A 69,949-nucleotide genomic window follows, 5' to 3' on the forward strand; every position below is an offset into this window, starting at 1 on the left:
GTGTTTGGGATGTTAAGTGCGTGCTATCAAGTCCAGCTTCAGTATTTTTTTTAAGATTCACATTTATGTAGCCATGGCCAAGGTCTAATTTTAGACACCTCCAAATGAAACTCTACCAACAGCAGTCACTCTCGGCTATCTTCTGCCACACATTGACTCATCTCAGCCCCCGTTAACTAACCTAATAGACGCAGGCGCTGGGAATCAAGCTTAGGTCCTTCAAAAGAGCCTCAGGTACTCTTTGCTGCCAAGCCACCTCTCCAGCCCCCATTTTGAGCTCACTTTCATGGGCGGCATGGGGAAGGGTTTCGGCCTCATTCTTTTGATTGTAGATACCCAGCTATCTCCTCCAGACTTGTTGAAGAGAGCGATTTTTCTCTACTTATTATATTAGCATCCTTGTTGAATCATGATCCATTCTGCTTATTTTTATTTTATTTTTTTTGAGACAGGGTCTCATACAGCCCAGGCTATGCAGCTGAGGATGACCTTGAACCTCTGATGTTACACCTTCACAGTGCTGGGGTTCCTTCTGGGGGTATGTCATCATACCAGGTTTATGTGGTGCTAAGGATCAAACCCAGGCCTTCATGCCTATTCAACAAGTGTTCTAGCAACTGAATTACATCCCATCTCCCTACTTAAATTCTATTCAAATTTGGTATATGGTGAGAGGTAAGTTTTGAGACTCTTTTTCTGTTTTCCTCTTTCTTTCCTTTATTTTCCTTTTCATAGTTGACAGGAATACTGCCAGTCCTTGTAATTTCCATATGAGTTTTAGGAGGAGCTTGGTGAACCCTACAAGAAAAGTCTGCTAAGGTTTGGTTGAAAGAACACTGACATTGACTCCATAGAGCCCAGGGAGGAACTGGCCTCTCAGTACCTCTGAACATCCTGACTGACCACCGTGAACTAGCCCTTGGCTCATCTGGGGTTTATTTTGGTCTCCTTTGGTCCTTCTGAATATTATTTTAGTTTTAAGTGTGCACGTTTTCCATTTATCGGTTTCATTCACAGACATTTGATACTGTTGGTATTTTTGTAAATGATTTTAGGTTTTCAGTTTCTAAATCTAAACATTCATTTCCAGCATGAAGGCATAACAGCTATTATTATTTTTGAATTTTCATGTTCTGTTCTGCAACCTGGCTAAATTTGGTGTATGAATTCAATATATGTAGATCCTACAGGGTTTTGTTGTTGTTTGTTTGTTTCTGGACAGGGTCCTACATTCCCTGGCTGTTGGGAAACTCACCACCAGTCAAGTTGGCCCTGAACACTCAGTTCCTCCTGCCTCCCTGTCCTTGGCGCTGGGATCACAGTGTGAGCCACCACTTCTTTTAAAATGTTAAACAGTGATTTCATCGCTTGAGCACAGAGAAGAGTTTGTACAACTGGGGCAATGCTGTTGGTGATTCATTTTCCCCAGGATGGGAGAGAACCCAAGTGATACTGGGTGGATGGATGGGTTCATCTCTTTATCATTCAGAACTCAGTGTCCGCATCCTGATGGTAGGAGTTCTTCCAACTCAGGGAGCATTTCTGAGACTCGGCTCTGGTTGCTTTTGAACTTGTGATCTCCCTGTCTTTGCCTCCCAAGTGTTGGTCTACAGACAGACATCACTTGTCATACCTGACTGGACCCAAGATTCTTTAACTTTACCACAATGCACAGGGAGCTATGCTTGGTGAGTCCTTCAAGGTCATACTGATTGGTGACCAGTTTAGAAACCTGTTCCTTCCTGTCATCCAATGTCAGTTTCAGCCACGTGACGGCACTTTTGTGACAGGGCAGGACTGTGAGCACAGGGCTGGCAGCAGCGATGGTTGGGCAGGAACCCTCATGAGGACTATCGTGCTGTATTCTTTTGTTTTTGTTATTTGCTTACTCTCTGAGGCAGTGTCTCTCTATGTAGCCCAGGCTGGCCTCAAACTCACAGGAGAGCTTCCTGCTTCTGCCTCCTGAGTGCTGGGATCAGGCACATGTGTTATCAGGTCCAGGGACAGATACATCCCTTCGTGATTTTAATGTTTTTTTTTTTTGTGCCTCCCCGTACCCTCTCTCTTTACCTTACTGTACTAAATGCCCCCCACCGCTGCCCCTTCCAGCCCTAGTGCAGTGCAGAACAGACCCAGTGGGTGGACATTCTTGCCCCTTCCAGGCAGGGGCATTCGGCTTTTTGGCATTAGACATGACTTTGGCTTTGGTTTATAGTTCAAGTTGAACTTAGAACTCAATTTTCTGACTTTTAAATATTTTATTGCCAAGAATGAATGCTGATTTTTTTCACATGGTGTCTCTTGGTTGGTTTAATTGCATTTGTGATATATTACAGTTTTTAAAATAAAAATTTGTTAATGTGGTATAATACATGTGGATTGTATTATTAATGTAAAAACAAACACAAAGCCAACTTGGCTACTGTTTACTCTTTTGTTTGTCTATTATTACAGGCTTTGTCTGTGTGTAGGTCATTGGTCTGTACTCTTCCTCTGAGGTGTTGTTATCAGTTTGGGTATCAGGATGGACGTGACTCCAGAGGGTAAATTCAGCATCTTCTCACATAATGTCATTTTGGGACTCCCGTGAGAACCTGTTCTAGCCGGAATGGTGCTCCCTCGGAGCTCACATGGGGAAACCTCTGCAGCACTTCAACCCAGTGCCTCAGAATGTGTCTACGTTTGCAGAGTGCCTTCAAAGAGGTGGCCAAATCAGTGAGAGTGGACCCTAGCCCACTTGATTGTCCACAAAAAGAAAGTCCCGAAGTCACCCCCACAGTGTCTCTTCGCATCCATCTTTGGGAACAGCTTAGGTTTGTATCTGGGTTTGCGCTCCCACAAGTGGAATTTCTGGGTGGACCAGTTTATTATTCATTATTGAGCACTTGGAGCTTGGGAGAGTAAGGTGGGGGTGGAGAAGCCCGCCCCTCCCCAGGAGCATCGGGCCTGTCCGGGGCCTGTCTGAAGACCTGCCTGACTTGCACTTCCACTAGAATTTTAGGGGATGAAGTGGTTCCCTGGGGTCCCAGGTCTTGGCTTCAGCCTAAACACAGGCACTCCCAAGCTCCTGCAGGCTGCATCTCTCTCTCTCTCTCTCTCTCTCTCTCTCTCTCTCTCTCTCTCTCTCTGTCTGTCTCTGTCTCTGTCTCTCTGTCTGTCTCTGTCTCTCCTCAGTTCAATGACCTTCCTGAGAGGTGGATGCAAATGTGGGGGTAGAATTAAAATCCAGCTCCCTGCAGACATGGAAAAGCAACACCGTCCTTGCCAGGGTAGGTCTGAGATGGAAGAGCAAACCTTGGGGTCCCTTGAGAAAATGAGGGTTCATGTTCTCCAGGATTCCCAGTCTGTGTTGAGATCCACAAGCCAAAACATACAGGTACCCACAAAGGAAAGAACATGCAAGTACAAATTAGAGCCTTCCTGTGTGTTGACTTGTGACTGGAGTCTGTGAGGGACTTCCTGGGGACACAGACAGGAAACGGGGCAGAAGTGGGGGTGACTGAGGGATAATGAATGATAGCTGAGATGGGCCCATTGGCTTAGGACAGTCAGAAGAGGAAGTCTGAAAAGCCTGAGGGGGTAGAGAAGCTTGGGGAAAAGGGACGGAGGGGCCCTGGGCATCCCTTTCAGACCCTTGTCAACAGGATGAGAAACCCTGGCTGAGCAGAGATGAGCGGATATGGGAATAATCGGAAGCACCAGAGTTCAGCAGGATTCTTTTCCTGTCACCCCCAAGCCCCACACCCCATCCTGAGTCACCCCAGGCCATTGTCACAACCCAGTCTTTAAAATGGAGCCCTGTACATGCCTCATAGCACAATTGACACTGGCAGTTACAATCCTTATTCCCGGAAGGAGGCCTCGATACCCCCGACTCCACAGCTGAGGGGTCACAGCACCGGGAAGATAGCCCACTGGCCAAGGTCTCAGGCAGGAGATAGTAGGATTGGTGCCTGGTCAGTGTGCTCAGGCGGTCCCCAGCGCTCAGACTCTCCCTTCTTTCCTGGCCCCACACAGAAGACAGTAATGCCAGGGACCAGCTTCACACACTCTGCTTCCTAAACCCAGGCAACTGACGCCAACATCCAGACTCACCAGGCTTTCCACAACCCTGGTACCACTCAGGACGCCCGTGGTAGTTTTCAAAGATATTTAGGGGTGTGAGGTAGGATGGCTGTTGCTGGGGCCTGGGGTGCTGTTTGAAACCCTGGTGTGTGTTACATGGCTGCACCGTGTGTGGTCTCTACCTGCCTACAGAGACGGGTTAAAAGGAACTGGAGAGGCCTTGCTTCTGACACTGCAGGTGAACTGGGAGTTTTCTGCTTAATGCAGATGCAGGCATTTGAGCTCCCCACCCCCACCCGGGGGTCTTAGTCTGGGGGAGATGGCCACCAACGTGCTCAAGGATGACTGGAGCCCCTTCAGGTGTGAGGGGAATTCTGTCCATCTGGACAGTGGACAGGTATCTGTCCACACAAAGCCCCCTCACCAGCAAGAGCCTCCTTTACTGGGCCGGACTTGGGCTCCTTGAGACTTTCTTCTCAAGCTGGCTTTGATGTGAGGGCTTCCTTGTGCCTTGTGGGTCTCTGCACTCTGTCCATGTTTAGCTATAATCCTGCTATGCGGGTTCAGCTGGGATCTTTGTCGTCCTTCTCTGACATCTCCCATATCAGCCTCTACCATCCCCCGGAGTAAGGCCTGACCACCTGCTGTTTCGGAAAAAAATTGTCCAGTCAGTTTCCCTGGAGCCTCTGCCCCTCATGATGATTTTGTGTTCACTCGAAATTGTGTTTGCCTTGTTTCATGCCCTTCTGTTTCCTTTTAGAATATTCATTTTTATTTTTAAAATATTTTATTTTCTTTTGTTTTATGTATATTACGCCTGTGTGTGTGTGTGTTTTGTGTGTGTGTGTGTGTGTGTGTGTGTGCGCGCGCGCGCGCGCGTGCGCATACATGTGCGCTGCATGTACTCGGGAGCCTGCCAAGATCAGAAGAGGCATTGGATCCCCAGGAACTGGAATTAGAGTTGGTTGGGAGACCGAACCTGGGTCCTCTGCAAAAGGGTAATAAGTGCTTTTTAATTTCTGAGCCATCTCTCCAGCCTCAATTTATTTTTATTTTGTCTGTGAATCCTTTGCCTGCATGTCTGTGCCTGTACAACTTACATGCCTGGTGCTTGAAAAAGCAGAATAAGGCACCAGATCCTATGAAACTGGAGTTACAGGCAGCCATGAACTGTGAGCTAAGTGCTGGGAACTGAACCCAGGTTCTCTGCAAGAGCAGCATTACTCTTAACCATTGAGGCAACATCCAGCCTCTCTCTCTCTCCCTCCCCACACCTCTCATATATATATGTAGTTTCCTAGGGTAGAGTAAAACTTGCTATGTAGCTGAGGATAGACTTGAACTCTGGCTCCTCCTGCCTCCATCTCCCAAGAGCCAGGATTACAGGCGTGAGCCACCACAACTGGGTTTCTGCTGTGGTTGGATCCAGACCCTTGTGCACTCTGGCCACTCAACCCTCCCTGCCTTCTATTTGGAACTGAGTCCAGTCTCTCTTGCTCACTACAAGGTTCTGGTACAGTGGTCCCTATAGGAGGTCCCTTGAAGAAAGTGCCTCTTGCTTTTCTTCAAAAAGTGTTGTTGGGTAACATTTTCCTTAGCATCCTACAGCTGGGGATGGAGAGAGCTTCAGCCTTGCTTCAGGTACGGGGGGGGGGGTGAGGATGAGTCTTGGTGGCTGTACCCCACTCCCAAACCCAGGGATGGGCAGGCTGATGTGGGGTGGGGCTTTTACCAGCCTGGTGTGGGAAGGGCTGTGACAGTGGGCGGGAAGAGGTGGAGCCAGCCTTTTCTAGGACATCTGTCACCTGCCTCCTGCCCCGGGGGCCTTGCCCAGCACTACCCTGTTAGTGTGCTTGGCAGCGTGAAGCTGGGGCCTCCTCCTCAGAAACTCCCGGGCATATCAAGGACCTTTCAAGCCCTATGTCGCTGGCCTCCCCAAACCCAAGACATGGCAAATGGGGCACAGGCCAACCCCAAAGGGTTCAGGAGGAAGGTGCTGGCTAAACACCCCACTGGATGGAAGAGCCCAAGCCTCAGGGCCTCCTCTTCCAGAACCTCCAGGTAGGTGTCTGCTGCCCCGGAATGGAACATTCCACAGAGAAGGGCAGGGGGATGGGTAGGGGATCTATTCCTAGTGTCAGTTCTTCAGGAAGGAGAACTGAGTGTCTACATGTTGAGCAGAGGTGTGCCAACTGCATTCTGGTGCTAGAAGGACCTTTGGGACATTTAGACAACTTCATTCTGTTCTTGAAGGCCGGAGAGGCCAAGAGATCTGCCTGTGGCTCCCGCGGCATTTGCAGAGCTCAATCTAGAACCCAGTGACCTGGCTCTCTTGGTTTTAGGGTTTAAGATCCAGTTGCCAGGGGTCCTGTGACTCAGGTCCTAGCGCTCCTTGGAGAATGGACTCAGGAGAGCTGAGTCTAGCGTGGGACAATGGCTTCCTGTCTTGAAGCTGAGAGTTGGGAAGGGGGGCACTTGTTCTGTTGGTTCTGCCACCCTGGGGTGTGTTCTCCCCAGGAGATACAGGCCAGGTGGGGAGGTGTTCACCACAGGACTGGGGGATGGCAATTAGGGCAAGAGAAAGCATGGGTGGCATCTTGGATGAGACCCGGCTACGGGTAGCTGGGGAAAAGGGATTCAGGCTGAGCTTGTTCTCTCTCAGGTCCAGCCTGGGTATGAAGAAATTCTTTGCCATTGCAGTCCTGGCCGGCAGTGGTGAGCATGGCTCTGAGGAGACCTTTGTGGCCTCCCTCCCACTCCCCCCTTTCCCTAGAAATGTGGGCTCCTGTGTCTTTCTACTGACAGGCTCCTTCCTCTCTCTGGCTCCATTTCCTTGTGGAGGCTTCAACCTCTCCTCTGGGGCTGTTTAGTTCTGGACACCTGTAAACAAGCCAGAGGCCTCTTTTATGAGCTACTCGGAGCAGGTGCAGAGAGCTGAGCAAGCCTCGTAAACCGGTAGTGCTTGCCATCATTGTGGACCTGAGCATGTGTATTAGTGACTTTCCGTACTGGCAGGAGTTAATGAGTTTGTATGCAGCTGGATGCGTGTCTGTGCACGAGTGTAGGTGTGTCTGAGTACACACGATGTGAAATATGGCTCACGGCTGGCACCTGGGTATATATCTGTATTCATTCTAGTGTGTGTGTGTGTGTGTGTGTGTGTGTAATTATAGGGGCATATCTCTGCAGAGAGAGAGAGAGAGAGAGAGAGAGAGAGAGAGAGAGAGAGAGAGAGAGAGAGAGAGAGAGAGAGAGAGAGAGAGAGAGAATGTGTATGTTTGTGTGCAAACTTCTCTCCTAGGGCTGATGCCCAGGCCTTCATGGATAAGAGCAGTTGACCCCAGCATGGCTAAATGAGGCTCCTGATACAAGCTTGGTCCTACCTTGTACCCCAAAAGACAGGATTCATTGTGGCCAGACATGACAAAGGGCTGATGCACGCAAACAAAATGGCCTGTCATTTCAAAACAATTGTCTCTCCTGAAACCACTGGTCTGAGGAGACTGATTAGCTATTTCTTCTGCCCATGGACATGGCCTTGGTTCTGGTTGCTGATTCTCCTGAGTGATACTTTTGTGAGGTAAAGCAAATGTGTGTGTGTGTGTGTGTGTGTGTGTGTGTGTGTGTGTGTGTTGGGGGGATATGAGATGAACAGTTGTAATAAGGATGTGTGGATAAGTGTGTTTCAGAATGAGATGTGGATGTTATGGGTATGTTTGTGTGTGAGCACAGGGTAAAGATCCACAGAGGACAGTGTGTGTGTGTGTGTGGAGTGTAATAGAGTGTGTGTCTATCATAAGCATAATCATGTTTGTTTCTTACTCTCACCCTGTGGGAGATGACCTTAGGGGGCTGGGAGCCTGGTGCTGCATATACCCTACCCCCAGGGTAAAATGCATGCATCTAGAGTAGGAGATGGGACTTCCCTGTCAGGGGAGGAGGCAATCACAATGGCAACTGGGTGCTCCCAAGGCCTTTTGGGCTCCACCCAGCCTCCAGCTTTCAAACCCTGGGCTCCCTGTCTCTCAGAGATGGAGGAGGTTGGAGGATGCGGGGAGGGGGTGCCTAATTCCAGATGCAGCTGCAGGCCAGAGTGGAGGTTGCATGCACACAGGTGCCACACTGTGCATGACTTAGCATCCAGCTAAGGAACAGACAAGACTCCCGCCCAAACTCTGCTACTTCCAGCCTGTGCTACCTGGGCAAGCCTTTCACATTCTGAGCCTTCATTTTCTTACCCTGTAAATAGGGATAAACCCTCCCTCCTGCTGGTGGGTGGGTGAGTGGCTTCACCCAGGTAGGGACTGCACCTCATGGCACTGACTCAGCACAGGTGGCTCAGAGAGCCCAACACTCTACAGGGAAGCCGTTGAGAGAAGAATGAAGGATGAATGGTTGAAGGGCCCAGCTGCTGGCAGGTAGCTGATTTTTGCTAGTAACAGAAATACCTTTGAGTTATTGCTTGCTGTGTGTGTGTGTGTGTGTGTGTGTGTGTGTGTGTGTGTGTGTGTGTGTGTGTGTACTGTATGACACACCGATTTCAGGATGCTGGCAGGGACCTTGGCTCTCCTTCCATTTCAGAGACTTCAGAGGTCACACTCCTGTAACTCATCACAGTATGTGGCTTTTGTGAAGCTCTCTCTAGTGAACTGGACACGCAGAATGACCTCTTTGGGGAGTGGTCTCCAATCTCAATAAGTTGCCCAGTCTATAGCCCAGGCGGCCCTTGCATGTTCAATCCTCCTGCCTCAGACAACTTCCTCAGTAGCTGGAATGTGTACCACTGAACATGGCTGAAATGCAATTGTGACTTTTAGTATTTTCACACTAGTATGAGTTCATCAGGATGCGGCTCCTTCAGAAGCCAAGCACCTGAGGCAGCAGGTGTGGCTGAGGTCCCTCCATCCCGCCTGGCTCTAGGTTCTTCACCATCATGTGACAGTGTGACCCTAGGCAAGTTACTCAGGGCACCAGCCTCAACTTGCTTATCTGTAAAAACGTGATAACAGCCAAAGCCAGGGGTTGCAGTGAATACCCAATGAGTTAGCAAACACAAGGGTTTAGCACACTGCCTGGCCTGCAGCTAAATGAACCACATTTGGTCGTCCAGGCTTTGGGCTCGATGCTGGGGATGGGAGACATCCCAGCCTACAGGATTTGTCTGTTTCCTCCCTCTCCTTCCTCCTCCCCTTGCCATCTCATCCCCCGGGTCTTGGCTCTGGGGGAGTCGCCGGGCTAGACTTACACTCCCAGCTCTCTTGCAGTTGTATCCACCGCCCACAGCAGCCTGCTGAACCTGAAGTTCATGGTGGAGGCCATCACACACAAAAATGCCATCCTGTCCTTTGTGGGCTACGGCTGCTACTGCGGGCTCGGGGGGCGAGGCAAGCCCATGGATGAAGTGGACTGGTAGGTTCTGGAGGCCTCCCGTGGGGAGAGATGAGGGCAGCCAACGGGCAGGCTGAGGAGGAAGGGCCAGGAACTCCATCTTTAGCTTCTTAGATGCACTCTGTTGTCCATATTACAATGGCATTTTATGCCCTCCAACAAACAGGCAAGGAGTTTGGGTCTCATGGCTGATGTTCCACAATGGCAAGGGATATTATAGACATTAGTCCATGCTTCCTCCCTCAGACTGAGAGACCCTGGAAGCCATGGCTTCCATGCTTACTTCCCCAGCAGCAGTCAGCACCAAATCCAGCACTACAAGGAGCTGGCAATTAGTTTCACTCTTTTAGAAGCGGAGGGGGTGACTACTCCTCATTTGTTTCCCATCCTTCATCCCCTCCAATGCCCGTTGAGCCACCCCAGATGCTGTCCCCTCCAGGGCCATCCAGCATAAGGAGGCAGGACCTCAGGCTGCTGGTTTTAAAGTCATAGCTTCCTGCCAACCCTCTCTCCCTCCCTGACCTGGTAGCTGGGCCACCTGGCTCCAAGGCAGGGAACGAGCTGAGAGCCCTGACATGAGGACAGGGAGGTAGGGTCAAGGACAAGGATACGGCGTGTCAGTGCCCGTTCGGGGTTACTGGGTAAGCTTGGGCATGTAACTACCCCCTCTTGGGGCTACAGTCAATGGCTGACCACGAGGGACTGAAACAGATGATCTGAGGCCTCCGTTGGTGGGGGTTGGGGTGGGGTGAGGGGTGGGTTGGCTGCCTGCACCTGTCTGAGCATCAGTGCTGCCCCCATGCCAGGTGCTGTCATGCCCATGACTGCTGCTACCAGAAGGTCTTTGACCAGGGTTGCCGCCCCTACGTGGACCACTACGACCACAGGATCGAGAACGACACCGTGATTGTCTGCAGTGAGTCCCTCCCTTGACGCCCTTGCTCAGAACGGGACCTTGGGGTGAGGGTGGGGACCCAAAACAAACTCAGGGTACCCACACTTAATTTTAATCTCAGGCAAACAATGAAAAACATTTTGGGGTTAAAGATAATCCAAATGAGACCACTGGCACTAAAAGTTAACTGTTGGCTTCAAATTAGCAGTAATATAAAATGAAGAATTAGAATAGCCACTAATTTGGCATGAATTTGAGTGAGAACTACCTTTTGTTACTTGGTTTTTACCAATCACTCCCTAGGAAAGTAGGGGCTTGCCTGGTTCTCCCACTGAAGGGAGGAGTCTTGGAAAGCAGGGGTGGGGATTCATTAGGGGTGGGTAAACCTGCCCTCTTTCCTTTCTTCCTCATTTTGTTGAGTTTTAATTATGCGTATGTGCGCCTGCTTGTTTATATGTGCCCCACGTGTTAGCATGTGCTGGTAGTGGCCAGAAGAGGGTGTCGGATTCCCTGGAACTAGAGTCACAGGCGCTGTGAGCCACCTGATGTCCTCAAGAACAGCCAGTGTTGTTAACTGCGGAGCCGTGTAATTGGAGGCTTTTCTGTCCAACCCCATCCTGCAGCCACTTTTAAACAATCACTCAGAGGCTTATATTAATTATAATGTTTGGCCGATAACTCAGGCTTATTACTAACTAGCTCTTACATTTAAATTGACCCGTTTCATCTATGTATTGCCACGTGGCTGTGGCTTAACTGGTCCGCTGGCATCTTGTCTCTTGCGCAGCTGGCTGAGTCTCCTCAGCTCCGCCCCTCCTCATCTTAGTCCTCAGTTTGATTGTTCCGCCGAAACTCGTCCTACCTGCCTATTGGTCAAACAGCTTTTATTATTAACCAATGGGAACAATACATATTCACAGTGTACAGAAGCATCCATAGTAGCAGAGCCATCTCTCCCGTTCCCCCATCCCTCTTTCTCAGCCTCAGTTGTCCCAGCTGTTCAGAGGTTCCCTAGTTTTACCCTGTGTGAGTCACTCACAGGAGTGTGGGGCACCAGCCCGGAGCAGGGCACCCTAAAAGCCAATGTGGAACAAGACCTACTGACTTGAAGTCATTTCCCAAAGGCCACCAGATTCTCAGAGTTCCTTCCTCTCTTGTCCTGGTATCACCCATCGCCTCTGCCTCCTCTTTCCATGACAGGTGAACTCAATGAGACGGAGTGTGACAAGCAGACGTGCGAGTGTGACAAGAACTTGACTCTGTGCCTCAAGGATCAGCCATACAGGGAAAAGCACCGAGGCTACCTCAATGTCTACTGCCAGGGTCCCACACCCAATTGCAGCATCTATGACCCCTACCCAGAGGAAGTCACCTGTGGACAGGGCTTCCCAGCGACCCCTGTCTCAACCTAGCCCGACTAAGGTCTGACAGAAAAGAGGGTGGGGCGTCTGCCTGGGGTTTATCTCTGAAATGTGGGGCCAGATAGGGCCCAGGGTGTCTTGTGACTCCCTCCTAGTCCTGTAGCAAGCTCAGTACCAGAAGACTCTGGAAGGCCAAGGCTTGTCTGTGGCCTTCACTCTGTCAGCCTCACATTCAGCAGTTGGTCGGGTCTTAGCAGGAAACACATTGACATGCTGGGGTCTCTCCTGGATACGGAAGGAAACAATGTGGCCCCAGCTCAACTCCCAGAACCTGTGGCCCAGTACAGACTTGGAACTACTCAGGCAGGCAGAGGGCCAGGTTGAGGCCTGGGTTCTGGGGGCCCTAGAAGTCCCACAGGATGACGTAAGGTCGACTTGTGGCTCTCTACAGGCCCCATCCAGCCCTCAGCCAACAGGATTTGTCTAGGCCCAAAAGCCTAACCTCTGTTACCGAGTGCCTTTGGGCAGGCTCCAAGGGTACAGGGACCCCATGTACACAGCAGCTGCACGTTCAGGGACGGGCAGGAGATGGTCACACATCCACAGTTCTTCCTGCCCTTCACTCCTGCCCCGCCCAAACTCAGAGTGGCAAATTAGGGGTATCTGGAGCTCTCGCTCTGTGACTGTCTCTGGGGAAGACACCAAGGTTTAGGTTGAAAAGTGTAAGGGAAGATCACATCAGGAGACTGAGAGAAAGCCCGGGTAGAGGGGGAGTGAGGTGGTGAAGAGGGGAGTGGTGGGGAGGTGGGCCAGGCCAGTTGTTGGTCATGGAGATGGGAATAGCAACAGGAGAGATGGGGACAGGCCAGTGAAGCTGAGGGTGTGGCCGCATGGGTCTGGGGAATCTTGAAGGCTCCTGCTGGCAGGTCACCTTCTCTACTGTCCCCAGCCCTGTGTCTCTTCAGGTGTACCTCCCCCTGCCCCCTGCCTCACCTGCCGTCTCAGGGTCAGCAGTGTCTAGCCCTGCCTCATGCCTGTCTTCTGCCTTCTTCGTGCTAACTCTGAGGACCCAGGGATGCAAGCCCCAACTGGACACTCAGAACACTCACCAGGAAGCTCAGCCTGCGTGGCTCCGTGGAGAGAGAGCCAAGCAGGGTGGCAGTAGAAACCGGAAAGGATGTTTATGCAGACGGCAGTGTCTGAAACGGCAGCTTTGAGACTAAGGGGTCACTGCGTGCAAGAGGGACCCTCACGCTGGCTGTGGTGTGACACGGCGGTCACCTATGCGCACTGACCCAACTTGACCCGGCCTTGTGATCTTCATCTACCCTCTCAGGAGCTCAGCCAACAAGCCTCCTCCTCCTCCTCGCACCAGCCCCGCCTAGCCTGGGGTGGACCTGTGATGGGTGCCCGGAGAGTTTCCTGCTGAGTTTCAACCCTAGGCTTGTGGGTTCCTCCATGGACACACGCCTCCTATAGAGAAGGTTGGGGCAATGAGATTCTACTGCCGTGGGATCTAGGCCCCTGTACCTGAGCTCTTCCCCCACTCCCTACCCCCCCCACCCCAGTCTTCACAGATTACAATATCCCACCATCAGACAAATAAAACTCTCCTGTCTTGGCTGTCACTGATGACCCCTCCTTAGGGTCAGGGTGGGATACATTCCTGGGTCTCTAGCTCTGGGGAAAACAGCTTCCTTGACATTCCACAGCTGGCATGACCTCATCCTTTCCCTCGCCCCCTGCCTGTGGGGAGATGTGGCCCTGTGCAGCTAACGGCACAGGCTGAGAAGATGGGAAAGTAATGCCTGGGCCACGAGTAAGGACACAGGCACCCTCTATGCAATGATGGCAGCCAGTGCGGGCTCGGGATGCTTGCCCTTCTGTCATGGTGAGGTCCAGAGAGGGGCAGCAACTGTCCCAAAGTCTCCCAAGCCACAGTTGTGCTCTGAATCCTGAAAATGACATTCAGCCACCCACCCCACACTTTGTGCCTCCCCACTGATATGCAGCAAGGAGGGTTGGCTGAGGTCTGGACACTATCCTCTTCCCATGTTGTGTCTCTGGTTGTCCCTTCTGTGATGGAACCTGTGACCTGGAGGTCACAACTTCGTAGGACAGCCAGGGAAACAGCAGCTGTCTTAGCAAGCTAGGAAAGGGAGGGCAGAGAGGCAGGGTACGTGGGTCATTCTGGTTACTAGCTCTGAGGTCAGATGCCTCCGAGAAAGTTGGAGTAGCTTCAGGAAGCCAGGGAGCAACCCATCTACATCCCATCTCTTCTTCCACTCAGGTCCCCTCAGGAATTCCTCCGTTTCCTCCTGTTTCCTCGTGTGCCCAGTGTCCAGAGTCACAGGTGCTCACCCTACTTTGATTTCTACATCTGAGATAAACACCACGACCAACAAGCAACCTGGGAGCTCAGGGTTTATTTGGCTTGCACATCCCTTTGACAATTAGTTGATCATTGAGAGAAGTCAGGGCAGGAACTCAAGCAGGACCAGAGGCGGAAAGCAGAGAAGAAAGCTGCTCACAGCTGCCCATGGCTTGCTTGGCTCGCTTTCTTATACAGCCTACCCCTGCCTGGGCATGGCACCACCCACAGTGGGCTGGTCCCTCCCACATCAATCATTAATCCAGAAAATGTCTCATAGGTACGACCACAGGCTAATCTGATGGGGGCAATTTCTCCACGGAGGCCCCTCTTCCCAACTATAGTGTGTGTAAAGCGGACAAAAATTAACCCACCAGGTGATCCTGAGGAATGGGGGAGGAAGTTTCCAAGGGAGGTGAGGTTGACATGCATGGGCTCTGTCCCCTGCCTCAGTCTTTGAATCATTATGAGATCCTGGAAGAAGACAGACTCTGTATTGACTGTCTCCTGAGGTCCCAGGGGTGGCTCCTGTTCCCCCAAAAGCCCAGGCCTAGGAAAGGAAGAAGGCAAGTGAAAACATAACCCTCACACATAGGTGCCCTGTGGCATGCCGGTCCAGATGAAGATATTCCAAATCTGTGGCAGTCCCAGGTGTACCCCAAAAGTCATTAGGGTAGGGCTGGGGTGAGAGGATGAGCAGAAAATCCATGATGTTAGGGGGAGGGGCTCCTTGCTCCCACGGCCTGTCTCTCCTTGTGACTCCTGGTCAGTCTTTCTGAGCTGTGAGGTCATCCACACAGAGGCTTGAGGGGGATGCTGTCCTTGCTCCCTCACTGACCTGGTCCTTCTGAACTCTGAAGATCATTCCCCTCTCCCCTAGTCTCGGCTTTGGGAACCTTTGTTTATTTGGTGATGGTTTTCTAGAACTTGGGTGACACCTGGTGGACACTGTGGCTCACATCCGGTTCTACTAGCCACATCTCTGGCTTCTCTGTGATGGAACCACAGTGGAGTCCCTACCCCATAGACAGATCTCACCCCTGGCACCTAGAGCAAAAGGGCACATCTCCTCAACCACCTTATCATGGCCACCAATGCTACCTCTCACAGATGCCCGACCTTCAGGAAAAGACTGTGGACCAGGTGCTACCAGCTCAGCCACTGGCTGGCCACATGGCCCTGAGCAAACTACATCACCTCTCTGCAATCCGTGGCTGCTGAGTGCTCAGCAGGGGTCTGACGTGGAGGGTGACTGAGGCCAAGAGCATGCATGCCCTAGTACAGTCTGACATGCAGGACAGAAAGTGTCAGAGCTGGTGATGGGTGCTCTGGCTACGGTGTTGACCACAAGGTCCCCAAGTCAGCAAGGCAGTCCTGTGTCCCAGAACTATGCAGGGGGGGTGAGGGGTGGAGGGAGCTGGAGGTAGGGAGGAGAGGCAGCCACAGGTCTCTTTCACATGCCATGCCTGGCCCTGGGCTGGGACGTGGCCAGTTACTCAACCCAGCCTTGACTGTGAATGCAGCCCGTCCTCTCCAGGGGTTGGCAGAGTATGCCAGTTACCACCTCCCCAGTTGTGGAGTCCTGGCAAGCAGCTGATGCCACCAACTGTGGTGATATATTAGTTATGATTTATTAATGCTTGCCTGAGGATTCAGAAAGCAAAGTCAGCCACGAGCCTTAGAAACAAGGCACACACCTTTAATCCCTGCAGCCAGAAGCTAGGAGGTAGTGGTACACATCTTTAATCTTAGGACTCAGGATTAAGAGATAGACGGATCTCCTTGAGTTCAAGGTCAAACAGAATGAGTCAGTCTAAAAGAGAATTATAGCTCACACCTTTAATCCCAACATTAGGGAAGTATATAAGACCAAAGCTAGGTTCCAGGCATTCATTCTCCAGCCACGCTGAGGAGAGGCAGAAGTCGGAGACTTAAGAGCTTATGTGTAGATCAGCCCATTCAGTCTGAGTTAGATGTAAGAAGCTAGTGGCCGACTGCTTTGCTTCTCTGACATTAGCTTGAAGTTTGAACCTCAATATCAGTCTCTGGGTCATCTATTAATTTGTGTTACAGGTTCCAAATCCAGATAACTGATAAAGAAGTAAACATCATTGCAGGCAATTTCTTAGTTGAGGCTCCCTCTTCCAAACTGCAGTATGTGTAGACTTCAAGCCAGAAGCTGAGGCTTGCCGTCCAGTAGACACAATCTTTCACTGTCACCAGGGTCATGGGGGTGAATAATGGATTCCTAGGATCTCTCCGATGATCAGTAAGACCATGCATGAAAATCACGCAGCAAGTGCTCTTAACTTCCACACCATCTCTCAGCCTCTCCACATGCCCTCTTCCCCGCACCCAATTTTACGTACACATGCTAGCAAGGGGGACAGGATGGCTGCTCTTAAATAGAGAGTGGGGGGCAAAGACTAGAAACAAGGATGGCTAAGGTGCTCCGGCTGAGGGAGAAAGCATTGGAGGGGAGGGGGCTGGTAGCGTAGACAGACAGCATGCCCACAAGTCACTGTGTGAGAAGATGCAAAGGGACAGTCAGCTCTGCACAAAGCAGGAGGCAGAGTCTAGATTCTTCCTCTTGTATTTTATTTGCATGTAATCAATTCACCGAAGTATTTTATAAATACAGAATCAAGGAGTGCTGGCAAGGCCATGCCAGCAGCTTGAAGGTGGGATGTGGGGGTTGAGAAGATTCTGACACCTGCACAGTCCTCACTCTGTCTACCTGGGGGAGGGGCTCCACACACACTTGGCCGTCTTCTCCTTCAGTCCACGCCTGCCCCTGCATTCTTCGAAGGAGCCTTCTTCTCAGCGGACTCTGCTCCCCGAGCAGACACTAATCTGAGCACCTTCCAAGCTACTTGGTCCTCCTGTCCTTCCTCCCCAGGCTCACAGCTCCATGGAGTAGAATTTCTACTTCTCTACCTTCTTCACAGGCCTGGCGTAAAGTCAGTCCCCAAGGCAGATGAATGACTGTTCTTCCGAGAGAGCGGTTATTTCTTGCAAGCTTTTCTAACATCCTTTTACAGCCCCAACACCTCCTGCCTTGATTCTGGGCACAACACTAACTGGGACACACGCAGCATCCATAACTTATCCCATCCACTTCCAGACCAGAAGCTGGACCCAGAGGGGAAGAGAGCTGGGTCTCACGTAGCAACCTGGTCATGGAGGCATGATGGACATCACCCTGGCCCTTCCACGTTAGCTGTTACCCAGACATCTTTCCAGGTTAGAACCAGTCTCTGATAGGACAGGACCTTCCAGAAGGTGGCATGCTGCTGGCTTAGCCTAGCCACACTGGTGTCATGCCCGAGCCCATTCCTGATGCTCCTAGGCCAAAGACTCCTGCTCCCTGCCCAACACACGTCTACTTTCTGTACATGGGCAGGCTGGGTGAAGAAAGATGACTATGCAGGTTGAACCAGGTAGAGCTCAGGAATCCTGGTTCCCAGGTCTTCCCCTGAGCCTTCTGTCTTCATGAGTTCTGCTTTCTCAAGCCAGGTTTTAACCTCTGGCACTGGTAGAAACTGCTACAACTCTCAGCATTCTCCCTGGAATTCAAAATCCTCAGACTTGAGTCTGAGTGTTTCTTTAAGTCCCTAGGGCTCACCACTGTACATGGCACACAGTATAGGCTCAATACACATGTTGGTTGACCTACTAAGTGAAAGCAGTCCCCAATGCTCTCTATCACCACACAAATCTTATCATCTCCCCGAAAACCCTCTGGGGGAGGGGATAGAGACATAGCGACCACATTTCCATGGCCTCCAAGTCTGGGCCAAGTGCTGAGAACCAGGTAGTATTGATGAATAAAGACCAGCATAGTCAGCTAGGCGGAGCTGTGTAACTAGCCAGCCCGCAGCATCATAACAATATAGATTCCTGTACAAGGCTCACAGTTCTGCAAATTACAGTTCAGTCTGGGCTCAGCCCCTCAATGCTCTTGAAGCCTCTGTTGAGTCCAGTGATCTGGGGTTGCTGGTTCTGACCCGGCAAGTTCTCATCATCCAGGAGGTTGAGCCCAGGCTTCCTCCTGGTGTGTGTCTTTACAGTAGACCTGCCCTGGACCTCAGAGGCCGAAGCCTGAACTTAAGACCTTCGCTTTGGCTATATTACCAAGCAGAGTCCCAGATTCAGGGGATGAAAAGGAGACTCTGCCCTTGACAGATGTGCTGAATGCTAGGGCAGGAAAGGCAAGTGCCACCAAGGAGGGAGGCAAGCATGGCTACAGCTGTGTCTGAGAGTCACTCTTCCAGTCTAGCACCATGAAACTGATCACCCAATTAGATATTGCTGACGAGATTTAAGTCTTTTAAGACCAGAGGCTTCTAAATGGGGGTGGGGATTTAGGACGCCTTGGATCCACTGTCCCACACCATCTCTCTATTTCTTCGTGTCATCTTCACCATGACATCCTTGTGACCGTGGTGAGCACCATCACTGTCTTTCTGAGACAGCTGTCTTTCTGAGACAGCAGACCGTCCTGTTTCCTGCCAGCAGGCTTACAGATGGCGGACCTGGAGCAAACACCGACAAGACCCCAGGTGAGGCTCTTGGGGCTGTATTTTCTAAGATACCTGTTTGCTCCCAGGCAGCTCTGGGTAGAGGACCTGGTTCTCCAGTCAGACATGTGTCCTGACTGGGGTTGGAGATGTAGGAGAATTTATGTTAGATCTTGGTCGCCCTTTCTTCCTGGGAAAAGGGTTTGGGTCTCAGGTAACCAGGCTAGTCTTGAGCTTATCATGTCATGGAGGGTGTCCCTGAATTCCTGCCTCTCCTGCCTCCACCTCCCAAATGCTAGGATTAAAGGGTGCCTCCATCCTAGTCTCATTCTCTTGATTCCTAACACTTACCTCGGCTGGAATGTGTCACTTAATTGCCAGACACGGGTGCACTGTTTCTAGAGCAGGAATTCTCCGTCTCTCACTTCCAGTCCCCCGTGCTGAGGGAGAAGACACTCCCTAGACAGCAATGCCGAGCTGCAGGAGCCTGGGGGTGTCAGACATGGTCTGAGACAGCGTTCCAGAAGGGCCACCGCCGTCACAGCAGGTGCCGCGTGACAGAGGGACGGTGACTTCGCTAGCACCGGAGTTTGCGTCTGCCACACTGGGGCCTGTTGAGGAAGACCTGCTTGAAGCCTTTCTCGTAGGTGTTCAGGTTCTCCTTGAAGCAGTACACAGACTGCTTGTCACACTCACAGGCCTTCTGCCCGCAGAGGCAGCTGCCACCCAGGGGACATCCACCTGAGGAAACACACAGAGTCACTGGGGGCTCAATGCCCACTTTAAAACTGGGTTCTAGGGTAGGAAAAGGCTGGGGGTATAGAGGGAGCTACAGGGGTCAAGGGCAGAGGGCAAGAAATAGGAATGCTTTTTCTTCGTTCACGGCCCTTCCCCAGTCACTCATATCACAATGAACAGCCGCCTAGGAGGAGGTGAACGGATCGGAGAGGATGGGCTGCATGTTGGGAGGGCGGTGTTGAGTCATTGCACCCAGGCAGCACATGGGCCAAGGCAGCAGGCCGGACTCATCCCCCCAGGGTCCATCTCCTATTCCAGACACCAGCTTGACATCCCAGGTGCTGTCTGAAGCATCTCCAGCTGCATATTTTCAAAGCTATCCTGCACATATATGTGCTACGACCACTGAGCCTGTCACCTCTCCACCCTTAGGAATGGCACCACCTGACCCCAGCAGCTCTCTAGGAACTCTTCCCTCCTTTCACTTCCTGTTTCCCATCTGCTGGTAAGTCCCACGGATGTCCCCGTGTTTAACCCCTTCATGCTCCGCCCTCTTTTGTCCACCAGCCACGCTCCTGTCCCTCTCCACATTCTGTCACTGCCAGCTCTTCCTGCTTAATGGGAGGAAACAAGCAGGCAGTCTCGAAATGTCACCTGGATCACACCCACTCTCCTGTTTAAAGCCACGCTCTGGTTTCCCAGCCTCTGTGGAAGAGGTGATCATCCTTTTGTGGCAGTCCCCAGCCCACCTGCCACACCTTGACTGTCCCAGCCTCCCCCTTCCTCATGGAACTGCCACCCTCCAACCCCCCGTCTGCTCCAGACACAGGGGCCTCTCTTCTCCCTTGTCCCAGGACATTTGCACATGCTATTCTCCTGGTCTCATCCCTTCCATTTGGGTCTTAATGGAATCCAAGTTCTTCAGACAGGCTTACCCAAGCCACCTGGTCTAAGGCTCTCCCCGGTCACTCCCTCCCAGGTCCCCTTGCTGGTTTCATATACATACTGGCTTGCTATGCCCTCCTCTGCCCTGCAGAGTGAGACTCCACGAGCTGGGACTCTGGTTATCACAGACTCCCCCTTGCAGAGCAGAGGCCAGTCTATGGGAGCTCCTCAGGGTACTGCTGCCGAAAAGGCAAAGAAGCCCGGAGGACTTTGGGATGTGGTGTCTGCACTAGAGCTGAAGGGCAGGTGGACCGGGGCCTTTTGTTGAGGAGTCACAGCCCTGATGCTCTGTGTGTGTGTGTGTGTGTGTGTGTGTGTGTGTGTGTGTGTGTGTGTGCTCGTACATGTGCATGCGTGACAACACGCTGGGGTCCTCGAAGGCACGATGCCTCATTTCTACAGAACTGCACCCAGATCTGCTTTCTGCCTGAGGAAGGAGGCTGCCATGCCAGACCCTGGGACTTGTCTTCTGCAGCTTGTTAATCTGGATGTCTCCCTGGATAAAATGATGCTGACCGTGGTCAAAGACGAGCAGCAGACTAAGGCCCCTGCTAAGATGCTGGTCACAGGTGAATTATGTGCTGTGGACCCGCTGCTCTGGCAGGGGCACCCTTGGTGCCACATATACAATGAAGCAAATGCCTGTCTGCTGGACCAGTGCAGGCTGTTTCTCTCCGGTGCCCACGTTCCCACTGGAGCTGCCCACCCGTGCCTGTCTGGAGACTTGACTATCTCAGGGCAGACACTGCCACCCCACGCCTCAGCTGCCCTTGAGCACACACCCCCAGGAAGGGGCCAAGGACACTCACGCCACTCCCACTCTTCCTCACGCCTGCTCCCTTTGGCCCTCTCACGCTCCCGTCTCCATCTGTGAAGGTCTGCCCAGATCCACCAAGTCCCAGCCCCCTCGGGGTTCTTCCACAACTCGGCTCCATGCATGTGCCTCTTCCTCCCTGTCCACAGCAAGTCTCCGTCTCTATAACAGCAGCTGCTGCCAGGGCCACAGGGGGTGTCGGCTGCCTGAACACAGGCCCTGCCCTAGTGGACGGCTGTCCTCTGGGGACCTGGTGCTGCCACCCAGGACATCTGAGCCCTGTTATCCCCTGCCCTCCTCGACCTTCCTTCCTGTCCCTCCTTCTCCCTTCTCTTGTTTATGTCTTGCTCTTACTTTTTCCTCACTACTCAACTTTCTAGACTCTTCCTTCTTCTCTGGCTCCATATATGAGTGTTTTTGTCTGCATGTACGTATGCATGCCTGATGCCCACAGTGGTCAGAAGAGGACATGAGATCTCTTGGAACTAGTTACCGATGGTTGTGGCTGCCTCATGATCTCAGGGGAACTGACTTCAGGTCCTCGGCCAAAGCAGCAAGTGTTCTTAACCACTGAGCCATCACCCCAGCTACTTTTATATTTTCTTTCTTGAGACACAGTCTTACATAGCCCAGGTTTGCCCGAAATCACTCCCAATGTCACTCAAAGATGACACTCAACTCCTAATCCTCCCGGGTCCATCTTCCAAGGGCTGAGATGATGTTCATGGGCTACTATGTTGTTTTATGAGTGATGGGATTGAACCAAGGCTTCATGCATGCTAGGCAAACCCTATACCCAATGAGCTACACCTCCAGTTCTCCCTGACTCCTTTCTACTGTGTGATTAAATCCTCTCCCTGAAGTGTAAATCCATCTCTCACAGCTCCCAGGCCCTATGTATGCATCTTCAGGACTGGTCTTGGACAGTGGTTTTCTGCCAAGGATGGTCATTTGGGCAGCATCCCTAAGTTATGGTAAGATTGTGTTTGCCATGACCTGGGAGAAAATGCAACCCTCAGCCAAAAAAATGCCATCTTTAAAAGTAACCATCTCAAAACACTGGGCTCCAGACCCTGCATCTTCCAAAAGTAAATAGAGAAACTGAGGCACAAGGAAAGGAAATGACAGCTTCAGAAACCTCTTTCTCATCATGAGAACTCCATCTGCACAGAGACAAAGTGACAGACAGACTCCTGCCTGTGGCTAACCCAAGGCCTCACACGGCCTCTGTCTGGCCTCCAGCTCTTTTCTAGATTGTCTTCATAGAGTTTTTGCTCAGTGTCAGGACCCAAAATCCTCCTGGGTTCACAGCTCCTGCCCAGTCCTCTTCCTTGAGCTCCAGACAGCAACACAAGTATATGTTTGCTGCTATATATCATGTATTAGTCCATTTTCTGTTGAGATACAGAGTTGTGTAATTTGCAAATAAAGTGACTTATTTGGCTCACAATTTGGGGAGCTGCAAGTCCAGACAGCATGGTGTTGGCTCTTCCAGGGATCCCTTAGGCACAGTACAGCACGATACACAACAACGTGGTAAGTGTGCATGCAAGAGGGAGGGGTCACATGGGACAACAGGAAGCCAGGGAGACTGGGGAAGGGCCAGCCTTGCTTGCTGTTATAGAACAAGTTCCTCTACTTGGAATTAATCAATGTCCCAGGAAAACTACAATAATCTCTTCTGAGGTACTACCTGCAGTGTTCTAACAATATCCAGATCCACAATGTCTGTGTGTTTGTGTATGTGTGTGTGTGTGTGTGTGTGTGTGTGTTTGTGCATACTGATTCACTGATATGTGTGTGCATGCATGCGGATTAGTATCTGGACTAATACTGGTCATATTCTTTGATTCCTCTCCACCTTATTTTTTAAATTTACTGTTTGTGCATATGTGTATGTGGTGTGCATACATGCATGTGTTCATATGGGTACATTACGGGCATGCGTGTAGAGGCTCAAGATTGAAGGTAGGAGTCTTCTCAGTCATCTTCCACCTTATTCGTGCAGGCAGGGTCTCTCAGTGCTCACCACTAGACCCAGTCCTCACCAATCATAGTGGTTTGGAAGAAAATGGCTCCTAAATGAACTGGCACTGTTAGGAAGTGTGGCATTGTTGGAGTAGGTGTGGCCTTGTTGGAGGAAGTATGTTACTGTGGAGGCAGGCTTTGAGGTCTCATACATGCTAAAGTCACACCCAGTTAAGTGAGACCACTTTCTATTGCCTGAAAGTCAAGATGTAGAACATTCTGCTACTTCTCCAGCACCACATCTGCCTGCACGCCACCATGTTCCGCCATGATGATAACGGACTGAACCTCTGAAAATGTGAGCCACCCCAATTAAATGTTTCTCCTTTCTAAGAGTTGCCATGGCCATGGTGTCTCTTCACAGCAATAGAACCCCTAATATACCAATATAGACTAGCTTTGTTAGTCAGCTTGCTCTGTGGATCTGTGCCTTTCAAGTTTTAGAGTCACAGGAAGGCTGCCGTGCCCACCTAGCATTTATGTGAGTTCTTAGGATCCAAAATTGGACCCACACATTTGCATGATGGGATCTTTTTTTTTTGGTTTTTATGAGACAGGGTTTCTCTGTATTGTTTCAGAGCCTATCGGTCCAGCCCGGCCTCGAACTCACAGAGATCCGCCTGCCTCTGCCTCCCGAGTGCTGGGATTAAAGGCGTGCGCCACCACCGCCCGGCACATGATGGGATCTTTTAACTATTGAGTCATCTTCCCAACCCACCACCTTATTTTTGAGACAGGATCTTCCACTGAACCTAGAGCTGCCCAATTAACTGGAATGCTAACCACTGAGCTCCAGAAGTCCACTTGTCTCCACTCCCTTGTGCCCCAGGCTGGGTTACAGATGTATACTGTCATGCCCCAGATTCCACGCGGGCTGGAGACTGGAACTCAGCTCTGTAGAGCAGGGCATTTACCAGGTGAGGCATCTCCCCAGTCCAGGTCTCCCACTTCTTACATTATTACCTAGGTAAGCCATTCTCCCCACACACAAACCCTTTGGGAACACATTTAAAACATTCCCAAACTACAGCACATCTTACACCCCATGCAATTCATACAATGCGCTGCGGTATCTCCATGGTCCACTCTGCTTCCATTTCCACAAGCTCAGTGGTTGATGCCATGATCGATGGCTGCTGAGGCCAGGCATTGCCATTCAGTCTCTGTCTCCTTCAACCCATATCTAATCCATCTGTAGGTCCTGGCACCTCAACATCCAAAGCAGACCCAGCCTGACACTTCCCATCATCCCTTCTGTCACCATCCTGTCTCAGGCAATGGTTATTTCCCAATGGGTTCCAGAATCAGTATTCTAAAGAACGATCCTCTTCCTTCTCCTCTATCTATAACAGCAGTGCATTCCCTGTCCCTCTGGACATGCTCCAGTAGGTCATGTGCCACCAAAGCAGGCAAACTTCCTGCACTGTCTGGGCAGACACCCAAGCATATATCTACTCCCTCCCCAGGCTCCATGCTCCTTCCACACTGGCCCTGAGGTCTTGTACTTCCTTTGCAAGGCTGTCCATCCTAAAGTAGTTATTTTCCCTCCTCAGACCCCAGCCTCCCCTATAGCCTATTTGAGCAGTTGCAAAGGACCTATCCCTACCTGACTCCATCTGCCACTGTTTGTGGCTCTATCTGTCACTATCGTGGGCTCCTCCTTACTGGAAGGTAAGCTCCTCCAAGTCACAGCCAGGGTCTTGTTCATTGTTGATCTCCAGCCCTAGAGTTGGGCAAAGCTCCATTGCCACTCGCTGGAGCCTTTAGCGACTGCACTTATGTGGCCTGTGGGCTACAGAAAGGTGCCCATCCTGGGACCCTGGAAGCCAAGTTCTAGATCCAAGTCTGTAACTCATACACTTTATGATCTTAGGCAAGTTGCTTCCCCTCTCAAAGCCTGTTCTTCAGCTTTTAAATGAGATAAATATGACCAAATCTCCTATTTATTGAGATGTTTTTCACTCATCCACCCCTTATATAGCTATTAAACTTTTCTAGCACATGACTTACCTTTGTCTAGAAACTGGGGGTGGAGACATGTACACGCACACCTCCAGACTGCACAGTCCCAAGAGTACTATTTCATATGGACGCTGAGAATGAGCCCCAGAACAAGACAGGCTTACCCTGGTTGTGTTTGAATATGAGCTATCCCCCACAGACTCATGCATTAAAGACTTGGTCCCCAGAAGGTGGCACTCTTTGGGGGAAGCAGTAGAAACCTGAGGATGTAGGTCACTGGAGGAGGGGTTTGAAGGCTGCATTTGGTCCTGGCCTTTCTTTATGGCGCCCTGTTTTCCCTAAGATGAGCGGTCTCTACCACATTTCCTCATCACCATAGCGATCCACTTCACTGGCCCACAAACGGCAGAGACAAGGACAATGGATTCTTATTGGTGAAACCGTGAGCCAAAACCAATCCTTGCTGGCTTCTAAATTGTTCTCTCGGGTCAGACCAATGGGTAACCCCGAGTAGTACAGAAGAGGAGCTTGAGGAACCTTGGAGATTAACTAAACTCATTTTGCCACGTAAGATGGCCATGAGGCTTTGGGGCAAAGGCACAGTGTTATGAACGGAGTCTGAAATGCCTGCATGTTGAAGGTTCGGGTCCCTGGCTGGCAGTGCCACTGTGAAAAGTGTTGGAAACCTTAGCTGGGGGGGGGGTTCCAACTGAGGGAAAGAGGTCACTGTTAGCGAGTCTTTGGGGGCTGTGGCCTGTGCTCTGTCTCCTGTTGTCTGTCTGTCATGAGGGTAAACTCCTCCGCCACACAGCACACTGCTGTACCACCACATCTGTTTAGAGGCCTGGGGCCAATAATGGCTGAACTCCCAGGAACCGGGAGTCTAGTTAACCTTTCTTCCTTTACGTCGGTGACATCGGGTATTTTGAGAAGTCCACTGGTAAAGTAGTGAGCACACTCACAGCTCTCAGGGCTGGGAAAGTACACTCCAGCTGGGAGGTGGGGGCCCCTGCACAAGTATTCAAAGAAGGTACAGGAAATGTCAGGGTGCCATGAATGCAGGAGAGGAAAAGGGGATGGACCATGCAGAGGCTGTTGGGAGGAATGCACCGGTAATGAGAAAGGACTTCCTTTGCAAACCAAACTTCCAGGAGTTATCACTTCTGCCTCCCCCCTCTCCAGGGGAAGGGAGGAGTCAGAGGCTGCAGACACAGGTGGCAGAGGTACAGGTGGCTAGGACCAGCTCTCTCCCACACAGCCAGGCTTCACCCTACACATGCAGACGCATGCATGAGTGGAAGGGGGTGTCACCGCACTGGTCTTCAAGTCCCTTGTTGAGTGCCAAGTGCTTATGTAAACCTCCTTAAAGGAGGAGCAGCCACCTGGTCAGCCTTGCCAGGGCAGCAGTCCCTTCATGAAAACTGACCCGTGAGCTCCTTCAAAGACTCTGCTCTGTACTGACATCTGGGTGGCACTTCAAGCTGTGCACACCAAGCCCCTCCCCTTCACCCTGGCCCCACCCCCCCCACTAACCTACCACACCCTCCCCAAAGCCCTCCCCACACTGGTTGCTAGGCAGCCTGGGACCAGCCTGGGGGATGGGATTTCAGAACTGTAGAGACATTAATTCTTTCAGTGGGGCTGTTTGAACTGCAGTGTGGCCTGGGCACAGAAGAGGTTTAATTCCACAACAAGGTAATGACTGTGTTAGCCCCAGAGGGGGCAATACAGGGCGGACTTCAAAGGAACTATAATTAGATGACACGGGAGGGTGAGCTGGAGAGATGTCTTGGTGGTTATGAGTACCTGGTGCTCTTCCAGAACTAGATTCAATTCAACTGTCTCTAACTCCAGTTTCAGGGCATTTGACGCCTTCTTCTGGCTTCTGCTGGTACTGCATGTACATGGTGTACAGACCAAACCAGAAACTCCCACATCCATCCAAATGGCAGGCAGTAACTGAACATTACAGTGGGACCAGCCCCTCCTGTGACAAGAGGGGTCACTCTTGTCCATCATCCAGAAACCTTTGTAGTGTGTGTGATTTCACCATTTCTGCAAATGAGGAAAGTAAGACTTGGTTGGGACAATGAGGCTGGATTGGAAATCCGAGGCCCTTAACAGGAACAAATGAAGAGATCTGGGGTATTTGGTTAGACCAAGGTCCGTTCACTGTGCTCCTCCAGCCAAGATAGAACATCTATTTCATCAGTTGTTAGAGGCCATGAGACTTGCATTTGGAGAATAACCCATCCATCAAGATGCCTTCCTGTTAGGCAGGGGAGGGGAGGCAGAACCACCTGGGCCCAAACCTTCATCCTTTCCCTGGCTGTGTGACTTTGGACATCCCACTTAACTTCTCTGAGCCTTGACATCCTATGCGATAATGGGAGAAAAGTGCCTGCCTCTGAGGTCTATCCTGGCAAGCCAAGATGAGGTGTTGCAAAGCAGCTATCATTAACTTTACACTGTGGTAGCTGCCGCTCTCACTTCAAGGCTGAGAAGACCGAAGCTCAGACAGCTCAAGCCAGGCAGGAAGTTCCAGAGTGAATTTTCTGGAAAGCCTCAGCATGCAAGTCCCAGTCTTGCCTGTCACTCACCTGGATCAAGCCCCCTCCCCTCTGTGGGCCTCAGCCTTCCCAGAGTATCAGTGAGAGGTTAGCTGGGATGGCCGTCAAGGTGTTTTCTGCTCCAGAGCCCTCCTAAGCTACTGACCTTAGGCAAGCAGGAGCTGGGCCTGCCTCACCCTCCGACTGGCTTTGGGGCCACAGTGGCTGTAGGTGCTCATCAACAAAAGGTACATGGGTGGGTGTGTGTAGGAGTGAACCCCACAAAGCTATCCGCCCATGAGGGCGGGGACAAGTAAATTAGCACAGGTAGAGATAAAAGGAAGCGAAAGGAAAAAGGACCTTCTCTCTTTTGGAAGCCGGCCACCCTTCTGACTCCCAGCTTGTGTGATTTTCTCTCTCTCTCTCTCTCTCTCTGGTAAATAAATATATTGTATTCCCTATAGCATTGATTATCATCATTAGGTGTGTTTGTGTCTTGGCAGTGCAGGCTCCACATCAAAGTCCAGGCCATAGAGTTCTAGGCTCCTTGGAGGGTGACATGAACTTGGAAGTTCCCTCACTCTCCAGAGCCGCATGTGGGGAAGTTCAAGCATGGACAGGAGCTTCCGGGTCCTGCCTCTGTCTCCTGCCACCAGCTAACCAGTGCTGATCAGAGGATATGTTGTCTTCTGTGGCCTTAGCCTGTCTCCAGATACCTTCCTTCACTCTTTCCATCTCCTGGAGCTCTGGGCTGGGGGTTCAGTTCCCAGGTCCTATCCTCACTCTCCTGAGCAGCCAGTGAGTGGAGGAAGGACAGAGGGTTGATCTAGGCCTCAGTGGCAAAGGTTCTCTTTATGTACTAGGCCCCTCTGCCAGCTGTGCAGGGCTGTGTATTAGGCAGACTGAACTGAAGGCACTCTTCTGTTCTGGGGGTCTGAGGCCCCAGCCTGCCACACTTCCAACCTCACAGTGGATGCCAGGGAGAAAACACAGTCCTGACTCTGGGGCTTCCTGTGTGCTGTGCTACAGCTCCAGGTGGGGTGCTATGGTACTATGACCCCCAGTGTGGAGTCGTTAAGTCCTCTATCCTAGGAGATGATGAGTCAGGGGGCAACTGGTAGTTAGTTGTCTGGCCTTGGAGGAAGCCCAGAAACACAGCTGTGAATATACTCAAGAGGAAGCAGCTCACTATGCCCTAAGGCCTGGCAGGAGTTGACCTTTGGCATATGAGGAGCAAGAAACCACCTACTGGACTGGAATTACAAGGCTGGACAAAAACTCGTGCCCACAGCCTTCGATTCTTCAGGCAAGACCTGCCTTCGCATGCCCACACCCTCAGCTCCAGGACATACTCCTTTTGAGTGGGCCCTCTGCGACTCCCTCCTCCCTCCTGTGCAGGCTCCCACTCCTGGTTACTTTTCTGTCACTATCCACATTGGTCACAGTGCACAACATGCAGTTGCCCTTAGGAAATATCTGTTCAAGTGCAAGACAGCCAAATGCCTTGTAAACACGAGATGACACAAACAAACAAACAAAAAGGTTGCCGGGGCTGGAGTGATAATTCAGTCATTAAAGCACTTGGGAGGACCAGAGTTCAGATACCCACAAACCAAATGCTGGGCAGGTCTGGTAGCCTGCCTACAATCCCAGCCTCCGGGAGCAGAGAGAGACAGGATACCTGCAGTAAGTTAACCACATCAGACAGCTGAGGGTCTGGCCGAGACACTTTGCCTCAATAAATGAGATAGAGAAGTGACAGAGGACAATCCCTGACATCAGCCTCAAGTCTCCACCTGCGTGTGCCCACCTACAAGCGTACCTACACACATACAAAAATATGCGTACATGCATACCACACATGCCTGAAGATGGTGGTGGTGGGAGGAATGTTCTCAACAGCCAGAGCTGCCTAGGGAAAATGCAAAGTCAATGGATTCCACGGTCAACAACTCTTTACTGGCCCATAATGTAGGGTGGGCTCTGGTCTGGCTTCCTGGTGGGAGCTGAGATTCAGTGGCAGGCAGAAAAGACCAGGCGAAACCAAGCAAGGGCTCTCTCCAAGAAGCTGTCACTCTCAAAGTCACCCCCTGTCTCAGTCTCAAAGCCCTGGGAGAAGTCTCACTGCCTGAAACGGTCAGTGGGCTGGTGAGGAGGTGACTGTTAAGGACTAGCCCAGGTCACATGGTCTCCCTGTGTGGAAGGTACTCACAGGCCACAGTCCCGTTGACAATGCTGAACTGGTAGCCATTCAAGATGGGCTGACAGCCGTGCTCCTTCAGCTTGAGGTAGCAGCAGTCATGATCCAAGCAGCATCTGGTGGTGGGGAGAGGTAGGTAAGGGACTGTGCCTGTGTGGCGGTGTCCCTGGGGAGTCAGCGAGGGGACACTGGCTGAGAGCTGGTAGGGACTTCCAGCTTCCCTGGGCCTGCAGGCCCTGGAGCTGGGGAGGTGAGCGCTGATACACCTGTCCTTTTCTGAACGTTCCCACGTGTAAATGGGCTCTTGACCCATTGCGGCCCTGGGCTAATGGTGTGCGGTTTTGAATCTACCTCAGGACTCCAGCAGGCAAGGCCCAGGTGGGCAACGATAGGAGGTAGACTTAGAAATGGCTGATCTGTGTTCCAGGCCAGCCTCTGCTGCTTTGCTTGGGGGTGGTGGTTGAGTAACTCTTAGTCTGGGATCCTCTCTGTCCTCATCTGTAAGGTGGGTTATAGTGAGGATGCTCTTCCTATAGTCACTGTAAGGGCAGAGGACATGTACAGGTCACCTGTGTGAGGACACATGCAGGTCACCTGTGTGAGGACACGTGCAGGTCACCTGTGTGAGGGCTGAGGACACGTGCAGGTCACCTGTGTGAGGACATGTGCAGGTCACCTGTGTGAGGACACGTGCAGGTCACCTGTGTGAGGACACGTGCAGGTCACCTGTGTGAGGACACGTGCAGGTCACCTGTGTGAGGCTGAGGACACGTGCAGGTCACCTGTGTGAGGACATGTGCAGGTCACCTGTGTGAGGGCTGAGGCCCACATGTAGATCACCTGTTCAGTGTTGAGTACGTAATGTACATCTTACACGTGCAAGTGGCCTTCCATGACTCCACAGCCAAGCCTGGGGCTTATATATCACACCCTGCTGTAAGGACATGCCAAGGGACATTTCCTTCCTGTTTCTTCAAATGGGAAAAGACACACACTATCCAATTTCCCCACTGGGCCCTCTCCAGATTACAGTATCGTCCTTTTTTTTTATGGAAGCCAACACCACCCACCCACAAATCCTTAGAGCTGTCCTGGAAACCAACTTGGTACCGTGTGACTGCCTCCAGATGGACAACTTTTCCGAACTGGGCCACTTGGCTTCTCTCCTAAACTATGGAATTAGGTCTGGGAGCTGGCAGGGCAGTCTTGCTGGACCCATAAGCCTAAAAACGGAGCATGGGAGCAAAGAATACCATTGCCAGTTGAATGGGAAAGGCTTCCAGATCTCGGGTGGACCAACTGTGTAACGTTAGGGCCCTTGATTGAGAATGTCAGGATGGGCCTGAGGTGTATCTCAGTGGTGCAATGATCCATCCAGGATGGGGACCTGGGTTTGAGTGGCCCATGGTGGCACATGCCTAGAATCTGAACACCTGGGAGGCTGAGGCAGGAAGCTCCAGAGCTCAAGTCCAACCTAGACTATGTAGTAAGTTAGAGGCTAGCATGAGTTAGGAACTAAGGCCCCATCTCAAGATGGTCAGCACACAAGCCATACCCAGGACCTTAGGCACACAGGGCCCTGGGCAGCTTCGTAGATCTGGCTTCCTCACCCTGCAACCCCCTTTCAGTCTCATGCTGCCTTGGGATTGTTTCTTCTGGATCCCCAGCCCCTCCCTCCTGGCTGTAAGCCTGGACTTCAGTGCAAATTCGATAAGGGGCTGCCCAGAACTTATGCATCACCTGTCTGTGGCATCCACAGGGGTCCCTCTGCCCCCAAGCCCACAGTAGCAGCCGTATCCGTAATAGGAGAAGAAGGCGCTGCGCCCTGTAATGTGTTTGACCATCCTCTGGAACTGCCAGAAGCTGCTGAGGGTGGAGGTTGTCCCTGCCAAGGAGAAAACAATAAAGGAGAGGAGCCTGAAGGCCCACAGGCCTCCTCGCTAGAGGCTTGCAATGAGCTGGGCAGGCCTGGGCCCTTGTACAGGTGTCAGTCACCTTCACAGGAAAGAAAACAGGATCAGAGTTACTCCATCACCAGGCTCCCCAACTGACAGGGGTGTTCCACCACCATTCAGATCTGATCAACATTAATTAACTGGGAAAGTTCAAGACCAGAGGTTGTAGCCAGCCCCTCCTCCAGGCAGTATCAGGCATTTGTAGTCTCCCAGGAGAAGCAAAATCCAGGGATAAGAAATCAGAATAGCACCCCTGACCCAGTCTGTAAAATGGCACACATATACAGACCCATAAATTCTTACTATTTTTAATAGACAGGGTCTTCCTGGAAGGCCCTTAGAGACCAGGCTGACCTTGGACCTGGGGAAGATACTCCCTCTCTGCCTTTGAGGTGCTGGAAATCAGTAGGCTTTTGTACTCTACAAAATGCTTGCAGACACACAGAGAGATGCATACACAAGGGTGCTTGTTTGTAACATCAGAGTACTGCAAAGTGTCCCATGTCAACCCACAGATAGGACGGTCATCGAAGCACTTGTCTTAGGAATGCCTCACTTTTAGTAGCCAACTCCAGGAAGAGAGACTGAAGCAGAGGAGGAGAGAGCCAGGACACATTCATCTAGCATGCCTCATGTACCTCTTTTCCAAACATGCCTCATGTACCTCTTTTCCAAACATGCCTCATGTACCTCTTTTCCAAACATGCCTCATGTACCTCTTTTCCAAACATGCCTCATGTACCTCTTTTCCAAACATGCCTCATGTACCTCTTTTCCAAACACACCGTGGTGTTTGAGTAAGAATGGCACCATAGGTTCATATATTTGAATGCATGGTCCCGAGGCATGGGACTGTTAGGAAAGGGTTAGAAGGTGTGTCCTTGTTGGAGGGATTGTGCCACTGGGGGGTGAGCTTCAAAGCTTCAAAAGACCATACCAGGCATCATCTGTCTTTCCCTCCCCCTCTCTCTCCCTCCCTAACCCCTTCCTCCCCCTCTCTCCAGATCAGGATGTAGCTCTCAGCTGTTTCTGCAGCAGCTTGCTTGCCTGTCTGCTGCAATGTTCCTTGCCATGATGATAATGGACTGAGCCTCTGAAACTGTAAATAAGCCCCCAGTTAAATGCTTCTCTTTTTAAGAGTTGCCTTTGGTATGGTGTCTCTTTACAGCAATAGAACAGTGATTAAGACACATGTATTGTTTTGTTATAATATTTTGAGTGTGTGTGTGTGTGTGTGTGTGTGTGTAAGCTTAGAGAAATGTGCTCCACAGTCTCCAGAGGAGTTGTATCCAGATGTAGAAAAGCACTAGTCCCTGAGAAGGCTGAACCTTTGCTACTATATTTTATAGTTTTGTTTAGTGATGCAAAAACGTATGTGGCCCAAGCTGGCCTCAAACTCCTATGAGGTCAAGGATGACCTTGAACTTTCACCTCTCTGCCTCCACATCCTGCCTGGCTTTATTCAGTGCTGGGGATCGAACCCAGGTTTTTGCGTATGTTTGGCAAGTACTCTACCAGTTGAGCTATGCTCCCGACCCTGCATTTGATTTTTTTAAATTATAAGCATATATTTGGTTTGTGATATAAATACAGCAAAAGCATGAACTCAAGGAAGGAAAACAGTGAGTGACAGGGAGGTTTTCTCAAGCTCCCTCCCCCAGTGCCAAGTTAAGATGCCTTGACCTGATTTCTCAATCCTCCTGCCTCCACTTCCCAAGTGTGGAGATTACACATTTGGCATGGTTTTGAAAACTGCAAAGCTCACCAGCAACTTGGGGAAAGGAGGGGCCCTAATTTTGATATGCCTCACTTACAGAACCTCAGAGTCACTGCAGCACGGCTGAAGGCAGCAAGAAACTGATGTTGGACAAACAGCTGCCCCAGACACTCAGAAAAGACCGAGTTGTTTGTTTTGTTTAACAGACCCCAGACCGTTCCCAGGAAGTCCTTCAGATTGCATAGCTCAGTTTGACCAAGTGGTCCACTAGACATCATTAGGATGAAGAATTACCCCAGCTGGCCGGACACGCCTACCATTGTGTCCGGCAGTACACAAGCTTTAAACAGAGGCACCCAGAATGGGAAAGAAGAAAGCCTTCCAGACCATGGGTGCTGTCACCACAGCCAAACATCATTTTTCCAATAGGTGGTCAATGTCCCTGGATTCTGAGATGCTCTGTGAGGGCCCAACACTGTGACCAGCTCACCAGAGGTAGGAGAACTTTGGAGGGAGCCTGGTTCTCTCCCGAGTGCCTTCTACCCTCCCTTCACTCAATGCTCCCAGAAGAGGCCACCCCTGTGAACAGTCAGAAAGACAGCCTCTCGGCACTCTTTCAGATGGCTTATACTTACAGCAGAAGATGAAGACAATGAATATAGCAATGGCCTTCATTCCTGAAGAGATCAGGAGGTCCAGGGTGCCAGGCTTCCACCTTCATTTGCCAGTTCAGCTCCTTTGGAGGAAGAAAAGGAAGAGGTCATTTGGGTGCAAACCACCAATACAGGCCAGGCCTTTGGATGCCCTCAGCACAGGGCTCTGGGAGATCTTTGCCAGAACTAACTATGTTTGAATGTGACACACATCCTGGCACTTTGACCCAGATGTAAAGCAAAACAATGGCTCCACTGTTTGAAAATGGTGAATGCTGATGGTGTCTTTCTTTCTCTGGCAACACTATCGCTCTGGCTGTTTTTTTTTTTTAATCTTTGGAGGAGGCAGCAGTCTGTGTTCCCAGGTTTAAATGGCATATATGGTGTCCATCATGGGAATGTGGTCCAGAAAGCCAAATTTATCAGCATCCCTGCCATCTGCAGTGTTTCTCTTTTGATCCCTGGTACCACAGTTGCAAACTCATCCCCTCTAGAGCTTTGTTCCTCCTGCTGGCACATGAAACCCAAACTTCTGTGAATAATGTCAAACCTTGACAGTGTCACAGTTATTATGTCATGAGTCCCTTGTGTCAGCTTCAGAGTTTCTACCTCCACTTAAGAGATGGGATAGGGCTGGGGATGTGACTCAGCTGCTGGGATGCTTGCCCAGCACCACAAAGTCCTGGGTTCCGTCCAGTCATGGTGGCCTATGCCTATAATCCCAGCACCCAGGAGACAGACATAGAAGATCAGAAGTTCAAGGCCATCCCCGGCTATATAGCAAGTTTGAAGACAGCCTGGAATCTATGTGAACCTGTCTCAAGAAAAAGATGCATAGATGAATAACTTGCTGGCTGGTTAACTAGAGAGAGTGTAACAGAAGCAAGAAATAAATTCCTTTCAGTCCTATTGGTGTCTACTTGAAAGGACTTTGTGGTGAGGACCAGGTGGAATAATGAAAATGACAAAGATATTCAGTACTAAACCCAAAATTACACATAGATGTGGCACTCACATTGGAACTGTAAAGAGTGGCAAAGCCTGTAAGGGGCACCTCCCATGGGGCGGTGGAGGAGAATGTGTGTGGGTGCCTGTCCCTCCATGGACATGTCCCCTCTCAGTCCAAGAGTTCTCCACCAGCCCCATGAGTCATCAGGCTACATCTGACAGTGATGGGTCTTGGAGAGGAAACAATAGCTCAGCAGAGCTTTGAGAATTTGGTAGATCCAAAGCCTCAGATAGGTTTTCACCCAGTGGTGTACTTTCCCAGGAAGACTTCAAAACGTCAGTCCTACAGCAAGAGCAAGGCAAGAGCCTCTGTCTAGTCAACCAGCCAGCGTGACCTTCTTTGGTATAACTCTGGTGGATGCTGAGAGGCTGGGACCTGATCAGGCTGGACCTGGCCAATCATCATTTCAACAGCTGTACAAGTTTTTCTAATTAGGTTCTATCTCCATGGGAACCTGAAACACCATGTCCAGGTTGGAGCTACAAAGAAAGGACTCACATCTTTTGAAGCAGCAGGTGATGAGACTTCAGATACAAAGGGACCTGGGGTGAGTGCCTGGTAATGAAATCCAACTGAAGGATCAACTGTGTACTCGGCTAATGAGAAGATCCAAGAAAGGTCCAAAGGAGGCTGCCGAGCTGACTACAGATAAACAGAGACCAGGCCTAGACCAAAAGCCCCATATGGGCCTTGACTCCCATCAACAGTGTTGCACCCAAGCACAGCGGCTGACATTGGCATTGCATAAGTGTGCAATGGTGATCTCTGAGTCTATGCCAAAGAGAGTTGGAGCTGCCCCAGTATTTCCTGTCAGTGGATGTAAGCTCCTGGAACCCAAGCTTCCTGTCTGTGAAGTGGGGCCAATGACCTTTGCCTTCTGTGGCGCCAGCAAGATTCTAGATGCTCCTGGTGTGAAAGCACTTGGTCACCATGGGGCCAAGGTGAGTGACAGTTGGATATATTCTGCTTAACAAGACAGGAAGCATTGATGCATGCTCGGAAATGTTCCAACAAGATGCAGGAAGCAATGAAACACTGCATTCCTTTGGGGGCTCCATTTTATTATCCAGAAACTTCTCTGTCGACGGTCTCTGGAAGCTGATTTCTATGGAGCTGTGCAGAACCACGAAACCTTTTGGCCTTGTTACCAGATTATGTACTTTCTTAAATGCTACCTGTGCTCACAATCTATGGGCCTATCAGGATGAAAGTCAACAGAGAAAAACATGCAAAGACTCTAGTTCAAAATGGGTCTACAGACTCTGGGAACAAGCTGAAAAAAAAAAAAGAACTGGACCACCCACCTTATGCCAGCTCCAAGGAATGTCACTTACATTCCAAGTTAGTTAGCCTTGGGGTGACAACTGATGGCTTGTGAGTCTTTCATTAGAAGAGCCAGCTGTAGAGTCAATGTTCCCGTGGTCATCGCCAATTTCCCTTTTACTGGGCATCTATGACAAGCAGGTTTTGTGTGGGCTGTGTGTGGGATCGAGGGACAAACAAGTTCCTGCCCTTGAACAACTTACCACCTACTGAAGGAGAGTGTCTGGGTAAGATGGGAATAGAATACTTCACATGCCAGGCACCATGCCAAGACCTTCAATGGACTACCCCATTCACTCTCAAGGCAATTAGAGTCTTGAAATGTCCATTCTATAGATGCACAAACTAAGTCTAGAGAAGAAGTTATATCCATGAGTGGTGGTGCAAGGATTGAAACTGAGGCTTAGGCTCTACAGTCCACGCCTACAAGTCCTACGGCCATTGTAGCAGGCAGGCCCGGATGAAGCCCTTGGGAGAAAAAGAATGGGGTTGGTACACAGTGAGCTTTGGAACCAGCTGGTTGTTAAGTTCCCAAAACTGCTCTACTACTCATTAGCAGAAGGCCTTGAACTCAATCGTTTTTTAAGGCAAAGAAGCCCAATTGATAGTGCCTTGGTGGAGGAGATTCACAGACATCCAAGGAACTGACCAGGGAATGGCGCATGACACCATCTTGGGTATGTGATCACAGACCAGAAGGAACTGAAACACTGCTTTGGGGGACTGGGAGACAAAGTCAGGAAAGGACTTCATAGACTTTTAAGAATCAAGCGGTTTGGATTCACTTTGAAGAGGTGAAGGTGGGACAGACATGAACCAGAACACTGGAGATGAAAACACGAAGGGCCCATTTGGGGACAAGCTGGCTAGAGCCCAGGGGAGAGCTGGGGAGTGGAGGTACAATACAAAAAAAGATGGGCCCTCGCGTAAGCAGGAGAGTGGCCTCCAGTCATTTCCTGAGAATCTAGTGGGTGCGTGTGCATGTTCACCCAGTCATCAGAGGGAATATTCTTTGAAGATACCCTCTGGTGAGGGTCAGGAGATAAAGAGAGGGACTAACTGGCTGCCTCCTCCCCACAGGGCTGCACCACATCCCGCCAGAGAACAAAGACTCATGTTGCTGAGCATGAAATGGACTACAGGTGTAATGAGCATTTCACCACGCTCCAGCAAGGACACACGCACACCACTCTCGCAAGGACTGAAACCGACGCAAATCTCAAAGGATTTCATAATTCACAGGGGATGTGAAAATAGCTGCTGAAGGATCTACTTTAATCTCTTCCGAGTGGGCGCTGAAGGGCTGAAGAGCATCGCCCAGACTTCTAAAAGCATCATTAACAAGATATAAGCCAGTGACACCGCGATGCCAAACAACCAGATGCTAAAAGTACCGGCGGTACCTCCCTGGGGCCACAGATGCCTCCTGGGTATCCAGAGACAGAATGCCCAGAAAGGAGGCCAGCTTAGCCCAGGCCCTCATCAAAGGCCAGGTGCTCCACCAAGGTCAGCACCTTCCTTTCTGAGATGGGCAAACAGCCCATCACTGAAATGAACCCCTCCGTGCCAGCACCTAAAAGTGTGCCATTGGTACCAATCGCATCACATGCAATCCCATCCAGCCCATATCTGCTCTCCTACCCTTGGCTCAAACTATACTGATTATTATTTATAAGTACAAGTATTATTAATAACTAACAAGTATTATTTATAACTATCAGTGAACAATGTTTCTTTCTGATCTGTAAATGTGCTGACAAGGGTGTAGGGTTGTGCTCACATCAAAATCCCATCCTTACACATGTAGGACAAAGCAGGTCGCAAATATGTAGCTGTAATGCTAGCCAATGAATCTGTGGTTCTTGACTGTCTAGTAGTAACTTCTACCAATTCAGTCACTAAATCATCCTAAAGGCCTCGAACAGAGTCTGCTTGGGACTCCCTTTAAAGTCATCTCAGTGCCAACTTGGAAGGAAGACTTCATTTGCTTGGAACAAAGACACGGAGGAATTGGGCAAATGATGGGCCAGGACAGGCTGGGGAAGAATCTTCAAACCAAGGCTTCAACAGAAGCAAGGCTGTTGCGTCTAGGGCGAGCCAGTGGATGTGTGGCTATGGCCAGGGTCCATCGGAGCACTGCAGAGGCAGTTAACAGGGGACAGAGTCAGAAGTCAGTCCCTTTCCAACAGGCCAGAGGCAAGGAAGCATGGGTGCAGAGGCAGGGGGCTTGCAGGTCTGACAGTAGTTAATGATTTCTTTTTTTCTCTGCAGAGGCCAGGAGAACATCATTCCAAAGGGAGGAGGGAAGGTGGAAAGGAGGAGGCTTGTGGGAAAAGACAAGATTGGGAGAGGGCAGGAAACTGAGAACAAACAGAAGGCTGGTCATGGAGGGCTGAGGGTCTGACTGACGTTGGAGACCACACAAGTGACCAGGCATATCTTTAGTGCTTGGTGTGAGTGGACATACTGCAGCAAAGGCTCCCTCACACGGATGGGACAGAATGGCAATAGGGTAAGGAGGAATCTTACCAAGAGAATGACCGAGGCAGTGGACCATAGCTTCTGAGCAGGATGGAGAGAAAGCAGACAGACTGCAGGACTCCAAATTTCAAGGCTGTTGGAAAAACACGGTTAAGTGACTGGAGTTGCTGACTGTATAGGTAGGCCCTTAAAGGAGACAGGGGGAAGAGAGATATACATGGTACCCCAGAGAAAGTGGAATGAGACAAGATCTCCTGAGCAGATTGGGAGCATGGGGGAGGGGGAGCCAGGAAAAAGAGAGGGGGAGAAGAGGAGGGGAGAGGAGGACATGGGGGAGCAGGAAGGTTGAGTTGGGGGAAGAATAGAGGAGAGCAGGACAAGAGATACCATAATAGAGGGAGTCATTCTAGGTTTGAGGGGAGATCTGGCACTAGTGAGATCTCCAGAGATCTACAAGGATGACATCAACTGGCAAACTAAGCAGTAGTGGAGAGGCTACTTTAAATGCCCCTTCCTAATAATGATTTTGACGTCAATCTTACATACTATCCCAGAACCTCCATCCAGTGACAGACAGAAGCAGAGGCAGACACCCACAGCTAAACACTGAACTGAACTCATGGAACCCATGACAGATAGGGAGGAGTGATGAGCAAAGGGGTCAAGACTGGGCTGGTGAATCCCAAAGAAACAGCTGACCTGAACAAGGGGGAGTTCTTGGACCCCAGACTGATGGCTGAGAGGCCAGCATGGGACTGATCCAGACCCCCTGAATGTGGGTGTCAGTGAGGAGACCTAGGCAATCTATGGGGCTTTGGGTAGTAGATCAGTATTTATCCCTGGCACACAAATGGACTTTGGGTGCCCATCCCACAATGAGGGATGCTCTCTTAATCTGGGCACTTGGGGGAGGCCCTGGGCTCTCCCTGAGGAATAGAGTGGGGATTGGGTGGGGGGCTGGGGGAGCTGGTGTGGGGGGAGTGGGTGTGGAAGGGAGAGAGGGAACTGGGACTGACATGGGAAGCAAGCTTGTTTCTAATTTAAATATATAATAAAAAAGGAGACAGGGGTGGGGGTGGCGATCACAAAACTCAGAGTATCCCCCAGAGTGGGAGTGGGAAGTCTCTTACTCCCCCATGATGATATATCCCTCCCCCCCAAAAGATACTTTGACACCAAGGGTTTCAGGAATGAGTCCCACAGCCCTGTTTTAAAATGAGGACACTGACAGGGCCAGATCAAGGACAGACAGGGATTTGATGCTAGTCACCACCCCTTACTCCAGGGCACAGTTCCCTTTCCCACGAACGCACTCTCCCCAGAGGAGAGGAGAGAAGGTGGCAGAGGCCCAGGCCAGGGCCCTGTGGTTTCCATGGGGCAGGGCCACACCAAGGTCCTGTGTCGTCTGGAATCCGTGAACCAGGGACTGCAAGCCTTCGGCTCTCCGTGCCCAGGCTTGTCCAACTTGGCCTGCCGCAGGCCTGTCCAGGCCAGGCAGGTTCCGGTCCCACCGGAAGCACGTGGCCCCCCACCCCTCGGCGGTTGCCACGGAGACAGGGCTGTTTACCAGCTGGTCGCAGCCAGGCACAGGAGGCGGATGGAGCTGAGCTGCGAGGTGAGAGGCCCGCTGTGGGTCCCCAGAAACAGAAAGCCAGGCCTTTTGAGAGGACTTCCCCAGAGGCAGAGTCAACCTGGCTGGAGCCTGAGTATGCAGCAGCCAAGAGACCCTCTGGGAGGGGCATATACAAGCCAGCCCCTGGACGCAGATGCAGAGAGAGAAAAGGGAATCCCGCTCATGTGCAGAGGCAGGAACTGGAGGGAGCCTCCCACAGCTCCTTGCTTTCCCAGAGTCTGCCCTCATGCTCCAGCCCTTCCTGCCATAACCTGACACCCCCACCCCCTTCTGCACTTTAAACTTCTAGGCCTGACCGAGCGTGGAAATAATAGAAGCGTCTCCCCCGCCCTTCTATCCTGGAGTCAACCCTAGTTCCCTTCGCAAAGCTCAGCTCACTTGGTGACTTGTGGTTTCCTGCATTCTAATCTCTGGTTTGGAGTAGTTCTGGGAATGGTGTCAATCTTCGCTTTCTCCATCCCCGGGTTGGTTCCTATGTTACATAGTTTAATTTTGGGAGCCAGGCTGGCGACTAGGGGGCGGCGGCAGGCGGGGTGGTAGTAACTGATATACAATTTTAAAAGACCAATGCACGTGCATGTGTCCTGGTATATGCCAGCAGATGGTTTGTAGGTGGTTATATTTTGCTGCTTTCCCTGTAGGTTTAGATTTGGGCTGTGAAGTAGTGTGGTCTGACCCCTTGGTGGCTTGTGGGCACCAATGGAAAACAACAGGAATCTTGCTTTATTTTCTAGCCAATGCCCCTTCCTTCCTGTTCATGTGGTGATAGTCCTAAGGAATGGGCACCTGCCCTTGGAAATGGCGACGTCTTGGAAATGGCGCCCAGTGTTTTGTTTCCTGCTTCCTAGCGGGCCTCTGCCTCCTAGCTATTGTGTTTAAGTAAACAGGCCACTTGCCTCTTCTGCTGGCAGCTCGATGGATGCCTACGCCTAGATCTTGTCAAATCACTTTGTGGTTGAGTGTCTGCCAGACCTAGAGGTGGTGAAATGAGCCAAGCAGGGATTATGCTGCCTTGGAAGCCGGGACTGAGGGCACAGACAGAGTTTGGGACCCAGGGTGTGACTCTGAAGGCTGGCTGGATGCAGTTCTCCAAACACCTGTTTCCCACAGCATCCTGCCCTTGTATTGGGTGGGGGTGGGAGCTGGTGTTCCCTCCATGTAACAGATGGTCTCTTCGTTGGGGAGGAGGCAGTGATTTATAAAAGCAGGTTGGATAGAACGGTTTTACCTGAAGGAGGTGTTACTCTCTAAATAACCATGAGTGGGCTTATGAAAATTAGTCATAATGGAGGTTTTTTTTTCTCTTGAGATAGCTTGCAGTCATGTTATCTTATGACCAGGGTGTCTTGAATATGTCACCCCCTGAACATGGCTAATTATATAGAGTACCAAAAGGTATAGCAACTTCACGCACACACGCAAGTTTGACTGTTAAAAATAACCCGGCAGAGCGCCTATGAGAACACATGACTTTCCCCATCAAAGTTGTTAGGAAGAGGTTTCTAAGTTACCAAACTTTCTGACAGTCAAACCTTCCCCAGGCATGTGTGGGTGTTGGAAGTCAAGCCTGTGACAGTTCTGTAGAAGCTGTGGCAAATTAGTAGCCGTGCCCAAGTGACAAGCTTACCTTTGCCGGCCCAGCTGGACAGCTGTGGCCTCCTCCTGCAACTCTGAGCAAGAAGCTCATAGAGAACAATATTCTTCATAGCTGATGAGAAAATAAACAACACGGACAAGGAGATGGGGAGGTATTTCTGATTCAGAACATTTTGCTCAGGAAGAAGTTTCTGGACTGCCTGCTGCCAGTCTGGGCATGGAGAATGGAGGAGAATGGAGGGAGGTTTGGGTTGTGTATAGAATGGAGGAAGGTTTGGGTTGTGTATAGAATGGGACAACCACAGAGCTGTTTGAACTGTGGAAGGGGACTGAGGTGGCACTCAAAGGTTAAAGCCCTTGCCCGAGGAGCAGGATTTAGATCTCCATAACCCATGTACATGCCTGGTGGGTGTGGCAGCTCACCTACAATTCCAGCCCTGGAAGGCAAAAACAGGACCCCCGTAGCAATCTAGCAAGACTAGCCGTATGGGCAGGGTTTGGGTTTGGTTGAGAGATCCCACCTTAGTGAATAAGGTATAAAAGCAAGGAAATATGACTTCCACTGACATCAACCCTGGGCCTGTGTCTGTGTGTGTGTGTGTGTGTGTGTGTGTGTGTGTGTGTGTGCCCAAATACACATGTGCCCACAAATACGCCACACACACACACACACACACACACACCACACACACACACACATACACCCCAAATGGAAAAAGACAATTAAAATATGAAAGGGAAGGGGGCCTTGTCTGAGACTTAGAACAGCAGACTGCCAGGAATACAAAGAGGTGGTGTGGTTTGGTTCCTTGTGGTTTGGTTCCTTTGGTTTGACAAAGAACACACACAGCAGCAAGGGTTCCATATAAGCCCAAGGACTAGGAATGACACTGTTGAGGACTGAGTTATGGGAGGAACTTGGAGGAAGTGAATCTGAGGTAAGTGAAAGTGTGCCGTCGGAAGGAGATGATTAACTCAAGAAGTGTTTTGTAGTTTTGAGGCAACTGCATAGAAGGAGAGGACTCTCCCACATCAAGCTCGCGGCCATTCCATGCACTGGAGAGGGGAGGTTTGAGGCCTGGGGTCTCCCAGCTGTTTAAGCACTGAGTGGGAGGAAAGCCATCACCAATACATCGGGGTCTGCTGTAAAGTAGGTATGTGGGCCCATGACTCACACATGTGCAAGGACAGTTATGAACGTGGCCTGATAGTGTCATATGGTGGTGTCAAAAGTTGAACACGCCTGGGAAGAGCAACAGGTACAGCTTTGCTGTACAGTAAGAGAAGCACGAGACTGGCCCACAATGGAAACAAAGTCACACCCATCCTTCTGATCCTGCCCAGGACTGACCTGCAGAGGCAGAGCTGCCTGGTCTCCACAGACTGAAAAGTCAAAAATAGACGCTCTCTAGGTGTTCGTGTGGAAGCTTGCAGCCTGCCTTGTCCAGAACCTGAGTGTCCCCTGTGAGTTCTAGCAGGTGATCAGGGCAGCCCCTTCCTCTCTGCTACCCCTCCAAGCTGGGGAGCCATGTTCCGTGTGACTTGTGTGGAGCGCCCTGGTAAGGTGAGGGAGCAAACGAAGTAAGGCCTAGTGTGGCCTGAGAGGGAGAGAGAGCCGAGGGAGGTCAGCAGCAGAGGGAGAATGGGGGTTCAGAGGGAGGTCAGCAGCAGAGGGAGAATGGGGGTTCAGAGGGCAGCGTGTCCACAGTAGTGATGGCAGGGCACACAGAAGGTGTCCCTTGTAGAGAGACGTGGCCTGCTGTTGAGTGGAGCTGAGTCTGGTTGTCCTGTCGAGTGTCCTAGCAGGGACTCTTTAAGCAAAGGCAGCCCCCCCCCGCAACATTTCAGCCTCTGCATCTGCAGTCTGCGTGGGCCACTCCCTAGGGGAGCTTCCGGCCCTGAGAGCCAGCTGGGACTCAGTATACTCTGCCCACTGTAGGAGTTCACCAGAGCCCTTCTGTCCCCAGACACTTTTCTCAGTCATGGCCCAATCAAGCTGCACACAGCGCACCCTGTCGAGTGTGTCACCACGCTGGTTTGTGCCAGCACTGTAGACAGAACTCAGTCGTTACAAACCTACCTAGGGAAAAAGTTGTCTGATCCCGACTCTGGCTTGCCACATGGCTTGTTCCTTCTCAGGGTGGCCTTTCTGCTCACTGGCCCTTCTCCATGGGGTGAGAATTAGTCCCCTGCCTCAGTTATTCTGCAACATGCCCAACTTTCTCATCACTTTTCTCATTCACAGACTGTGAATTCCACCCGCTTCTCTCCTCACTTTAGTAATTTAAGTTCTAAGGACTTTGGTTCACTGACATGTTCCAAGAACCTACCATGAATGAGTGAGTCACAGCTGCTCCCCCTCTTCCGACGTGAGAAACCCAGAGAACGGCCCCATGCTCTGGCCCATTGATGCTCACCCTCCCAATGGACAGGGAATGGCAGAAGAGTGAATCTCCGTGTCTCAGGAACTTAACCCATGGCTTTCTCTGTTTCTGCCTGCTTCCCTAGGGGTCCTGAGAAGCAATGGCCACAGAAGCTCCTGTGAACCTCGCACCACCTAAACGCAGCACTGTGGTCGGTACCTCAGCTGACAGCTTCATCTGGCAGCCCAGCTCCCTCAGGATGCATGTCATCAGGCCCAAGTCTGCCAAGGGCCGGAAGCGGCTGAATCTGCACAGACCACAAGGCACGGGCGATGGCTCTTCCAGTGTACGGTCTGCTTCGCCTCCACCATGCTCCTCTGGGTCACCAAGCAGCCAGAAACCCGGAGCCTGTGCACCCGTCTCTCCACCTCAGGGAGCCCCTGACGAGATGTCGGAGCTGCTGCCACAGATGCCCATGGGGGCCACCTCATCTCTCAACAAGTACCCAGTCCTCCCTTCCATCAGCAGGAGGAGCCTGGAGGACCCGGCTGTGGACACAGTGGCCAAAAAGGCCAGTTCTCTGCAGCTGAGTAGTGTCCAGGCCCTTTACCAGGAAGAGGCCTGCACCACTGGAAAGTCAAGCCAAGAAGATTCCAGAACCCAAGTCTGTGCCTTAGAGAAGAAATGCATCATCCGAACCAAGAGACAGAGTTCCTCTGGGGTCTCAAACATCGAGGAGCCAACAGACCAAGAGCCAAGGCTGCTGCTGGCCATCAGGTCACCCTCAGGCCAAAGGTTCGTGCGCTACTTCAGACCCAGCGATGACCTACAGACAGTCCTCACAGTGGCTGAGCAGAAAAACAAAGCCACCTACCAACACTGCAGCATCGAAACCATGGAGGTGCCCAGGAGACGTTTCTCTGACCTCACCAAGTCCCTGCAGGAGTGTGGTATCCTCCATAAATCCGTGCTGGGCATCTCCCAGGAAGAGGGGGAGGGATGGCCCTGAGTCCACAGCACCAGGCTGGGGCCCCAGATCTTCAAGCAAAGAGAATGTTGGGGGGGAGGGTGGAAGCCTCCCACACAGCCTGGTTTCAAGTGCCACATGAGCCCAGTGAAGCTCAGACCCTCAGGCCTTGTATAGCATGTCTGTGGAGACAGCAACACAGCTGCACACGGGCCGAGCCCCCTGGCAAACTCTCTTCTAGCCCCACATTCCACCACAACAGCCACACAGAAGTTCTATGGCTGTTCCTAGACATGGCTACAGCCAGGACTTCTCCCTTCACCGCTGGCTCCTCCCAGAACTGGTTCCTTCCAGAGCACCTGCTGCCCTTGCAGTGAACTCTGGGTCTCTCTCGAAGCCAACACTTTGTTTCTCTGTATATGACATGAGATTAAACACTTCCCAGAGAGGATTCTAGTCTAGTAAATAACCAAGGTTTAGGAATCAGGGAACTGACATTGGTTTATAAGAAACAGGCTGTTGATCCTGTACAAAGATCCTGTACAAAGGGAAGAATCATATTCTGTTGTCATAAACCCCCCAACACACCACACACACACACACACACACACACACACACATACACACAGACACGCATGCACCCACCCACGCACATGCACACACGCAGTTCTAAAACATCCTAGAGCTAGCCTGAACAAGTTGCCTCCACAGCCATGGGCTAGCCACAGCTATTTTTGAGTGGACTGACTAGGTTGGCGCTTCTTGGTAGTGCCTGACTACAGAATTCTTCCAAAACGGAAGTAAAATGTGCAATCCTCTGTTGTTTTTTAAGATGCACACAGCTACAAGTCTGTACAAGTGTGTGCTAACAACCCCTTGGCCTACCCGGGCATAGATAATTTGTTTTATTCCCCAAGTCTCGGTGTCTCACCCACTCCAAACATGGAAGGGCTTTTGCACAACATCAGTACACCCTGGGGTCTGATGTCAGGCCCTCCATGGAAAAAGGAAGGTGGCTCACTGGGGTCTCTCTTCTGTGCTCCTGTTGCAACCATGCTATGCAGCTGGCTGACTGGCATGGAGTGCCCTGTCCCCCTTCCCCAGAGCATCTGTCACAAGCGCTGGAGAGTCTTGTTTTTTCCTGTAGGGACACAGATCATTTGCCAAAGTTCTCTTGTATTGTAGGTTCAGCCAGACACCCACAGCTCATCTGCATCCCTTTACCGCCAAATTCCCAGTTGGAGTCGGGAACACAGAGACCTTTTAGGCACCTTGTCCCCCTTAGAGCACAGTCACTGCATGGCCCTGGGTACTGGTACCTGCCCCTGCACCCTCAGTACACAGATACGGCAGGGTTCAGGTGTTCCTGGAACATCCTCTGAACAGAGACATCTTGTGCACAGACAACACCAGCGGTTAGACACATCCCTCCTGGTGCACTGCCCCTTGGTGATGTCTATGATTACTGTGAACAGGCTGCCTCATTCCCCCAAGCCACCTCCTGCACCACACATATCACTCTAGACTAGGATACTCCTGGACATCTGCGAGATTTATCATCCTGCTTAGGTCAGTGGCTCCTTTGATGGGACTGGCTTTGATGTAGGCAGGCCCATGCAGCTGGTCACCTTGTCTACGCAGTGACCATGGCAGAAGGGACCAGTGGCTTGCACTTGAACTCCCCCAGTGCAGTTATTTCCCTTGCCCCCATGTGCACAGCTCTGCCTCTGATCTAAGAGTCTATAAAAGCCACACCTACTCTATGGTAAGAATAGGATCCCACCCACCTTCAGCTTAGGGATTCCAAGCTTTAGAATGTCCCAGTGAGAAATGTAACACACTTGATGGAATGAGAGACTCCTGGTCTTAGGGTTTTGCTGCTGCTGTCTGGCTTAGGATTTTGGGGTGGTGGGAGAAAAGGGGGAGCATGAAGCATAGGAATATTTTAGGATCTTTTAGGAGACATGATTAAAGCTAGATTTGAGCCATCATAGTAATCTCTCTTTTTCTCTTCTTAGACAAAAAATAATGATACAAACAATAAAAGCTGATTTGTGTGAAACACTGTGTGGAGAAACACATGTTTTATCCTAAGACTTGGGCTGCCAGACAGGAGTGCACAGAGTGGCTTAATGAATCTCATCTTCAGGTGTCTACCTGGGAAATGATGGCAGGACAGTCTCCCCAGACACACACACTCAGCTGCCCACCATGGAAGCCCCATCACACCTGCCTCAGCTTCTAACCTGGCATGTGGCTTGGGAAGAGTCCCCTCCCCCTCTCCTGTCTTCTAACAACTGCTGTGGTATCAGGGATACCCTGGCCTAAGGGGCCTTGCTGGTCAGCACTTTCATCCTGGTGGCCCTCGATAGGCCATCCTTGCCTGCTGTGTGGCCACACATCTTTGTCATTTGCTTAGCCAACAGTCAACTGAGGGGTCTCTCCGGGGACAACTTAGTGGTCAGCATGAGTAACCCTCCAAGAGACTTAACAAGAGAACACAACCCTACTAAGGCCAGTCAGTGGCTCCTTTGGATCTGTGCTAGGCCCAGCGTTGGGGGAGGGACCAGACTCTATCCCACTGTAGCTCCCTCCCACCACTTCCAAACACATTATCTCCACCTTCTCCGGGGTACTGGAAAGATTTCCCATCATGGACATGGTCTTCGCCGAGGAATAGAGCTTCATGACAAGTGAGTCCAGCCTATTTTCCACTGAAGCCCCATAGGTACATTAGTCTCGGCAGCAGCAAGAACAGCAGGAAAAGTAAATGAGTCATCACCTAGAATCCAAAAACATTTGCATTAACAGATGGCAGGTGCCTCTCACACAGCCCTCACCCTGACTGTACCTGAGGATGTGATCCTGCCAGAGAGACAGCCTGAGAACAAGACTGTGGGCCATTTCCAGTGAGGGGGCCTGAAGGAGGGGAAGTCCTAGTCTCCCACAAGTAGACATGGAGGAGCTAAGCGTTCCTGTCTCACCGCCATCTTAAGTGGGTCTCCATGTCAAAACCTCTCCACACAAGAAGTTTCTCTTGACTTGTTCTGCACCTCTTTGCTGTAATCTGTGATGAAAGAGCTCGCCGTTTCTCAGTGTTTCGGGGATCATTTGGATGAGCCTTTCATGTGGTGAGATCCATTTCTCTGTCTTCTAAGTGTACTCCCTGGACAGGCTTCTGGTTCAAAGTCACCTTGGAAATCTTCTTACCAAACAGAACTATCTGTTCTCTTCACCCACAGTCACACATGACAATGTGTGGCGACAGTTAAGCCTAGAGCCCTACTTAATCACTACACGAGGAAGAGCCAAGCCACAAGCCACTCCATGGTGGGGAGACTCACTGCAGAGGCCAGGCAATGGAAGCAGAATACACTTTATGAGTCAGCTACCGACATGCAAGTCAGTAGTTCCCATTGTTTTTATATGTAGTTTTAAAGTCAGCTGTTTTCCTTTTTGTCCACTAGTGACGTGCCACTTCCTTTCCTGATTAGGGGTGCTCTTCCCCGCCCACTCTGACATCCCTCTGTCTTCCTGTATGTTCAGACATTCAGGAAGCATTTGCTCTCCTGAATAGTCAACACAGACGAACAAACCAAGGTATTTCTGGACAGCTAATTCTATCCTAAAGTGCTGAAGAGTCGTTATGACGAACACTGGTGGGTGAAATTCAGCCAGGCTTATTCAGCCTGTACTGGGTGGAGAGGCACTCCGGTTCCTGGGTGAGGAGACTGGAGGGGTTAGGTGGAAGATGGACTCCTAGGGGTGGATAATAACTAGGTAAGAGGTGGGAGAGGTAGCCTAGCTCCTGGGAGGTGGTTAGATTCAGGATACACAATCTCTTCACTTTGGAAAGGAAAAGGAATATAGCTGACAGGCTGGGATTTCCTTGAGCCAGCCCAACCACTAGCTTCAGTGTGGAAGTCTTACAAAGACAAACACAAAAGCACTCAAACCCGCAGCAGGCAGGGGATTGCCCTGAGCGTATAGCGGTCATATGAAGGGAAGACACAAAAGTTTATAGATGAAATGTGTGCAAAGAAAGAAGGCAATCAACTGCATTTGTTGAAGAGAGATGCATCCCCAAGAGGTCCCTGACTCATCCAGCATTCCGGTCCAAGTTGACACTAATTGCCACCTCCCTCCACGGGTGTGATCTCTGACCACGGTTGCTTTGGAAGACACCTGTTCCAAGGAAGCATAGCACAGGCTCCCTGACTCTTCCACTGCCCCTCATTTCATTTATCTAAATCCTGAAGCTGATTTGGAACACTCAACTCGAGAGGGTCTAGTGACCCACTTAATGAGCCTCCCGATCTTATACCTTTCATGCCTAGCCTGTTGACAATGAGGGCCCCACCTCCCAGTAGGACAGTAAAATCTGGGAACTGTTGCACATGCCCTATCCCTACACCCAACCATGGGATGCTGCGATGCCCACTCTGACCAGACTCAAACATACCACGTCCCACGGACCCTGGATCTGGACTCTGATAGTAGGGGATTTCTTACATCTGGGCCTCCGCCTCTGCTTGCCCTTTTTTCTCTTGACGGAGTTCCCTGTAGACCTCCACTGTATTCAACAAATATATATTAGGTCCCAAATGCCAAGCATATTAGACTTATCAGGGAACAGAAGAGGCCCCTGTCTCTGTCCTTAAGGAAGTTATGTTTGGTAGAGGGGGAGACAGGAAGTTAGCAAAAGCCATACTGCATGACGCAGAGTGGTAGAAGGAAGAGCAGAAGACAAGAAGCGGCTACCAGTGGCCTCCTAGACACGGGCCAGATGGGAGGGGGGTGACGCAACTCAGGGGAAGCGACCAGCTTCTGGGACTCCGGTCAGTTTATCTCCCTCCGCCCCTCCGCCCCTCCCTCCGTCCCTCCCTCCCCGCCTCCCCTCCCCTCTCCCTCCGTCCCTCCCTGCCTCCCCTCTCCCTCCGTCCCTGTCCCTCCCTGCCTCCCCTCCCTCCCCTCTCCCTCCCTCCCTTCCCCCATCCCCCTCCCTCCCCCTCCCTCCCCCTTCCTCCACCTTACCCCCCTTTATTGCAGGGCATCTTGTTACTTCAGTAGCCCAGAACTTCATATGTAGCTGAGGAGGTCCTTGAACTTCTGAATCCTTGTATCTCTACCTCCCAAATGCTAGGATTATGGAGATATGTGCTACCACACCCAATTTATGAAGTGCTAGGGATCAGGGATCAAACCCAGGACTCGGCACATGCTAAGTGAGCAACCACATCCCTAGACTGTAGGGGGAAACAGGACTCCCGCCATTAGCCATGTGGTGCTCTAAAGACACACGTGGATGTGGTAATGAAAGGGCGGAACCGCGTCGCTAACCACACCCACTTTAGGTATGACTAGAGACAGGGTGGGCGGAACTACCCCACTAGCCAGGCCCACTTTTGGGCATGGCTAGGGGCATGTAGGGAGGAAGGAATAAAAGAAGGAACAGCAGAGCGCTCTCCCTTTTTTCGGCTTCCGGTTCGGTGATGGAAAACTGCTCGACTCATCAGGGTTGCTCGTTTCTCTCTTGTGATTTCTACAGTAAACAGTTACCCATACCCTCAAGTGTGCCGTTTACCGTTGCAGCGTCATTTGGTGTAGGGGGAAACAGGCTAATGGCGGAGTCCTGTTTCCCCCTACACCAGACCATGTTTACTTTTTACAAAAGTAATACTTTTATTATAACAATATTATTACAATCAGTGGTGACCTATAGTATGCATCATCTATTATTTTCCCAGTCAAAAAAGGGGCAGGGGCTCATTCATAGAGTCAATTATAGCCTGCCCCACAAACAAAGTGTAAGTTATTTTGGTGACGTGAAAATCGGGAAGTATAGAGAAGATTGACAGGGGAAAAGAAAACCATTCACAGCCTCTCTAGTCAAAAATTGCCATTGTTAATATCTCAGCATGTACTTTTTACCCTTAAAGATTAAGTTTATGTTGCATATTCCTTTCTTTCCAATAGACACAAATGCATATTTTTAACATTGTTCCTACCAAAAGCTTGTGTGTTCTCATTCCAAGATTCTAGAGGCTCATGATTATTTTAAGATTGAGTAATACCTCAGTGTGCTGATGTCTTATCATCATTGAACTATCTCCTTTTACTGTTGTTGTTTGGTTGGTTTGGTTTTGTTTGAGATGGGGTTTCTCTGAGTATTCTTGGTTGTCCTGGAACTTACTCTGTAGACCAGGCTGGCCTCGAACTCAGATAGATATCCACCTGCTGGGTGCTGGGATCAGAGGTGTGTGTGTCACCATCGCCTGGCTCAACTTGCTCCTTTTTATGCATGCTCCCAGTTTTGTTTTTAACCACAGAAGTCAAAGATAAAAGTCTTCATTTATGCAGCTTTTGTTCTGAATTTTTTACATTATTTCTTTAGCACAAACATCCAGAAAGACAGTCAAGGAGTTTATTTTGGTTTTAGTCTGTAGCCCTATGGCCCAAACAGGCTTTGAGCTTACCAGCTTCCTGCTTCAGACTGGGAGCAGATAGGATTAAAGACCCCAGGCTCCAGGCCCAGTGACATTGCTTTGCTTTTTAAATGGCTACAGAGCAAAGCAAACCGGAATTTTCGCTATTGCTTTTTATAATTTCCCATCATTTTTTAAGTTGAAAATAGGAACTAAACATTTTCTTAATTTTGGACAGCATTGGTTACTACTAATTATTAACATTTTCTGTCTTTCAAGATGCTTCTAAAATTATTTAGTGTGTGTGTGTGTGTGTGTGTGTGTGTACACCATAATAAGCATGTGGAGGCCAGAGGGCGACTTTTGGGAGTGGGTTCTCTCTTTCCAGGGCTGGTTCCGGGATTGAACCCAAGTCATCAGACTTATACTGCAAACACATTTACATGTGGAGCCATCCCCCCGCAATGCACTTTTTAAAACTAAAATGGAGGGTCCAAGAGACAGTTTTGCAGTCAAGAGTACTGCTGCTCTGTGGACTGGAGGGGTGGCTTAATGGTCAGAACCACTTGCTGCTATTCTAGAAGATCAGGCTGTGTTTCCTAGAACACACGTGATGGCTCATAGCTGTCTGTAGCGCTAGCTCCAGGAGCTCTTCTGGCCCTGCTAGGACCAGGCACGCAAGTGGTTCACAGACACACACATACAGGCAAAGCACCACACACATAAAAATAAATAAGATTTAATTCAAAAAAGAGTACTTTCTGTTTGTGGATGACCTGGGTTCAGTGCCTAGAACCTTCACGATAGCTACTAACTGTCCATATGGAGTTCCAGGGAATCCAAAGCCGCCTCTGACCTCATAACTACTAACTGTCCATATGGAGTTCCAGGGAACCCAAAGCCTCCTCTGACCTCATAGCTACTAACTGTCCATATGTAGTTCCAGGGAATCCAAAGCCTCCTCTGACCTCTAAGGGCACTGCACACAAGTTGTTCATATGCATACCTGCAGGCAAAACACCCATCACACAAAATAAAATTTTAATTTTTCTGGGTGTGATGGTGTACGCCTTTTATCCCCACACTTGGGAGACAGAGGCAAGTGGATCTGAGTTCAAGGCCAGCCTGGTCTAAATAGTGAGTTCCAAGACACTCCAGGGCTACATAGTGAGACTCCCTGCCAAAAACAAACAAACAAACAAAAAAAACAATTAAAATTGATTCTAGAAGGAAAGTAGGGACATTTGTTGAGAAAGGAATTGCTGTTTTCTTTCTATTCATATTTGAGCAATACATTATACTTCGAAAAACATATATGATATGAACTATATGAACAGTGGATCTTGTTTAACTGATTAATAATTGTTAAGATCAGGCTTCGTTATGTTGCTTAGGCTTGTCTTGAACTTCTGTACTAAATTCCCAATTCAGCCTCTCAAGTACTGGGTTTTCAGGTGTGTGCCACCACACTGGGCTTTGGGCTTGGGTTCTAATGAATCACACGTCATGTTTTCACTGTATCAACAAAATGAACACGTACACGTCACACTGGGCACAGAGCATGACGATGAATCAGCCTGCCTCTGTTCTTGAGGAATTCCCAATCAAGTGGGAAAACCCATGTGAAAGAGATACTACTGGCTCCCATGCCGAGCATCCTCCATCCCACTTGGTGAGAGTCAGAAACCAACTAAGCACAGAGTAGCAGAAAATAATCCTGGACACCCATTGCAGCCTCCTGAAGGAGTCCAAATGCTCCCCTTCACAGAGGGCAGGGCAAAGCCATGAACACTTAGTCTAGAGCCAGGGTATCAATCCATTGGCTTCTAACGCCTTTCAGTCCACATCTTTCAAAGGAGGAGAGGGGAGGAACGGATTGAGGCAAAGGCCAACCTGGGATCCTGGAAGTCAGTCCCTTCTACAGAGAGAGAGAACTTGCCTTTCAATTCCACTTACACTGAGAAAAGTGTTCTGGGACTTTCTAAAAATACCTAATTAAGTCTCCAAGGGAAGTCCCAGGGAAGTTGGGGATGAGACAGGTCAAGAAACTCTGGGCTGGTCTGGACCATTTCAAGCCCATGTCATGATCACAGGTCAGACTGATCACCTGCCTGTAGACCCACACAGGGCTTCCTCTCTCAGGTCATCTGTGGCATTCTGTCAGGAAGTCACTGCTGTGGATTGGCTGTGAAATGTCCTTCGGAGACTCGTGCGTTTGAACGCTTGGTCCTCCACTGGTGACACTGTTTGAAGAGGTTGTGGAAGAAACTTGGGAGAAGTGGGTCACCAGGGACGCCTGGTGAAGCTTTAGAGGCTAAACCCATGTCCAGTTCACTTTCTGCTTCCTGAATGTGAATGCGACGTGACCACCCAGCCTCCTGCTCCCACCAACGTCCATGCCTTCCTTGCCTGTTGCCTTCCAAGCCTCGAGGCACAGCATCTCTCTGCAACTGTAAGTCCAAGTGAACCCTTTCTCTCTGTAGCTGTTTTTATTTGCTTTTTTATTGGCAGCATGTTATATCATTGCAGTATGAGAGCAGGGAAGATCATTGTGCAGGTTTAGCTGCAGCTCCCTGTGGCGCTCTCTCTCTCTTTCCGGGTCCCCCCCGGTTCATTAACACGTCCAATTTTTTTAAATTTAAAAACACTATTCCTGGGGTTGGAGAGATGGATCAGCAGTTAAAAACACATGCTGTTCTTGTTGTCAAGATCTGAGTTTGATCCCCAGCACCCACACAGCAGATAAAAGCATCTGTAGCTCCCATTTCAGGGGATCTAACACCTTCCATAGTTTCTGTGGATACTGCAAGAACACGGCCACTCGTCTAAAAATGCAGTCAAAACACTCATATTTGTAAAATATTCTTTATTTTTTTTAAAAAAGAAAACACCCCTGTGTGGTGCAGAAAGCATGTCGAATTAAAATCCCAAAGACATGCTCTCTCCATGTGCGTGGGTCAACATTTTCCCAGGCCTCAGCATCATTCCTACTCTCAAACAGAAGCAACTGCTCCACACAGGGCTTTGTGCGGAATCACATGAAGTCATTTATATGGAGGATGTTTTGACACCTGTAAGAAACATGTACAAATGCTAATTTTTATTATAGTAACCATCTTATATTGCTGTCATTTCTTCTTCACCTGTTCCCCACGCACTTAATGAGCCAAGAACTGGCCCAGAAATGTAGACAGGCTCACTGCCCTCTAGGACTACCCTCCCTATTTGGGAATGATAGAGAGGACCAGAAGCTGCTGTCTCCACCAGGGATTAGATCAGCCATCTATTTTCCTCACTGATGCATGTACAGAAGCAATGGACGGGCACATAGTAGGCGCCCAGCGGTATTTGTGGGATGAGTGGATGCATTGAAGGGTACATGAACTCACAGATTGAGGATGGGGGTTGGGGGAGGTTTGCAGTATACGGTGGGAGCCAAGGGTTAGAGGGCATGGAGCAAACCAGCCAAGGAAACAGTGAAATCTGAGAATCAATGCCCAGCTGGCCTCTTCCCAAAGGCTGTGAGACCCTTGAATGCCAGCTTGTGATATGATGTTAATTATATCTTTCTGGTGCCTTGTCATGTCTCTGCACATGGTTGGTGCCCAACTCCCCTAAATGAAACCATTGAAAGAGCCCAGAACTTTATATGAAAAACCAGTTCAAAATCACAGGCATCAAGCTAACAGGTTATTTGGGTCAGCCAAGCCCTTCAGCCAGTGCACAGTGACGCGATTCACAGTGCTGCCATCCCCAGAGAGCTTGGCACAGTCACAGAGCTTCCTGAGGAGAGCTGGCACACACGCATAACTCAGACCATCTGCCATAATCCTCGCCTGCATGTTTCAGAGCAAGCCTTTCATTACCCTAATAAAGACAACATGGTCTTTGCAGCAAGAAGCCAGGCAGGTAGGCTCTTCTCCTCCAGATACTTCATATTGCAAAAGAGCAGGAAGCCAGCACACAGGTGTGACAGTCAGTGATACACAAGAAGTCAATGGCCCTTGGTTGGGGCGCTTCCAAGGACCACATCTGTGAAAGAAGGCACTGAGATCCGGGTTCAGGGACTAAGACTGGGGTATAGTGTTAACCCAGCAGACACTAGTGAGCACGTGGTAGAGTCCTTCTGAGGGTTCCGTACATGCATCTACCCAGCAGACACCCGTGTTGCTGCAAAGCTGTAAGCACGAATGGGCTTCCCTATGCAATGCCCAGCTCTGACCTTGCACCATTGTGATAGAGACCTGCTATACAGCCGGCTACTCAGCCTGCCTAGATCTAGGGATCTGTGCTCTTTACCAGGGGCCTGGGGTGCCAGCAAGGCTCACAGCCAGCCTAACCAAGCTTCAGGAGAACCGCTGGCATTTGGAGAACGTGTCTTCCCTCGTTTAATGCTTTGCCTACACTATGGCATGTCAGGATGGGGGAGGAAGGGAGCAAGTGGGTGGGTGTAGAGGTCCCTTGCCAGTCAAATGACATTTTCTCTGCCTGGAGGAGATCACAGATTTAGGGAATGTATAATTGAAAGTTCACACCCAGGGATCTGATTCCTGCAGCAGCTTGTCTCGCCTCCCCCACCTCTCTACTTCCTCCAACAAGTGCCTCATCGCTACCCCACTAACCTTGACTTGAATTTCTTAATTATTTATCTTTATTTTATATGCCCTGGGGTTTTGCCAGCATGTGTGTCTGTGTGAGGGTGCCAGATCTTGGAGTTACAGATACTTGTGGGTCTTCTGGAAGAGCAGTCAGTGCTCTTAACTGCTGAGCCTCTCCCCAGCCTCCGACTTGGATTTGATTTTGATTATCACCTTAAGTGATTTTGCTTACAAATGTAGGCTCCAGGGACTCGAATGCACCCAAATACACTGTGGGTTTTTTCTTATCTTTGTGTGTATGTGTACAAGCATGTGCGTCTGAACACATGTACGTACATGCTGCGGTGCACATATGGAGGTCAGAGGACGGCCTTGGGTGTCAGTCCTTGACTTCCACCTTGTTAGACACAAGTTCTCTCATTGTTCACCACTGAGTATGCCCTGGTAGTTGACCTGAGATCTTCCACAGGTTCTCCTGTCTTCATCTTCCATCTCGCTATGGAGGGCCAGGATTACACACACGCACACTACTGCATCCAGCTTTACATGAGTTATGGGGATCCAAACTCAGACCCTCAAACTTGCACAGTAAATGCTTTACCCTCTGAGCTAACTCTCCAACCCGACCCTGGTTGTTTATACCGGGAAACAGTAACCTAAAAGATGCACCTGCTTCAGAGCAGGTGAGAGCCTGGGGCTCCCGGAAGTGCCTTCTTTTGAGTTAGTGCTGGACCTCAGGAGGACAACCCGAGCCACAGTCATTCGTCAGCCTCGCTCTTTGTGAGGTATGAAGTTGGGCAGTGCAGTCCCCTGGATCCAGGTGCCCAAGGTTCTGTCCCAGGTTCCCTATCTAGTGCCTGAGCCTTCTGAGACAAATTTCTTCATCCTTTTGTCTTTAAAATGAGGGCGCTACCTCCCAGGAATACAGGGGCTAAGTGGAGGAGCTACAGAGAGTCAGGGATGCCCACTGAACACCTGGTCACTGATTTCTCAACAACTCTGCAACTCTTAGTCCCATGTTTTAAGAAAATAGACCTGTGCTGAAGGTGTGACGAAAGGGACTCTTGGCCTAAGAGGGCACTCCTGGGCCTGGCGAGCCACCAAGAACTTGTCCACGACAGCACAGCCCTGCCGTCGCTCTGCTTTTGGTACCCTCCATGGTCCCTCCTTCCTGGGGACCAGTCACTCTAAAGCACCTCCAGGCATTCTTCCTGGATGCTCTGTGCCACACTCACCACAGCCCGCCTACACAGCAAGATTACATAGCAGAGTGTGGGAAACAGCGGCCAAGGTGCTACAAGGGCCCCGCCTCTGCAAACAGGCTCTGGCCCTCAGACGGTAAGCACAACCTTTGACGCCCTTGCCTTGCAGTGTCTGTGGCTCAAGCTTCGGACAGGCAGTGGAAAGAGGAGAGAGGGAGGCTGTCTGGCTCAAGGCTACTGCCCTGACCCTGCATTGCAACAAGATGCTCGAAGACCTACTAGCCAGGTTTGGGGATGGCGCCCTTGGAAGATCCCTAGCTGGACTGATGAAGGGCCGGGATGAATAAAGCGTTTGAACTTCTAACAGGAGTTCTGTGAAGAGAACCTTATTCCATTTCCAGGGCATTCCCTGGAGGCAAACACTCTCATTTTCTAGATGAGGAAATGGAGATTCAGAGGGGAAGCATGACTTGACCAAGGTCACATGGCCAGTAACAGAGAACTGGAGTGTATATCCAATGCCTACTGCCAAGTCCTGATCAGTGGCCCAGTATTCCTGAGGCGTCGAAGGGCAAGAAGGCATTTTACAATCACGACCAAAGAGTCAGCTGTGCCAGCCACCAATCTGTGTGAGGAAGCTCCTGCAGGTGGCTCAGAAATCCTTGGCTCCCACCTCGAGCTGGAAGCCCTGCTAAAGAGCTCAGCAGACATTTCAATTCTAAGTCCTAATGTTTATCCATTTGGTTATTACAAAAATAATGAGGCAATTTAATGGTGTTTACCACCTCCTAATCATCAATTATGCAATTTTCACGTCAAGGGCGATTTCTGGTGTGAGTGTTCGTACTGAGCCTTGGAGGATGGGCTGGAACAGACAATGTAGGACAAATCAAAAGACATGTTTTCTGCCGCCAAGGTAGCCAAGCTATGGGTCTCAGTGGCACCTGCCTTAGGGGGCCTTGTGAGCAGATGTTAGCTCCTGATTGACAGGGGCAGGGCAGCTTTCACCAGCCACTAGCAGGAGCCTGTGAAGATGGAGGCAGAGACAAGAGCTTAAAGGTGACAGTCTCTTGGTCCCCCCAGGGCTGGGCATGATGCTGTCACAGAGAGGCTATATTATGGGGAAAAGAGACCCCTCCAACCCTCCTCCTCACTTACCAGACTGGATTTTATTTTTCAGGCCATAGGCAAAATAGAAAAACAATAAAAAACAAAACAAAACAACAACTCCAGCCTTCATTTTCACCCACCAAGTGTGACCTTTAGAAATGTGGTAAACCGGGTGTTGTGGTGCACACCTTTAATCCCAGCACTCGGGAGGAAGATGCAGGTGGATCTCTGCGAATATGAGATCAACCTGGTCTACACAGTGAGTTCCAGGGCAGCCAGAGCTACATAGTGAGACCCTGTCTTCAAACCAACAAACCAACAAAGCTGGTAAGGATAGGATCACATATGAGACACAACAGCTAGCACTATGTGCTTGTTCTGTATTAGGCCCCAGCTAGGCTCTGGGGACCTCTCCAGAAGAAAGAGAGCTTGATAAAGTGCGGAAAGATACTGTTTCCAAACAATAGGCTGTTGTAAGCTGAATCCTGACAATGAAGACTAAGAAAGGACCGAAAAGGCAGGGAGGAGTATGAGCTGAGCTTGAGGCAGGAGAGGTCTGGCCCACCCTGCTGGGGACCAATGAGTTCACAGTAGCAGGAGCGTGTCCTTCTTGGAGAGGCAGATGTGATGGCACAGGACCCTGGATGCCACATTAAGGTGTGCGGATTTGACCCTGTACGAGAGGGGAGCCAGCATGGGTTTTAAAGACCAATGATACATCAGAGACATAAACAGAAGCTGGTCTGAGAAAGGCATCTCCCAGAGCTCCACGGAGGGTCAGTGAGGGCGAGACAGATCTGACAGGGATTTGGAGAGATATTGCATAACCTTTCCTGGGGGTTAGTAAAGAAACATGGATTTACCCCCAGAGAGAAAGGACACCAACAACTAAAGAAAGATTCTGTCCAAATACAGCTTGGTGAACCAAACAGGTTATTGAAATTATTTTCAGAAGCATAAGTGACTCAAAGCACCTAAGGCACTAGGAATCCCTTTGGGAAGCTTATTCTCAGCTGCATTACTTAAGAGGCTCACCCAAAGCATGGATGACTCAGGAAAAGCTGCACCACTGAAGAGTCCCCAGGCAACCTACAGGCATCTATACTACCTAAGATTGGGTTTCTTTTATATGACTCCAGGAAGGGGAGGAGCTCGGGGAGGGTCTGCTGAAGGAAGGAGAGCATCGCTGAGTATCTAAGCCTCACCACTTCTGTGAGGGAATGTCTGTCAGAGTCTTACCACTTCTGTGAGAGAATGTCTGTCAGAGTCTTACCACTTCTGTGAGGGAATGTCTGTCAGAGTCTTACCACTTCTGTGAGGGAATGTCTGTCAGAGCCTCACCACTACCATGAGGGAATGTCTGTCAGAGCCTCACCATGTCTGTTAAGGAAATGTCTTACAGAATCTCACCACCACCATACCTGTCAGAGCATCACCACTTCCAGGAAGGAATGTGTGTCAAAGTGTCACCACTTCCATGAGGGAATGTCTGTCAGAGTATCACCATTTCTGTGAGAGGATGTCAGCACATCACAGCTTCCATGAGAGAGCACCAACAGGCCCCAATCTCATGAAGCTCTTGTGTGGGTGACCACAGCCTCCCTGACTAAAGCAGGTATGGTCGTATCCAGCCTGAAGGAAACAACTATACAACTCCCAGCAATGATATTGTAGCACACACAACAACGAATCCCTGAACCCAGCTGTGAGCTCCTAACAGTTCTAGAGGAATAGCGAGAACATTTCAGGACTGAGGTCCTTGAAAAATGGGAAAATATAGCCGAGAATTGCTGGGGCCCTGGCATCACTCGCCAGCTGCTCTTCACCCCAGAGTACATTTTGTACTAAGCCCTTTCCCATCACCTCTCTCATCCCATCAACGCGCATCAAAAGTCAGGTAGTTTTTTGTTTTTTTTTTTTAAGTTCCTCATTAATTGATGAGGTGGCCTGCCTTTCTTAGGGGGTTTCATTTCTACCTAGCCTGGGAAATGGCTCTCATATTTAATGAGGTGGTCCGTGGCTTTTACAGTTTGCTCATTAGTCACACTTCTCGACTCCTGGTTTTAAAAAAGCCATTAGACTCCCACGGGCACACAATGGATCCCTTCACCCCTAGCATTTACCCTTCCGTAATGAGGCTCCGAGAACGCCTTGGAAGCTGTTTCTTGACGAACATAGAACAATATTGGGGGGTGTTGAGGGGTGCCACGGCTAGTTCAAATGATAAAAGCGTGAGTCAGAGATGCGCTGTCTGTTACTCACTTAGGAAGGCACATCAGTTGCAAAGTCGGTCTAGACCAGAAGGACCCCAAAGCCACACCTGCAGGCATCCCTATGGACTGTGTTAAGAAATGCTTTTTGATTAGCCAGGGACACGTGTTTCTTGTGGATGGAGGTTGAAGATAACAGAGTTCCTTTACAAAAAGTCCAGCAGAAAGTGTCATGGCTGTTGGGGCTGTGTGCTTGGTCTAACAACTTGGAGGTTCAGCCGACACCCCAAAGTGAACTAACAATGAAAACTACCTCTGGTCTGGGCACCCAAGTGGAGACCAGAGAGCAGAGGCTTTGAGAAGGCTTTCCCGGGGTGTCATGGGTAGTTAGATAAGAACTACATAGAAAAATGCATGTCATGGTTCTATGGCTCCAGCCCCTGGGGGAAGGTGGCATCCAGAAAGATAAATGTGTCTACCTGATAGGGCACTGGGACCCCTGGAGTTAGTATCCAGCTCCAGAATAAGTTTAAACCAGACACCAGAAACACATTCTCATGAGAATACCTGCCCTGTCTGGCCAAGGCTCTGAGAGGAAGCAACGCAGACCCATGGTGGCATAGGAAGGACTTCCAACCCCGATGCCAGAAGTCCTCTCATTTCATTCTTTTCTGGTATGTACAAACTAGGAAAGCCCCGACTCTTAGCCCCTCTCGGCCTCAACTTCGATGTGCTCAAATCAAAGAGCAGCACCTGCCCTGCCCACCTGCTCAAACTGTTCCAAGAAGCAATGAGAATACATGAGGAGTCACATAGGAGTCTGTCCTGTGCCAAATGGGGTCTCACAGTCCCATGACTCTTACTGACCTGCACCCTTGGTGTGAGCATTAAGGGGCTTGTGGGGTTGCATGACATAATCATCAGATCTGAACTTCAAGGTCTCCTGATTCTTCTCCATCGACGCCCTGCCAGGATAGTCCCATAAGTCTAGAGGTGTATCTCAATTCCACAGTCCCAGATACTTGTCTAAAATGGGTAAAAATCTTCACATGTCCTATCGATGGTGACAGATGTGCTGTCAAAAACAAGTCAAACATGTTAGAGAGACGGCCCGACACTAAGAGAGCTGTTCTTCCAGAGGACTGCAGTTCCATTCCCAGCACCTTACAACCGTCTGCAGCTCCAGCTCCGGGGAATCGCATCATCGTCTGGCCTCTGCAAGTACTGCACTCACATGCAACCCCCACCCCATAACTAATAAAAACATCTTATAAAAATAAAAGAATCCATTCAAACATTTTTGAAAGGGGTATTGTATACTTTTGCCAAAAATTATCAAAATGTCCTCAAAATGTGAGAGTGTATTACCAACACACTCCCCAGAACCCAGCTCAAGCCCCTAAGACAGGAACGGACTTCTCTCATTGCCATCGACCAGAAGGTCGTAGTTAGAAGGGCCTTGAGCTGTTTTCTTTTGGAGCAACAGAGGAGGCCAAGACCAGATGCCTCTGAAAACAAGGGAGGGTGGCAGAGTGACCTGGTGGTGGTCAAGAGCCCAAATATAGAAAGAAAACCTTTCCCCAGATTTTGCTTCCAGAGAGGAATCACATTTTGCACTTGTGAAACTATTTCCTGGCTGAGAGCTGACCTACATTGCCATCCCTGCCCACACTGGTAATTGTCTACCACGGGGCGCCTGCTCTCCGGCCAGCATCCTTTCTCTGGTTTTTCAGCCTGTTAATTGGTTTCCAGTGGTTCTGTTGCACCAACTGTGCCGAAGCCCTTCCTGTGATCTGCCACCGCTTCCCTGAGTACGCTTAGGGGAACAGATGACCCTCAAGGACCTCATCGGGACCCCAAGGAGCTGCTGCCTCTGTAAAAACCATCTGAAGAAAAAGAGTCGTTCGTTCTGAAAGAACGGTTGCAAACACTGAGAAACTGAGAAGGATGGCCAGCAAAGGGAATTAGAGGGGAGGGCAGGCATGTCAGCTTGACGGAGAATCTCTTTCTTCTTCCTCAAGGCCCAAGAGCAACCCAACTAGGAAAGGATGGTGATGGAAGAAAGGGATGCTAGCTTCAAGTTTTCACTTAAGGAGACGCAGGGGTTCTCTGCTCTGGGCCAAGTCTAGAGCACTTGGCAGCTGAGAGTCCTTCCCTGTGACCAAGGCCCATTCTCTCATTCTCCAGATGGGCAGACTGGAACAGTAACTGGATGGTTAGTGAAAGTGTCGAACCGGTTCCTCAGACTTCTGAGCCCCTGCCAAGGGCGGATTGACTCATCGCACATGGGCCACTGATGGCTTCCTTCAGAGTTCCTCCAGAGTGGGCAAGATCTCCACAAATAACTCAAGAAATGATGCCCTGCTTAAACTCCCCTTCCTCTTAAGTGGAGCTGGGATATAGTGGGATGGTTCTAGGGTTCTGGCCTGTGAGTGTTCTTTAGGGTTCTCTTTTGTATGCTAACCACACAGCGTTTTCCAGTGTAGGAAAGGATGTGTTATATCGCTGGGGGAGGGACATTCATCACAATGCGGACTATGGCAACACTGGGTGGGACTTGCAGGAGAGCACAGGAAACGGAATTGTAAGGGATTTGGTGTGGAAAGGAGAAAAGTTACTACAAGGAAGGCTAAGAGCTCCAAGATGAAGGGCAGGGGATGGCAGGAGGGGCTCTGGTGGGAGTGGTGGGTGAGCTCAACTCAAACACTGAAAAAAGGACACAAGGCCTTGCTGGAACCAGGAGGAGAGGCTAGCAGGCAGTTCTCCCAATGAGCCGCCACAAGGATTTGGGATCATGTTGGTTTTTATGACTCGCCACTGGTGAGGGCTGTGATGCATTCAGCATCTGGCTTCTGGTTGGACACACATGCCAGTTGTAACAGTGTTCCATGGTGAAGTGTGTTCTGCAATGTGAATACACTCTTTATAACTGCTTTGCCAGGGCGTGTTCGTTGGGTTGGAAGATGGCACATGGCTAGGTGTAGAAGTAGGTGGGACAGAGCCCAGCTGGGGGAGGCTTTCACTTGGAGGGGGGGTCACCTGGCAGCAGGGTCGGCTATCTGGAGAACATAGAGAATGTTCTACTTAGGGCAAGGCAGGCCATGAGATGCTACATAGTGACTCAGACAGGGCTCTTGGCTTGAAAAGTTTTGTCTAGTCTTGGCCAGTTCAGGACATTCCAGACAGCCAAGGTGTCAGACTCAGATTCTTTGAGATAGAAAAAAATATCAAAGAGCATGAAAAGTTCCCCAAACTCAAATTAGCTTGGAACAAGGAAGAAAGGAAAGAAGGAGGGAGGGCGAAAGGAATGAATGGGGGGGGAGGAAAAGAAGAAAGAAGGAAGGAAGGAAGAAGGAAGGAAGGAAGGAAAAATTAAAGATGTTGAATGACTCTCAGAACCCTTTGTGCTCACATTCTGACCTGCAGACTCTGTGAGCCATCGGCTTCAGACAAGATGGATTCATCCTTCCTTCTTGCTGGGATGATGGTCTAGAAGTCCAGGGAATCTCAGCCATTGAAGGAGCATACAGACAAGAAGACATCTTGCTGTCTTCAGGAGGCAAAGGGCCTGGACAGCAGGTTCTACTATCCCAAAGCAGAGCTGTGTATTTCAATCTACACTTTGGAATTTCCCTTTGGAGGAATGAAGCTCGGCATCACTCTCCCCCACCTCCCCTTGGGGTGATGTGCTGCTCAGGGGGCATGCCTTGCAGCTCGAGATCCACCGAAAAGGCCCAGTGCTGCTCAGATACTCAGGGAACAGAAAGAAAGGGTGCTGTCTCTCCCCCTGCTGGGGACCTCAACATCTGTGCACTTGGGAGCCAGGACCCCACAGCTGCAGGAGATTCTCAATGGGAGACTGGAGACCGGCGGTAACTTGTAGGCTGGAAAGGGGGTGGGGAATCCTGGACTCTTTTCTAGCCCTGAGGCACAAGGAGCCCCAATGTAGCATTTGGTTGCCCTCTAGCTCCTCATATGTCCCTCTTATGGCTGAGTCTCAGACCAAGTGGGCTTTGCAGAAGTACACGGACAACTGAATTTGCCCAGATCCTGCACCCATCCATCGACCAGAGTCAAGCCAAGGTATTCTGTTGAGATTTTTAAAAAATGATTTCTTTATTTTATGTGTAATTGTGTTTTATCTACATGCATGTCTGTGTGAGGATGTGAAATCCCCTGGAACTGGAGTTACAGGCATTTGTGAGCTGCCACGTGGAACTGAACCCGGGTCCTCTGGAAGAACAGCCGGAACTCTTAACCACTGAGTCATCTCTCCAGCCCACGATCATCCAGCAGTAGAGGATCGGTGTCCCAGCACACATCCACCAGCAGGAGGCAGAACTGCCACCCAACCAGAGACAGAAATATTTTCACCTGTTTTCTGTGGCACGGTCCCAAGAACAGGGAGCCAAGGCTCAAGCCAGGTCTTGTAAGTCAGTGCAGACACTGACTGGTTTTGCAGAATTCAAGAAACCCATTTCTGTCTCTAGGTGTTCCTGGGAATCTAATGATGATGAACCATTGCAGAATTCAAGAAACCCATTTCTGTCTCTAGGTGTTCCTGGGAATCTAATGATGATGAACCATTCAGTCTGTTTAAACACCCATTCCTTGCTAATTAAAAACAAACAATGACAATAAAACAGCCACAAACATCAGAACATGGGGAGGCTCCTTTCCTATCCACTAGATGGCACTGTGCCTCTAACAGCAGCCGGCCAGGGCTCAGAGCAGTACAGGCAGCATTCCTGAAGAGGAGGCCAGTACCAGGCTGGCAATATCCCAGGACAGGGTCAAGGTGGGGCAACTGGGCTCTGCAGGCAGAATCAGAGCAGAATGGGAAACCGGCAAGAACTTGAATCTCGCAAAGCAATTTGGTTTTCAAAGGGTGTGTCTTAGTTAAGCCTGAAGCCAAATGCTGCAACCTTACCAGCATGTGGACCTTGTCACCAGAACAAGAGCACAGAGGATTCTGGTCCAGGCTGGGCTGACTCTTCACAAGAGACCAGCCTGGAAGAACCAAAGGTTCTGAAGTGTCTCCGCTACATGTCCTCAATGGGCTGGCGGTGCAGGTCATCTGTGACCATCTCGTTTCCTCATCTCTGCTCTAGTCCACATCCTAACAAGACTGGAATTGCCTTAGGATCCCCCAGAACTGGAGTTACAGGCGACTGTGCTGCTCACTGTGGGTGCTGGGAAATAAGCTCTAGTCTGCTGCAAAAGCAACAAGGAGATCTTAACTACCTGTTTTCAAGGAGACGAATCCTTCTTTCTCCCTCCCTCTCTCCCTGCCCTCTCTATCTCTCCCAACCATGCTAGGCATGGAACCCAGGGCCTCACACATGCCAGGCAAGCAAGCATTTTACCACTGAGTTTTACCACCAAGCCCCAGAGCTCAACTGTGCTTCTCAGCGAAGGGCCAGGATAGGAAGGAGAAGAGACACTACCCCTCCCTGTCCCCGGCCCCCACCTCACAGACAGCAGACAAGAAGCTGTGAGGGACAGACAGTTGGAAGTGTTAAACAGAGGTGCCCAGAGGAGTGCAGAAGAAGCAATTAGCAGAGACTCACTGAATCATGGGTGTGGTTGCCTCCCAGTGCAGTTGGACCAGCCAGAACCTGTAGGAATTCACTGTTTCTGAGAGTGAAGCAGGTCATATCAGGGAATGTCAAAACTCGGTACCACCTTAGCTCTTTTGTTTGTTTGCTTTTGTTTTTCGAGACAGGGTTTCTCGGTAGCTTTGGAGCCTTTTGTGGAACTCACTCTGTAGACCCGACTGGCCTCGAACTCCATCTGCTTTTGCCTCCCAGGTGCTGGAATTAAAAGTGTGTGCTGCCAACACCACCCAGCCACCTGAGCTTAATGAACCAAATTCTGGAGGGTCTCTGATACAATTTTAGCAGTTCTTTAACCACCACCATCACCACAAAAAGTATTCTGAAAGATCACAAGCAATTTATTGTAGGGAGAGATTTTTGAGGCACAGTCACCTAAAATCTCTCCCTACACTTTACCATCATAATTATGTAAAAATATTTATCTAAGGCAAGCATTGAGATGGAAATATACAAAGTAGTTATTTTATAGTAGTAACATTATAAGTTAACTTTTCTGAGTTTTTTCATTTTAATACCCCAATTTAAACAGTAAAGAATAATCACTCCACAATAGCTGTCAGGTTTATTTTTCCTGTGGCTATTACCTAATAAAAGCAACTTAAAGGTAAAAGGGTTTATTTGGTTCAGTTACATGTTATGGTCCATCACTGTGGGGAAGTTAGGGTGACAAAAACTTGGAACATCTAGTCACAGCACATTCACAGTCAAGGGCAGAGGACAACGGATTAATGCACACGTGTTCATTATGCTTCCTCCATTTGTATACAGTTCAGGATCCTCTGCCTAGGGAATGGTGGCTCCCACAGTGGACGGCACTTCTTGTCTCAATGAACACAATCAAGGTAAACAACCCTTCATAGACCAACCTAACCTACAGGATCCTTCATACAGACTCTCTTGCCATGTGACTCTAGATTGTGTCAGGTTGACAATTAAAACTGTTGCAATAGCCAAAAAAACACTCCAACTTTAAAAATCAGTTGGAAAAGCATCAACTGTGAGGTTCAGAAAGGAATTTTTAAAATAGTTCAACCATCCACACATTTCACAGAACTTGTGGCCTTTGGAAAGGGATTCTGTAGGAGAAAATATTTTTGGTGAAATACAGAAAACTGTTCAGAAGCCACCATATCTCAGTCACTAAGAATTTGCTATTGATATTTTTCAAACATCAGAATAAAACAACTCTAAATTCTAGAAAACAAGTTCAGCCTTTATCACACAAATGCCACAACCCAAGTTATCTTCTACTTGTTTTTCACACTTGAGTATTTTCCCATCTATACACAAAAACCTAATATAGCTTTAGTTATATTTATTATACAATATCCATCCCCTCAACACCACTGTAAGTATTTTAAAACAAATTGTTCTGGTTATACAAAGGGCTTCCCAACTGCATGTTAAAACGTGCTGATTTTGGAACGTTTATTGGTGCATACTACCTACCTTCTCTTTGAAAAATTACATAAAATTGAGGGTCAAGGGAGACAGCTCAGTTGATAGAGATGCTTGCCAAACAAGTTTGAGAACTTGAGTTTTATCTCGAGAACCCAAATTAAAATGCCAGCAAAGTAGCATGTGTTTCTAATCCCAGTGCTCGAGAGGTGGAGTTGAGACGCCTGAGGCTTGTTAGACAGCCAGAGTAGCCTACTCAGCGAGTTACAGGCCAGTGACAGACTCTTCTCAGAAAACAAGATGGACGTCTCTGCATGCATCTGCACACACACACATACAGACACGCACGCGCGCACACACACACACACATAAGAAATCTTTAAAAAAAAATAAAGACGTTGTCTTCCATTTCCTCCTACACAGCAAGAAGAAATGGCTGCCCACCATAATTACACAGGTCTGTGCACACCATCACATATCCCAATCCTCCTCTGAACTCAATGACACCCTTCATTGATCCGTGCTGGAGAGATTCCAAGGCAACTCCTGTTCTCGGATCAACTGGCCCACTCCTCAGCCACTGAGCCCTCTAAGAAGCAGGAGATCCATCCCTCACCTCATGATGGCAGAGGGACAGGTGAGCTCACTGCAAGGCCCCAAATGGCTTTAGCTACACAAAGTTCCCAAACCAGTTTACAGCATGGTAGTTCTTTCCCAACCACCCCACAGAACCAGTCAAGACCAGTGCTAGTGTTTAATTAAAACAAACACAAAATAAACACTGTTGGGGCCTTAGCCTTTGCTCGCAGCAGCCTTACAGATACCGGTAATGAGACACGGCAGGCTGGTAATTAACATGTAGACTTTGCTTTCATGCCATTCCAGGGTAAGAATGGGCATGACTTGCTGCAATACTTTGGTGGGAGGGTAATTGCTTGATACTTCTCAGCAAGGTTCTATTGAAGCATTCCATGCAACCCCAGATGCCAGGACAAAAGAGTTCCCTTTTAATAAATCTTCATCACATCATCAACTATTTATACTCTGCCTTGACTCAGAAAGGGCTTGAGGTAGCCAACAACAGGGAGAATAGAAATAGCTGCTCCTCATGAGTAAGTGGTGCGTGTCAGACACTGCCTGTCGGGTGTGTCACTTACGTTGCCTATAATTTTACAGAAATTCCTCCAGGAGCAAATCACTATGGAGACAATAGGTACAGCGGTTGAGAACTCAGGCAAAGCTATTTGGCTTCTTTCCTGGCCCATTATGGATGAGCTGTGAGATGCCGGCAAGTAACCTCAGCTGGTTCAGTTAACCTCAGTCTTAACCCCAACCCTCTCTCCAGCCTGTGCACAAAGCGCTCTATATGAGCCACATTATTATTGCTGTACGAAGCTATGATGAGTGCCCTGTGTACTTGTTACTCCAGCAAAGCATACACTGCCCTGACTGCCATATCTGTTATAATATCATTCATAATACTTTCTGCTTATACCTAAAGACATGAGGTTCATGAAGCTATAAAGAGAATGTCCTAACTATCTGCTTAGTGATGCCTGTGACATTATCCATGAATATTTTTCTTGAATCCTGGCTACCCCTCGGGTGCTATATTAAAAAGTTTCAACTTCTGTTGGGAACTGATTGAAAAACTGAGATGATACATATCTGGGTTCTCTCCATGGCATATAAAGCCTCCGCCTTTTATAATGTCAGCGATGGTAATTTGTGGCATGTGTGTATTTACCTCCTGCCTCTGGCTGGACTGTGGCCTCCTTGGGATACACACGCACGTGCGCATGCGTGCATACACACACACACACACACACACACACACACACACCAGAAACCTGAG

General features: G+C 49.9%; 3 protein-coding genes and 1 long non-coding RNA gene across 6 annotated transcripts; 2 read left to right on the forward strand and 2 right to left on the reverse strand.

The window, feature by feature from the left end:
• Window positions 1–5,895: 5,895 nt before the first annotated feature.
• Pla2g2f (phospholipase A2 group IIF) lies at window positions 5,896–13,337 on the forward strand. 2 transcript variants are annotated; one of them, XM_021233581.2, is made up of 6 exons: window positions 5,896–6,126; window positions 6,728–6,780; window positions 9,330–9,474; window positions 10,260–10,369; window positions 11,549–11,770; window positions 12,659–13,337. In XM_021233581.2, exons 1-5 carry the CDS (start codon window positions 6,014–6,016, stop codon window positions 11,758–11,760), a joined length of 633 nt encoding a protein of 210 aa, XP_021089240.1. In that variant the 5' UTR covers window positions 5,896–6,013; the 3' UTR covers window positions 11,761–11,770; window positions 12,659–13,337. The 2 variants fall into 2 exon arrangements, with proteins under 2 accessions (XP_021089240.1, XP_040612204.1); XM_040756270.1 differs by lacking the exon at window positions 5,896–6,126 and adding an exon at window positions 6,399–6,596.
• Window positions 13,338–15,953: 2,616 nt separating this feature from the next.
• Window positions 15,954–40,497, reverse strand: Pla2g2c (phospholipase A2 group IIC). Of its 2 annotated transcripts, none has more exons than XM_005081042.4 (7): window positions 40,364–40,497; window positions 39,023–39,107; window positions 34,144–34,244; window positions 31,577–31,721; window positions 29,849–29,952; window positions 18,952–19,341; window positions 15,954–18,615 (listed from the first exon to the last, which is right to left on the reverse strand). In XM_005081042.4, the coding sequence occupies exons 3-6, from the start codon at window positions 34,181–34,183 to the stop codon at window positions 19,178–19,180; spliced, it is 453 nt and encodes a 150-aa protein (XP_005081099.1). In that variant the 5' UTR covers window positions 34,184–34,244; window positions 39,023–39,107; window positions 40,364–40,497; the 3' UTR covers window positions 15,954–18,615; window positions 18,952–19,177. The 2 variants fall into 2 exon arrangements, with proteins under 2 accessions (XP_005081099.1, XP_040612205.1); XM_040756271.1 differs by having other exon boundaries at window positions 40,288–40,497.
• On the forward strand, window positions 40,465–47,595 carry Ubxn10 (UBX domain protein 10). Its single transcript, XM_021233573.2, has 2 exons — window positions 40,465–40,589; window positions 44,712–47,595. The coding sequence occupies exon 2, from the start codon at window positions 44,727–44,729 to the stop codon at window positions 45,573–45,575; it is 849 nt and encodes a 282-aa protein (XP_021089232.1). The 5' UTR covers window positions 40,465–40,589; window positions 44,712–44,726; the 3' UTR covers window positions 45,576–47,595.
• Window positions 47,596–54,807: 7,212 nt separating this feature from the next.
• On the reverse strand, window positions 54,808–66,834 carry LOC110342934. The gene is made up of 3 exons (XR_002385116.2): window positions 66,649–66,834; window positions 61,946–62,153; window positions 54,808–55,029 (listed from the first exon to the last, which is right to left on the reverse strand). It is a non-coding gene; the product is annotated as an uncharacterized LOC110342934 (long non-coding RNA).
• Window positions 66,835–69,949: the final 3,115 nt, after the last annotated feature.

The sequence above is a fragment of the Mesocricetus auratus genome, unplaced genomic scaffold (genome assembly GCF_017639785.1).
Source record: "Mesocricetus auratus isolate SY011 unplaced genomic scaffold, BCM_Maur_2.0 Super-Scaffold_100014, whole genome shotgun sequence".
Lineage (NCBI taxonomy): Eukaryota > Metazoa > Chordata > Mammalia > Rodentia > Cricetidae > Mesocricetus > Mesocricetus auratus.

Bases quoted from the DNA above. Each gene is read 5' to 3' on its own strand.
- Pla2g2f (XM_021233581.2), top strand. From the start codon at position 6,014: ATGGCAAATGGGGCACAGGCCAACCCCAAAGGGTTCAGGAGGAAGGTG. The intron at 6,781-9,329 runs GTGAGCATGGCT...GCTCTCTTGCAG, and splicing joins TGCAGTCCTGGCCGGCAGTG to TTGTATCCACCGCCCACAGC. The intron at 10,370-11,548 runs GTGAGTCCCTCC...TTTCCATGACAG, and splicing joins CGACACCGTGATTGTCTGCA to GTGAACTCAATGAGACGGAG.
- Ubxn10 (XM_021233573.2), top strand. From the start codon at position 44,727: ATGGCCACAGAAGCTCCTGTGAACCTCGCACCACCTAAACGCAGCACT.
- Pla2g2c (XM_005081042.4), bottom strand. From the start codon at position 34,183: ATGAAGGCCATTGCTATATTCATTGTCTTCATCTTCTGCT. The intron at 31,722-34,143 runs GTAAGTATAAGC...TCTCCTTGGCAG, and splicing joins CATTGTCTTCATCTTCTGCT to GGACAACCTCCACCCTCAGC. The intron at 29,953-31,576 runs GTGATGCATAAG...CCCCACCACCAG, and splicing joins CCTGTGGATGCCACAGACAG to ATGCTGCTTGGATCATGACT.